The 56,119-nt window shown below is 35.4% G+C and overlaps 6 protein-coding genes across 15 annotated transcripts; 2 read left to right on the top strand and 4 right to left on the bottom strand.

The window, feature by feature from the left end:
• The first annotated feature begins 15,857 nt into the window (after nt 1-15,857).
• On the top strand, nt 15,858-23,125 carry LOC110811349 (GTP binding protein). 7 transcript variants are annotated; one of them, XM_022037829.2, is made up of 8 exons: nt 15,858-16,201; nt 19,124-19,236; nt 19,612-19,805; nt 20,593-20,653; nt 20,731-20,866; nt 21,011-21,338; nt 21,692-21,820; nt 21,933-23,125. In XM_022037829.2, exons 3-8 carry the CDS (start codon nt 19,703-19,705, stop codon nt 22,403-22,405), a joined length of 1,230 nt encoding a protein of 409 aa, XP_021893521.1. In that variant the 5' UTR covers nt 15,858-16,201; nt 19,124-19,236; nt 19,612-19,702; the 3' UTR covers nt 22,406-23,125. The 7 variants fall into 7 exon arrangements, with proteins under 7 accessions (XP_021893521.1, XP_021893520.1, XP_021893519.1 ...); XM_022037828.2 differs by having other exon boundaries at nt 15,858-16,206; nt 19,146-19,236; XM_022037827.2 differs by having other exon boundaries at nt 15,858-16,206.
• A 255-nt stretch (nt 23,126-23,380) lies between these two features.
• LOC110811346 (monosaccharide-sensing protein 3-like) lies at nt 23,381-27,506 on the bottom strand. Its single transcript, XM_022037823.2, has 6 exons — nt 27,408-27,506; nt 27,177-27,288; nt 26,405-26,971; nt 25,455-26,329; nt 24,150-24,343; nt 23,381-23,984 (listed from the first exon to the last, which is right to left on the bottom strand). Exons 1-6 carry the CDS (start codon nt 27,468-27,470, stop codon nt 23,543-23,545), a joined length of 2,253 nt encoding a protein of 750 aa, XP_021893515.2. The 5' UTR covers nt 27,471-27,506; the 3' UTR covers nt 23,381-23,542.
• A 1,292-nt stretch (nt 27,507-28,798) lies between these two features.
• Nucleotides 28,799-35,650, top strand: LOC110811331 (cycloartenol synthase 2-like). The gene is made up of 18 exons (XM_088208729.1): nt 28,799-29,040; nt 29,123-29,317; nt 30,390-30,479; nt 30,794-30,988; nt 31,072-31,156; nt 31,285-31,451; nt 32,540-32,728; nt 32,811-32,924; nt 33,093-33,215; nt 33,351-33,473; nt 33,763-33,861; nt 33,950-34,006; nt 34,082-34,128; nt 34,221-34,364; nt 34,605-34,782; nt 34,927-35,007; nt 35,103-35,186; nt 35,367-35,650. The coding sequence occupies exons 1-18, from the start codon at nt 28,840-28,842 to the stop codon at nt 35,487-35,489; spliced, it is 2,295 nt and encodes a 764-aa protein (XP_088064855.1). The 5' UTR covers nt 28,799-28,839; the 3' UTR covers nt 35,490-35,650.
• Nucleotides 35,651-35,825: 175 nt separating this feature from the next.
• Nucleotides 35,826-37,512, bottom strand: LOC148252931 (U-box domain-containing protein 8-like). 2 transcript variants are annotated; one of them, XM_088208731.1, is made up of 2 exons: nt 37,014-37,512; nt 35,826-36,922 (listed from the first exon to the last, which is right to left on the bottom strand). In XM_088208731.1, exon 2 carries the CDS (start codon nt 36,912-36,914, stop codon nt 35,985-35,987), a length of 930 nt encoding a protein of 309 aa, XP_088064857.1. In that variant the 5' UTR covers nt 36,915-36,922; nt 37,014-37,512; the 3' UTR covers nt 35,826-35,984. The 2 variants fall into 2 exon arrangements, with proteins under 2 accessions (XP_088064857.1, XP_088064858.1); XM_088208732.1 differs by having other exon boundaries at nt 35,826-36,907.
• Nucleotides 37,513-37,649: 137 nt separating this feature from the next.
• LOC110811332 (cytochrome c oxidase subunit 5b-1, mitochondrial-like) lies at nt 37,650-39,960 on the bottom strand. The gene is made up of 6 exons (XM_088208733.1): nt 39,674-39,960; nt 39,284-39,366; nt 39,153-39,203; nt 38,252-38,318; nt 38,042-38,121; nt 37,650-37,938 (listed from the first exon to the last, which is right to left on the bottom strand). Exons 1-6 carry the CDS (start codon nt 39,819-39,821, stop codon nt 37,897-37,899), a joined length of 471 nt encoding a protein of 156 aa, XP_088064859.1. The 5' UTR covers nt 39,822-39,960; the 3' UTR covers nt 37,650-37,896.
• Nucleotides 39,961-43,683: 3,723 nt separating this feature from the next.
• On the bottom strand, nt 43,684-51,321 carry LOC110811328 (Cyclophilin-like peptidyl-prolyl cis-trans isomerase family protein). 3 transcript variants are annotated; one of them, XM_088208726.1, is made up of 14 exons: nt 51,198-51,321; nt 50,006-50,128; nt 49,832-49,886; nt 49,619-49,707; nt 49,298-49,322; nt 48,541-48,579; nt 48,175-48,292; nt 47,818-47,945; nt 47,324-47,708; nt 46,362-46,474; nt 45,654-45,852; nt 44,674-45,564; nt 44,516-44,584; nt 43,684-44,252 (listed from the first exon to the last, which is right to left on the bottom strand). In XM_088208726.1, the coding sequence occupies exons 2-14, from the start codon at nt 50,081-50,083 to the stop codon at nt 43,907-43,909; spliced, it is 2,535 nt and encodes an 844-aa protein (XP_088064852.1). In that variant the 5' UTR covers nt 50,084-50,128; nt 51,198-51,321; the 3' UTR covers nt 43,684-43,906. The 3 variants fall into 3 exon arrangements, with proteins under 3 accessions (XP_088064852.1, XP_088064853.1, XP_088064854.1); XM_088208727.1 differs by having other exon boundaries at nt 47,342-47,708; XM_088208728.1 differs by lacking the exons at nt 49,619-49,707; nt 49,832-49,886; nt 50,006-50,128; nt 51,198-51,321 and adding an exon at nt 49,438-49,459.
• Between the last annotated feature and the right edge of the window lie 4,798 nt (nt 51,322-56,119).

The raw sequence follows: 56,119 nt of genomic DNA, 5'->3' as shown, positions 1-56,119 counted from the left end.
TATCGTAATTCCGGCATGGTGGCTCCGGTTCTGGTAGAATTCGGCCACACTTACATTGGTCCCTGTGATAAAACAACCCTAGGGCCCTCGGGGGGCCAAAAAATTACGAAAAACCGAAGCTTACCGGCGGCGGTGCTCTCAGGTGCGGCGGCTCTCCGGCGAGGTTCGTGTTTTGGTGATTCGGCTTCGATCAACCTGTAGAGAAAAGAATGGTGATCACGGTGATATAAAAATTGCATCAAACGGAGGCCGGGAAGGGCCTCATCGGAGGCAAAAACCGAGGAGGGGCGCGGCGGCGCCGCTGGGTTTCGGCCGTTTGGCCGGGATTTTGGCTCTGATTTGACAACAAGGGAACTCAGCGTGGAACAACGAGTCGGGGGTATGAAATTTACCTCGATCGGCGATCGAAAAACTCTCCGGTGCGGCGGCGGGTGGCGGCGGCCGGCTCCTCCAGCGTCTGGTTCGTCTTCTCCGGCGAGGGCAGGCGGCTAGGGTTTTTGTGGTCAGGTGTGGGGGTTCTATTTATACCCTTTTGCCTTTTGATCTCAGCCATCCATTTTGATTAAATCTGGGCCGTCCGTTTTTTATTAAATTTGGGCCGTCCGTGCGCGTGCATTTGGGCCGTCCGTGCGCAGGCATCTGGGCTGTCCGTGCGCACGCTTGATCTGGGCCGTTCGTGCGCACGGGGACACATCTGGACCGTCCGATCGCGCGCACGCGGATTGCCCACGTGGCCCATTCCCTGGTCGACGTGGTCTTGTCACGCGGCAGGTCCTGGTTGGCCAGGGCTGCTGACTGGGTCACTGACGTGGCACTCTTTTTAAAAAAAATTAAACTAAATAAATAAAATTAATAAAATAATAACAAAAATGTCCAAATTGTTTGGGCGTTACAACTCTCCCCCCCTTAAAGAAATTTGGTCCCCCAAATTTGCCTCTTACTCTTGATCGAACAGATGAGGATACTGGGCTCTAAATTCTGATTCCAGTTCCCAAGTAGCCTCCCTGGGCGTGTGGTTCTGCCACACGACCTTTACAAATGATATTTCCTGGTTACGGAGTATTCTGCTCTCTCGGTCCGTGATACCGACCGGTACTTCTTCATAAGATAAGTCCTCTTGGAGTGGAAGCGGTTCATGAGCCAAGACATGAGAAGGGTCCGGGTTGTACTTACGTAGCATAGATACGTGAAACACGTTGTGAACTCAGGAAAGCTCGGGAGGCAGTGCTAGTCTGTAAGAAGCGGTACCAATCTTGTCTAAGATTTTAAAGGGTCCAATATATCGAGGGTTTAATTTTCCCCTCCTGCCGAACCTACTAATTCCCTTGAAAGGAGTGACCTTAAGAAATACTCGGTCACCTTTTTCAAACGCTAGATCCCTCCTCCGGGTGTCTGCATAACTCTTCTGTCTACTCTGGGCTGTCTGAATGTTCTTTCTGATTTTAGCTATCTTCGAAGTGGTATCCTCTACCAACTCCGGACCGAACAATCTTCTGTCGCCCACTTCCTCCCAACAAATCGGTGATCTGCATGGGCGTCCATATAACGCCTCATACGGAGCCATGCCAATACTTGCTTGATAGCTGTTATTGTAGGCAAACTCTATTAGGGGTAAATGGTCATCCCAATCACCCCCAAAGTCAAGGGCACAAGCTCGGAGCATATCTTCCAGTGTACGAATTGTTCTTTCTGATTGTCCATCAGTCTGAGGATGGAAAGCAGTGCTGAGGGACAGCTTTGTTCCCATGGCTTGCTGGAAACTATTCCGAAACCGAGAAGTGAATCTGGGGTCCCTGTCGGATACCACTGTCACTGGGACTCCATGCAATCTGACTATCTCCCGGATATACATTCTTGCCAACTTGTCCAAAGAATCAGTTATTCTGATGGCCAGGAAGTGGGAAGACTAAGTGAGTTGGTCGACAATTACCCATATAGCATCATGTCCTGATCGTGCCTTGGGTAGTCCCGATACGAAGTCCATGGTGATATGTTCCCACTTCCACTCTGGAATCGGTAAAGGCTGAAGTAACCCACCTGGGCGTTGATGTTCTGCTTTGACCTGCTGACATACCAAGCACTTAGATACAAAGTCAGCTATATCTCTCTTCATCCCATTCCACCAGAACTGAGGTCGCATAGTTTGGTACATTTTTGTACTTCCTGGATGCATGGCAAACCTTGAACTATGGGACTCCGTCATGATGTCTCTTTTTAACTCGCTGTCGTCTGGGACACACACTCTGTCCTTGAAATGAATCAATCCGTCGGCAGAGATCTGAAATTCTGAACTCACTCCCTGTTCTGCATCCTTCTTGCTGGTTACTAGGGCGGGGTCGACTGACTGGGCTTCCTTTATTCTTTGGATTAACTCAGGTTGGACTGCTGGGTGGCCCAAACATGTGGCCCTCTTCAGATCTCGCAGTCGAACCTGCTGCGTGGCCCCAATTGACCTGCATTCTAAAACCATCAAATGGGCTAGGGTGCCTGCACTTTTCCTGCTAAGGGCATCGGCTACTACGTTGCCCTTACCTGTATGGTATAAGATATCACAATCATAGTCCTTGAGGAGTTTCATCCACCTCCTCTGACGCATGTTGAGATCCTTCTGAGTGAAGATGTGCTTCAAACTCTTATGATCGATATAGATCTGAAAGGTCTCTCCATACAAAAAATGGCGCCAGGTTTTCAAGGCGTGTATGATTGTGGCAAGCTCCAAGTCATGGGTAGGATAGTTCTTCTCATGATTCTTTAGCTGTCTAGACCCATATGCTATAACATTTTCATGCTGTATCAGGACACAACCTAGGCCCAGATAGGAGGCATCACTATGAACTGTATACCCTCCTGATCCACTAGGTAGAGCCAGCACGGGTGCAGTAGTCAGTCGCTTTTTCAATTCTGAAAAACTCCTTTCGCAGTCCTCATTCCATTCAAACTTTGCATTCTTCTTTGTGAGTCGGGTTAGAGGAGCTGCTAGACTAGAGAACCCTTCGACAAACCGGCGGTAATAACCTGCCATCCCTAGGAAGCTGCGAATTTTCTTAACTGTCGTCAGCCTTTCCCAACCAAGTACCGCTTCAACCTTTTCGGGGTTCACTGATACCCCTTCCTTCGATATAACATGTCCCAGGAAGGCGGTTTGCTCGAGTCAAAATCCACACTTGCTCAACTTTGCATACAACTTTTTTTCCCTGAGGACCTGTAGGACTTGGGCAAGATGATGAACATGTTCTTCTCTACTTTTTGAGTAGACTAAGATATCATCGATGAACACGATGATAAATTAATCTAAGAACTCTCTGAAGATCCTGTTCATTAGATCCATAAAGATGGTCGGGGTGTTGGTTAGCCCAAACGGCATAACTAGGAACTCATAGTGTCCGTACCTGGTTCGGAATGCCGTCTTGGGGATGTCTTCTGTTCTTACCTTTACCTGATGGTAACCTGATCGTAGATCTATTTTAGAAAAGACCCGTGCACCCTGCAACTGATAGAAAAGGTCATCAATCCGGGAAAGATGATATTTGTTCTTAATTGTTACCTTGTTTATCCTTCTGTAATCAATGCACAGTCTCAACGTTCCATCTCCCTTCCTTACAATAGTAACCCTGGCACCCCAATGGGAAATGCTGTGTCTAATGAAACCACTGTCTTGTAACTCAGTGATCTATTTCCTTAGTTCTTCCATCTCGATGCGGCTCATTCGGTAAAGAGCAACCGAGATGGGCTGGGTACCTAGCTGTAAGTCTATGGTGAACTCGACCTCTCTGTCCACTGGTAGACCGGGCAGTTCATCCGGAAATACGTCTGGAAAGTCTCGAACTACTGGAATCTCTTGGATACAAACTTCTTTCTTGGGTTTACCTAGTTAGAGAAAATACAAGATTAAGGCACTGGAATTAAGGAAAACTTGCCATCAGGGGAAATCAGTACTGAATGATTTTATTAACTTGTAAATGGCTCATCGTTGGGAGGATTAAATACAATCTTTTTGTTAAAGCAGTATATGGTGGCGCGATACGCCGCTAGCCAATCCATTCATAGGATTACATCAAAATCCCCCGTGTCTAACCCTATCAGGTCTACCCTCAATTTTCAATCTGCTATCTCCACGGCACATGCCCTGTAGATAACCTCTCCTAGTAATGTCTCCCCCCCAGCGGTAGATACAAGCAATAATGAATTAAATTTATCAGGTGGTACACAAATTTTGGAAGCAAGAACATGTGAAACAAAAGAATGTGATGCACCAGTGTCAAACAAAACATGAGCAATGTGGCCAGAGATAGTATACATACCATGTACTACGTCTGGGTCTGCGTCGGCATCCTTCTGGATAAGGTTGTAAACTCTGCCCTGGATTGGAGACCTTCTTTTATTCTGGTTCCTCGGGCATTCCCTTGCATAGTGTCGGGCGCTGCCGCATATGCGGCAGGTGTTGCGGAGGTGGTAGCAGGGTCGGTCCCCGTGATCCCTGCCGCAGTGCTGGCAGATCTTCCCACGTGCTGCCCACGTAGCCTGAGGAAGGGCCTGGATGGCGGGTTTAGGCCTCTTACTGGGTTGGACAGGCGTGGTGGGTGCTGGCCTGCGGAGCGGGGCTGAGGGTCGGGAACTCCTCGCTAGCTGAGGGTGGGTGTCGAAGCTCCTTTCTATTATCTGCGCCTTTGCTAAGACTACTGAATATGTCTCGAGCTCCATTACCAGTAAGTGCTGTCTGATTTCCGGGCGGAGACCCCACTGGAATTTTCTAGCCTTTCGGCCCTCATCCATCAATGTCTCCGGGGCATATCGGCCTAGCTCCAGAAACTTACGGGCATACTCCGACACTGTCATGTTTCCCTGGACCAATTGAGCAAACTCCATTTCCTTCAGGTGTTGGATGTGTTTAGGGAGATACTTCGCGTGGAAGGCCGCTAAGAACTGCTCCCAAGTAGCTGGTGTAGGCAGGGTGGTCCGCTTGAGCTCCCACCAGCGTACTGCTTCCCCTACCAGCATGTAGGAGGCAATGACAGCTCTCTGCTCAGGAACTACTCCCAAGGTCTCGAAAGCTCTCTCAGTCTCTGCCAGCCAGTATTGGGCCTCTTCAAAAGAGGATCCCCCTGCAAAAGTAGAAGGGTTCAGTCTTCTGTACCTCTCTATGAAGCCGGGGTCGATCAAGGAAGGAGTGGGGTCCCGAGGTAGAGGGACTGGGGCCGGCTGAGGGTGAACGGGGGGACCCTGTGGTGGCACCTGCTGATGTGGTGGGGGTACTGGAATGTGCTGTGGCGGTGCCTGGTGGTACCGTGGCTGTGGTATCGGGTCGTACCGCGGCTGTGGTGTCGGGTGGTACTGTGGAGGAACAGGCTCCTGCCGGGGTAGCTTGGGATCAGCCTGCTGTAGCGGGGGCTCAACCTGCGATAGCGGAGATCTCAAATAGCCTGTCTAAATCCTCCCGAAGCGAATTATCTTGGGCCGCTCGGTTTAGTGGGGGCCTTCCTCTCCTCATTTCCGTGTACCTGCATTCACAAGGAATGGTTGAGTAACGATATATCGGTGAGTACTTCTCTAAGGCACTATTGTGTAAGGGATGGGTCCGAGGAAATGCGACTCTGATACCAATTGTAACGGCCCCGAAAATTTTAAATAAAACATGTGTATTAAAAAGGTCAAATGCGGAAGCGTAATAAAAATTTTGATTTAACATCCCTTACACTAAAACAAAAAACGTGCTCAAAGTATAAAAGAACAAACTGACTAAAAGAGAAACTCGAAAATAAAAGCTATAAATATGACTACGGAGTCTTCAGGCGTCCCCTTCGCCGTCTTCCTGCGGAACGGGCTCGGCAACAATGTCTTCCTGATCTGAAATGATTAAATAAGGAATGAGATACACCAGCCCAGTAAATACATCACATTATCTCACCGTCACGGAGGTAAAGGTGGGTAGAAAATACAAAAGGACCAATGGAGCATAGTTTACAACAAAACTCGTTTATTAACATAAAAACATTTACTATCCACTTATCTCGGTGAAATTCACAAAAACAATATACGAAAACAGTAACATTATCATTATCATGAAATCATATGAGTTGTATAACATAACACTTATCACACATTTGCAATTCAATCATTACACAACATATTCTTCCGCATTTGACCTTTTTAATACACATGTTTCATTTAAAATTTTCGGGGCCGTTACAAGGAATGTGTAAGACATTCATCCCATCATGTAGTTAATCTATGATGACAAAGAACCAAAATAAATTGATCTAAAATGAATACATAAAAAAAGCATCCTTATCTACTTGAATGAATTTATGATGATTGAAAATTAAGTAAAATTCAGCAAACAAATAATATAAAATATACCTCAAAACATTTAAAAATAATCACACAAATATATTAAAATTTTTAACGTGAAAAATCCCTTTAATGTGAATAGTAAAAATCACGGGACCTCTCATATTACAAGTAAAAGAGTTTCACTATGAAAAATTAATGTTTACAATAATTAGAAGTTATCACTATAATCCTTGAACAAGATCTCAACAATAAATCAACCAAACAATAAGAGATAAATAAGGAAATTGAGAAATATCACCAAAATAGCTATTATTCATGCAAAATGGATGAGTTTCGGTTGTTCGAATATGATCTCTATTGTCCAAATAAAAAAACAATCTATCATAAATGCCCACCAAATTTTAGCATAATCATATCACAAATAACCATTCGATTATAAGAGAAAGCCAAATTGGTTAGTACTGCAAAAATATCATAAACAGTAAATTTCATACAACAAATACTAGAAATCTATACGTGTAACACCCCTGGGTGTTCTGTAGCTCCAAATCTCACCTGTGCTCCATTTATTTATATTCATGATCTCATTCAAATCCAAATAAGCAATATACATGCAATCCAATAGTTACCTACATTAATCCTATTAGTTCTACTTTACAATTAATAGTTTTGCGTGATAAATGATCCAACAAGAAAGAGAATGTATGTGTAGTATAGAGAAGTAAACTTGTATGAATATTTAGTGTAAATTTGATATGCCAATGTATAGTTAACTTGATTCCTCTACTCATTGTTCCACTGCCTAGGGTTCTACCTCTGAATCCTACCTTATTTTATTTACAAATGATCGAGCATATTCTAATTCAGTAAAACAAATTTAAAATTTCAAATAAAGTATGGAAATATATTTGAACCCCTAATCCGGCACTACTCTTGCACCTACAACACACTACTAACCTCATTCCTCCCTATGACCTTTTAGTAACACTTATCCGACAAGACCACCATCCCATTACCTTCACCCATCTATTCCTCTATGCTCACGCAACTATCCCTCTTTAACTCATCTCATTAACTACCTTATCACATTCATATCAACCTCTACGCTACGATCACTCACCCTACACCTCCACACTATAACAATACCACCACAACATTACTTATAAGACACATCTCCTATGTTTCATGTGTACCCATACCGACCTTTGATGGTCACATACACAAATTACAACATCAATATTTACACTGCATACAGTGAAAATACACACGCAGCCTCATCCCTGCTACCTCATCACAATTAACTATAATCACCATCCATATATATATGTATATATACCAGTCATGGTTCAGCCACTCACGCACACACCAGCCACACGTACATATACACACCACATCTGTCAAGGCAATCACCAAATCAGAACTCGTGGAACACAGTCCACACTCACACATACTAGCCCCAATCAGCCCCATACAATTATCGGTATTATACATATATACATACAATCAGTCCCATGAATTCACACATACAGTGCACACTCACACACACCGGCCCTCAATCAGCCACACACACACACACCTATTTTCAATAGCACCAGCATTGGCACATCAACCTTCTTTTTTATCATCACCAGTATCGGCGCACCTCCAATTAACGGCACCAACATCGGCACCTCAACACTTTAAAACAACGACGCACATCACTGTTCCAGTTTCATGCAGACTCTCTCTCTCACCTACAGTCCCTACTTCACACCTCTTCTAACTCATCTTCTCCCTCACCGAACATAAACCTAAATATACCATTCCCCACATTCATGTTCCATGATTGGTCTCATCTTTTCACTTCTACCACTAAACAATCTTTATTCACCATTTTCCACCACTCTACGCCCTCAGAATCGTGAATCAAACACCAAATTTGACCAGATGGAGACTCATACTATATCACGATGTAAAAGCCAAAATTGATAATTTATTTACCTCTGGCTTCCATCATCCCCTAGGTTTGTAAAACGCCTTCACTAGTAACTCTCTTCAACTCCCTCTCTCGAATCTCCTTCTAAATTTACTTAATCTCCCTTCTCCCTAGCAACCTGATCTCTCATCTCTTATTTCATTTTTTTTTCCTTCTCAACCCACCTCTATTTATACTTCCCTTCTCATCTAATTTTAGCCCTTCATTTTACCCCCCCCCCCCCAATTCTTACCGTTCACCTAACCCTTAGTACATTACAACATTCCCCCTTAAAAAAATTTAGACCATCAAATTTCATCACTTTACCTCAAATAACTGCGGATAGTTAATTCTTATTTCATACTCTCGTTCCCAAGTTACCTCGTCGTTATTATGATGCTGCAATAATACCTTCACCATAGACATTACCCAACTTTTCAATTTCATTTCTTATCTTTTTAAGATTCTGATCGGTTTCTCTTTGTAAGTTAGATCCCCTTCTAATAGAAGTGACTTACCTCGTATGATATGCATCAGGTCTAGTTGATACTTTCGCAACATCGACACATAAAATACATTATAAACCTCAATATACCTCGGAGGGAGTGCGATCCGATACACCACCCTATCCACTTTTTCAAAAACCTCAAAAGGACTTAAAACTAGGGGCTTAATTTTCCTTTCTTTCTAAATTTCAACAAGCCTTTCATGGGAGATACTTTCAAGAACATATGGTCCCCTACCTCAAAAGTCAAGTCTCACCTCCAATTATCCGCATATCCTTGTTGTCTACTATGTGCCACCTTTAGATTTCTTCATATTACCTCCACCTTTGCAGTAGTCTCCTTTACCAATTCCGGCCCCAGTAATTACCTATCTCTGACTTTATCCCAACAAATGGGTGACCTATAGGGTCTGCCACATAGAGCCTCATAAGGAGTCATTCTGATGCTAGCATTGTAGCTATTATTATATATGAATTCCATTAAAGGAAACATCTTTTCCTAATTTCCCCCAATCTCAATAATACATGTCAGCATCATATCTTATAGTACTTGTATGGTTCTATTCGTTTGTCCATCTGTCTGCAGATGAAAAGTTATACAAAAATTTAAGTTAGTACTAGTCGCCTGTTGCAAACTCTGTCAAAATCTAGAAGTAAATCTAGGGTCTCTATCTGAAATAATGGAAACCAGAATCTCATGTAGTTTGACGATCTCTTTAATGTACAACCTAGCCAACTGATCAATTGAGTATGATACCTTCATAACTGGAAAATGTGATGACTTGGTTAAGCAATCCACAACTACCCAAATATTATCGTGGTTTTTGTGAGTCCTCGGCAACCTAGTCACAAAGTCCATAGAAATGTATCCCCATTTTCACTTTGGTATAGGCAAGGGTTGTAGTCACCCCCAGGCTTCTGATGTTCTACATTCACTTGTTGACACGTTAAACATCTTTACATAAACTCTGCAATATCCCATTTCATTCCCCTCCACCAATAATACTTTTGTAAATTCTAGTACATTTTTGGTACTTCCATGATGCATGGCAAACCTGGTATTGTGAGTTTCTTTAATAATTTTCTGTCGTAATTTTGTATCATTTGGAATACACATCCGAGTTCCAAAGCTGAGTACTCCATCACTATGCACACTATACCCCACTAGTACTCCTCATTCAACATTTTCTCGGATCACCTGCAACTTGGTATCCACCAATTGTCCATCTTTAATCCTCTGAGTCAAAATCGGCTGAGCTCTCAAGCTCGACCTCCCACTCAGATAACATAAAATGTTTGAACATTCCGGTGCTCTTTCGACTGAGGGCATATGCTACTACATTATCTTTTCCTGGATGGTATCAAATTTTATGGTCAAAGTCTTTCAACAAATCCATTTATCTTCTTTGTCGCATATTCACTTCTCTCTATGTGAATAAATATTGTAAGCTCTTAGGATCGGTATAAATTTCAAAAATCTTCCCATATAGGTAATGTTGTCATGTGTTGGATTATTTTAATGTATAAATCACCACCGCCAATTCCAAATCATGTGTTGGATAATTTTTTTGTGTGTACTTTCAACTATCTAGACTCATAAGTAATTACCTTTCCATGTTACATAAGAACATAGCACAACTCTAAATATGAAGCATCATTGTGCACTTCAAAACCCCATTCCTTAGACGAAATAATCAATACCAGTGTTGTAGTGAGTTTTTGCTTAAATTCATTGAAGTTAGCCTCACAGTCATCATCCCACTGAAACTTTACACTCTTCTTAGTCAACCGATTAAGCGACATTGCAATACTTAAAAAACTTTTGACAAGCTTGCGATAATATCCTGCCAATCCCAAAAAACTCCTAATCTCTGCCACAATGCTCATCCTTTCCCACTTCGCTATTGCTTTTACTTTTGTAGGATTCACAGATACTCCCTTTTCGGACACAATATGACCCAGAAATAATATTTTCTCTAGCCAAAATTTATACTTATTGAGCTTAGCATATAACCTGGCCTTCCGAAGGATTTCCAATACAATCGCTAGATGTTTAACATGTTCTTCTGAATCTCTGAAATATACCAATATATCATCTATAAACACTATCACATAACAGTCCAAGAGATCTAACTACTCAATTCATTAGGTCCATGAATACTGCAGGTGCATTTATTAGTTCGAAAGATATAAAAAGAAATTTATAGTGCCCGTACCTGGTGCAAAATGTCATATGCCTTCACTCTCAATTGGTGATACCCAAACTGTAAGTCTACTTTTAAAAATACTATGGTCATTTGTAACTGATTAAAGAGGTCATCTATTCTTTGAAGTGGATATTTGTTTTTGATGGTTACTTGATTTAAGTCTCTGTAGTCTATGCACATGCACATAGTCCCATCTTTCTTCTTCATAAACAATATCGGTGCTCCCACAGTGATACACTTGGCCTTATGAACTTCTTGTCTAACAACTCCTATAATTGCTTACTTAGTTCCAATAATTCTAATCTCGCCATCTTGTATGGGGCCTTGGAAATAGGTTGTATTCCCGGTTATAGCTCTATTATGAACTCAACTTTCTAGTCTGGTGATAAGCTAAGAAGATTCTCTAGGAATACATCAGAAAAATCACGTACTACCAGTATCTCTTGCAGAGTGAGTTCCTTATGCTCTTAACCTACCAAACACACTAGTAAGAATGTTATTTTTCCCGTATATAAACTTAAAATGTCACACACCACAATCATAGAACCCATCAATATATTATTTACTATGAGATATAAACAATAAATGAAAGTACAACTATTTATTACCACCTCCAACCCAAACTATATATATATATTTTGGTGCAGTACAATTCATCCCTCTTTTGTAAATATAACGAAGGGCTCTTCATTCAAAATTCTAAACATTACTTCTTTACAGAATAAATCTACATGTGCATGATGAGCTACCAATCCATGCCTAAAATTACATTAAAATCTCTAATGTCTAGTTGAATCAAATTTGCTTATAATTCTCTCCCTGCTACTTCTATCCCATATGAGTTATATATTATATTAGTATGTAGTGCACCATTAATGGGAGTGGATACTGTAAGCATGCAGTCGAATACTACCGAGTCTACTCTCAACTTAGGTGCAAACATGCATGAAGTGAATGGGTGTGTAGTTCCTGGATCAATCAAAGCCATAGCAAGCAAACTTGAAACATAGAGTGTATCTTGTATCACTTCTGGTGTGGCTTCCGCATCTTGAGTAATCAGGGCAAATACCAACCCTACACTAACAGTCTACTAGGCTCCCTACGTAGGGGACAATCCCCTACGAAGTGTTGGGTATTGTCACATCGGTAACATCCTCGACTAATCGCAGTACATGGGTGATCTCTTTGGCTCCTGCCACAATATGGACAATGTGTACTCCTCAAGGTTATCTGGTGACTTAGAGTTGAGTCTTACACTGTTCTCTGTCTTTTCTCTATCTGATTAGGTTGTGGTGGCATCCGTTTGTAGCTGAAAAATGCTCTACTGCACTCTAGTTGTTCCGTAAGTAGTATCTCTACTAGTTGTGCCTTTTCCAACATTGCTTGATATGTGGGTAAGGCAAACAGCGCCACCTGATGATACAGTTCCTGTCTCAACCACTTTTCAAACCTCTAGCCTTTTTTCACTCATTTATCATAATCTCTGGAGCAAATCGTCCCAAGTTAATGTAGTTTTCCGTATATTCTACTACTAATAGCTTTCCTTGTCGAAGTTCTGCAAATTCGACTTCTTTCTGTTGTTTAATAAAATATGAAAAATACTCTACATTGAAGGCCTCCAGGAACACTTCCCAAGCTATTTGAGAGATTAAAGTTCCCCTCTTTAAACTCTACCATCACTCCGCCAGTCCTTTCAACATAAAGGTAGCTAGTTGTACTTTCTGTTATGGGGTCACCTCTATTACATTAAATAGTTTTTTGGTTTCATTTTTCTAGTCTTTAGCCACCAGCGGATCGGAGCCCACATTAAATGTCGGAGGATTGAACCTTCGATACTTCTCAATGTTACTCATGTCTACTCCACATTGATTACATTATATTGTCGGATGTACGAGGTCTCAACCTAAAAATCTCTCTCTTGGATCATCACTACTAGGCTTTCAACCACTCTACATAAGCAGTTAAAATCATTTTAGTGACTAGCTGTCTGTCCCACCTGTGGTGCTGGTGGAGCGGAAATGGGTCTTTAGTGAGTAGTATAGGTGCAAATGGATATGGGAGCGGCCTTTGAAAGGCAAAGAGGGGCACCTGATGAAAGGAAGGCACTCCCTGCGATGTTGTAGGTGGATCCTGAGGTGCTAGGGTGGATCCCCTCATAGGATGACCTCTGCCTCTCTTTATCCCATCTTCTTGTCTACTTGCATCACAATAGCCTCCGTCAGTCACTCGAACTAAAATGCATCTACAATCTATCACATAATTTAGTCTTAGGAACTTGCTCTGATACCAACTGTAAGACCCCTAAGTATTCTGTAGCTTCAAATTTCACTTGTGCCCCATTTATTTATATTCATGATCTCATTCAAATCCAAATAAACAATATACATTCAATCCAATGGTCACCTACATCAATCCTATTAGTTCTACTTTACAATTAATAGTTTTGAGTGACAAATAATCCAACAATAAAGAAAATATATGTCTAGTATAAAGAAGTAAACTTGTATGAATATCTAGTATAAATTTGGTATGTTAAAATCCAATTAACTTGATTTATCTACTTATTGTTCCACTGCCTAGGGCTATAGTTCCGAATCCTATCTTATTGTATCTGCAAATGACATACAATGAGTATACTCTAGCCTAATAGAATAAATTCAGAATTTCAAAGCAAATATGGAAATATATTTAAACCCTAATCCGACACTACTCCTAAACCTACAACACATTACTACCCTCACTCCTCCCTATGACCTTTTAGTAACACCTATTTGACAAGACCACCATCCTATTACCTCGACCCATCTATTCCTCTATGCACACGCAACTATCCCTCTTTAACTCACCTCATTAACTACTTTATCATATTCATACCAACCTCTATGCTACGATCCCTCACCCTACACCATCACACTATAACAATACCACCACAACATTACCTATAGAACACATCCCCTATATTTCCTGTGTACCCATACCGACCTTTATGGCCACACAAAAAAATTACCACATCAATATTCACACTCTATATAGTGAAAATACACACACAACCTCTCCCTACCACCACATCACAATCAACTGGAAACACCATCCATATATATATATATATGTATATATACCGGTCATGGTTCAGCTACTCATGCACACACCAGCCACACATACATATACACACCACATCTGTCTAGGTAATCACCAAATCAGAACCCGTGGAGCACAGTCCACACTCACACACACTGCTCCCAATCGACCACACATAGATATCAGTATTATGCATATATAGATACAGTCACGTCCCCCGAACTCTCACATACAGTGCACATTCACACACATCAGCCCTCAATCGGCCACACACACACTTATTTTCAATAGCACTAGCATCAACGCATCAACCTTCCTTTTTACCGTCGCCAATATCGGCGTACCTCCAGTTGACGACACCAACATCGGCACCTCAACACTTTGAAATAGCGAACGCACATCACTGTTCCAGTTTCATGTAGACTCTCTCTCTTACCTACAGTCTTTACTTAACACCCTTTCTAACTCATCTTCTCCCTCACTGAACATAAACCGAAACATATCATTCCCCACACTCTTGCTCCACGATTGGTCTCTTCCTTTCACTTCTACCACTAAACAATCTTTATTCACCGTTCTCCGCCACTCTACGCCCTCAGAATCTTGAATTAAACAACAAATTTGACCATATAGAGACTCATACTATATCACCATACTGAAGCCGAAATTGAGGATTTATTATAACTCTGGCTTCCATTGTCCCCTAGGTTTGTAGAACGCTTTCACTCGTATCTCTCTTCGACTCCCTCTACCAAATCTCCTTCTAACTTTCCTCAATCTCCCTTCTCCTTAGTAGTCCGATCTCCCCTCCCCTGTTTTCTTTTCTTTCTTTTTCTCTTTTTTTTTTCTTCTCAGCCCTCCCCTATTTATATTTCTCTTGTCACCTAATCTCAACCCTTCATTTTCCCCACCCCCCTCCCCCCTCTAAAAAAAAATCCCTCATCGTTCACCTAACCCTCAGTACATTACACTACGTCTAAAATCAATCTCCATTATTCAGAATGAAAAATAATAAGTCATTTAAATGCCCACCAAATTTTAGTATTGTAGTCTGATCGCCAAAAAAATCGAAACTGATCTAATATAATTTTTCAACAAAAATTCCATTCTCTCTCCCTTTTTGTTTTTTTTAATTGCGTAGATGTCTCACAGATAACTTGAGACATAAGTGACATATGCTAAAACATTAATAGTGATAATGGAACAAAAAAAAAAGAGCTTAAACAACATGAATTTTCCATATAAGATGGAACCTAAATTGAACAATCCAAACATGATTGACATAGTCATTTATTTACCTTTTTAATTTTGAATTTATTTTTATCTTTAATTTTTTAAATTCATTGCTATGGTTATTACTATTATCATGAAGTATGGGAAATCACTAATTACAAAATTTACAAACAAAACTAGAATATGGGGTTAAAAAATACATCAAACGGAAAAATAAACTGCAAGCCTAAAAAAAGAAAATAATTATAACAAATTCTTAATTGGTACATACACCAGTAGAAAAAAATATAAACTAAATTGAAATAGCACAAAACCAAAAGAAACTAAAATTCTTATACACAATCCACTATCATCACTTTCTTCATTTATAGGTTGCACAACCTAATTAAAATGAAATATAAAATTATATCTACACGTAAATCACATTGAACATGAAACCCATTTGCGTATTGAACGTCCTAAAAGCCAAATCCACACGAGCTGCAAAAAATGACACCTGAAACCTCAAAGATCCAACCCGGCCCAAACTGCACAAGCCCAGCCCATTTTTTCCAACCTTGAAACACGCTGTTTCCGGAGTGCTGAGCTCTTTGATTTCTTCTGGCTTGGATGGGCGACAAAGGAAGAGCAGACGAAGAGAGTGAAACGCGAGAGCAGAGCAGAGGGGCTGAGGTGCCATAACAGAAGCAAAGCTGCATGCGTGAAGAGGAAGAAGACAAAGATAAAAAGCCCGTTTGATCAGATCAAAGGCGAGGGAGGGGAGTTCTTCTTTGAAAACTTCTTCTTCCTTGTCCAGAGGGAGGGAAGAGCTATTTCCTCTTTTGGTAGTTCGGGCTGGGAGCGGGGAAAATCAGTGAGCAGAGAGGGAGGCGTTTAGGTTTATTTTTTGAGTGAGGGAAGACACAGGAACGAAGTCACCAAAGATAGAGACAAGTTAGGTAACTCTTTTATAAACCATTTACTAGATTCTTGAAAACAGAAATTTGAACTTGGTTTTGGAATTGTTTGAGTTGTTACGATGACCGTGTTTTGTTTGACTCTTGGGATTGAGAACTTTTATCTACGTTGAAATGAAAGTTCAATTCCTATTTCATCATGTCTTCCTCCTGATTAATCCGTTTCCATTTCAATCTTATTGTCTCTAGGCCAGTTCACCATTCTTCCTGTCTCAGTATTCTGGCCATAAACCGTCAGTTTTATCCATGCTTAGCTTGAGTTTGAGTTTGTATGGGTGGATGCCTGAAAAGGCTGGGTTAGTTGTGTGATGGTTGTTGAACTGTTTACTGTTAAGAGATATGACGATGAGGAGTTTGTTTTGGTTTAAATGCTCTTGCAGGTGTGGACTTTAATAGTAGATTGTATCTTGGTTTTCTTTGAATTTTTAGGTGTTTCTTTGATATTAAATGTCATTAAATGAGTTATTCTTGCGTGTTTTAGCATAGACTCAGTGGTTTTCTTGCCATGTTAATCTGTTTGAGCTGTATATGAAGTATTCTGTAGGATACTTAAACAATCTGGTGGGCTAGGTTGGCCTAAAATAAAAGAGAACAAGTTAGAAAACTCACCTACCAGTGTGTTTTCCTTGCTAACATAGATTGCCATGATTTTTCCTTGTGTTAACAATGAAATTAGAATATGACCATTTTTCGTAAATGCGTGTGACATAGGGAAGTTTTGTCTTTTCTAATCTTGTATCCTTATATGTCCCAAGCATGGCACTTTGGTTTGGTTCCTTCCTTTCAAGAATTTTTTTTGGGCTCGCTACTATGTCGAGGAAAGTTTACATTCTGTCCAAGTTGAAGCCATGTGAGTATTTGTTTCGATTATACCTCTGGTTTTCATTCTTTTCATTTTGATTAAATGATTACCCTAGAGTTTGATTCTGTCCAGGACTGGGATTCTTGGATGGGGTTGCTTTCCTAAGTGTGTTTATGTAGTCCCTCGTCTCCCTATAGTGGGTAAATCAATGTTGGACAAATTATGGTTAATTTGTATAGTTAGGAATTTGGGGATAAAAATATAGGCATCACAACTAGAGTTTTTTAAACATCATATTTAAGAAGTCTTAAGCATCACACTTAAGTGGTTTGATTATATCATACAACTAGAAGTTTAAGCAAATTTTAAAGTATTTTATTGGATAAGTAAATTTTGTTTCAAAAAGTGAAATCAGAAAGTTTATTTTGTTTCTTTCAATTGTTTTTGTTCTTTAATATTTTGACATTTTTAGTAATGTAGGTTACTTGTATAGTGCCATGAAAGGTGGCATTTTTAGGCTAGACTGGCTTGAGCTATTATACAATCTTATTTATAAAAAAACAAGCTATCATACCACCAATTGGCTAACCCCAACCATTTCGACCAGGCATTAGGCGTCTTGAAAGCCATGCATCTTATGTAGTTTTCAATACATTGGTTAACTCTCCTGGCCTGCCCATCTGATTGTGAGTGGTAGACTGAGCTGGAATGAAGTTTAATTCCCATCATCTTCATCAGTTCTTGCCAAAATTGGCTGGTAAACACCTTATTCCTGTCTGTGACAATGGACTAGGCATTCTAAGGAGTCTGTGAACCTGGTTCAAGAAAAGTCTGGTGAAGGATTGCGCAGTGAAGGGATGTGACAGTGCCAGGAAATGACTATACTTGGTGACCCAATCCACGACTACCAAAATTGTCTTTGCCCTCTGACTTTGGCGATGCTCTATTAAGTCCATTATTATATTGGTTGAAGCCTAATTGGGAATGTTCAGGGATTGCAGCAACCCTGGGTAGGTAAGCCGCATTTTCTTCTTTGCACCTTTAGCTAACTTCACATTTCCATCAACCCTTCCATATGTTGCTTCATCTTGGGCAAGTAAAATCACTGTCTCAACTTGCTATATATGACCCATATGCATGAATGTCCTCCTACTGGTGAGTCATGATGGTGTTGTAGTAGTTGCTCCCTTAATTGTGATCCATCTCCTGCATACAATTATACCTCAATACTCCTTCCTTGCAAGTATATGGGTTTCTGATGAGGGAGCCAACGTTAAGTCATGCTGGAGGCCTTGAGCCACTTCATCCACTTGGTAGGGTTGTTGAATTTCCTGCATCCAAGTGGGGACAAACAAGCTAAGGCATCCAAACAAGCTATAAGAATTAAGCTTTTCTCATTCGAAAATGAAACACCGTTTATGGTTTGAAATAAAATTAAAGTTTGGGTCATTTTGGGGACTAAAATGTAAAATGATTATGATTTGAGGAGTGAATTGGGTATTTGCCTTATTTTCTATGTTCAGGAAGTGCATGTAAATTTTCAGATTTTGTATCAATATGAGCTATCTTTATGTGGTAGAGCAATTATGCTTCTAGTTCAAGTATGTAAATCTATGCATTTATTATAATGAAATCTGTTTGGATATCCATACTCATGCTCTGCTTTTGGAGTCCCAGTTATTTGGGATGGACACTTGTAGTTGTAGTGCTTGTTCATGTGGGTTTATCGGTAAGATGAAAGTCATTATGATTTGTGGAGGTTAAGGCTCTGATCTGGGTTACTCTGGTATTGAACACTATCAGCTATTCTCTCATTTCTTGGTTGATGTGTTTTATCGATCGCCTTAATACATGTTACTTTCCAATGCAGAAATCTCTTTGTATTCTAAGTGGTTGTCTTCTAGACTCTTAAAGTGAATTACCCTTAATGTTAGTCGTAGTATGAGTCTACGTGTTATTTCATGCTCCTGTATAGGATTTTTTTAATATGTTAGTTGATTATGTTTTTAATTTTTGTTTGCACTCGGTGTTGTTCTTGATGATTGGATATGACTATGACTGTCTGAATGGTTTTTAAACTAATGTTACGTCCATTAGGTTTCGTTTATATCTAATGCAGATCTCATTCATTGATATGGCTCTGTACCCTGGTTATGAAAGAAGGCCATGATAATAAATGGCTATGCTTGGAACAAGTCCAGAATTTTTGGGTAACTAATTTATAATTCCACATTTAACTCAACTAGAAGATGATGAATATCTCTCAAAAAATGATAAAATGAAACTCATATGGATTTCACGTGGAACCAAAACAATGAACTTCAAATTCCATAAACTTTGATAGAATTTGGGACGCATTCTTCCAATTCCACGTGAACATTTATATAAAGTCGCTTTTTAATATTTTCTAATAGACTTTATATTATCTCCTAGTTGAATTAAGTGTTGATTTCTAAATGAATTTCACAAAATTTCTGAATTTGTTTCAAGCATAGTCTAAAAGAAAAAAGTGAAGACAGCAAGCAATTCATTTTGATTAAGAGGAAATGACATTTTAAATCATTGATGTTGCATTTGTATGATAGGTTGGGTAAGCTGCTGATTTAAAGGAAACATATTTATTTTCTCTTGGAGTCAAGTATTTGAGCATTTCGCCAAAGAAGGAAGAAGAAAGAAATGAGTGGAGAAGAGGAAGCAAGGGACAAGAGGTCAGTGGAGATGCGGCCAGGGATATTGGTTGTGGGATCCTCCTCTGTTGGCAAACGCACACTCTTTTCTCGTACTGCTCTTCCTGTCCAATTTATATATTTTTTTTCCTTAATATAATGTGAATTTGATCTACTTTTAGTTCTATTTCTTCTCGATTAACATAACTTCATCATTCTTTTAAAAGGATTTGATTCCTGACATGCCTACTCCTTTTCTCTGTTGTGCCACTTACAGCTCTTTTCGGATTTCGTTTTTATTTTTTCGCCTTTCAAGGTGAAAGAAGTAAGTAAACTAGTATCTGATATCAACCCCTGTTTGACGGTTTTTGACGGGGATGGACAAAATTATAACTTCCTTATATCGTACTTAACCTCTAATTATTTGCCCGCCAAAGTAGGATGTCCTAATTTATCTGACAATACTTTTTTGTCCTACTAGTAAATCTCTATTTTACTTTACTCTTTTCAGCCAAAGAAGGATGAAGTCAGGAATTTCATTTGTCTTTTTTATTATAATTAATTCCCAAACAAGGATTGATTACTATTCTATGTACTTTGTTTTAATCTTGAACTTCCAAACATAATGTTACCCTTTTGTCTACGTGTTCATTGTAGGAAAATTACTTCATGAACTTTGCTCCTTATATCACATCTTAAACTCTTTTTTAACTTTATGGGTATGCTTATTGTTTGTTGATAATTTCTTTCATTATTAGTAAAGTAGACTCCCTTTTTCTCTTAGAAATTAGGTTTGTATATTTTTCAATTTGTACCAAACTTCTGTCGTCAGAATTGTGTTTTGTTGTTTACATACTCAATTATTGGTTTCAACTTGAACTGTGTGCATGTCTGTTCTAGGATTACTCTCCTGTGATTTTGAAGATGCCCCAGACTTGTCATCCCAACCACTTTTACGTGGGTATGTTGACTCCATTAACTATTGGTTTCTTTCTAATTTCTCCAAAGTTTTGTCAGTAAGATGTGCCTTTTTATCAGGTGGACTATCAACACAAAGTATTACACAGCTGATGTTGCTGTGTGGATGAGTCATCTTTGTGATGGATTTTCAACTGTCAACATGACAATTTCTGACCAGTTGGCTGCATTGGTTATGGTCTTCGACATGACTGATGTTAGGTTCTTTTCATTACATCTTTTTTGGATTCTCAAATTTCATGGATGCTTGGATGCTCATCCTGGCATAATTTATGATGTGTAATGTCATACTTTTGTCCCTGCATGATTTGTTGATGCTCGACATAAATGTACTGTGCAGATATCAACCCTTGTTGCCCTTAAGGATTGGGTATCTTGCAATGATATTAAACGTTTTGACATACTATTGTGCATCGGGAACAAAGTGGATCTTGTTCCAGGTCATCCTGTTCATGCTGAATACAGAAGACACATGCTTAAGCTCACAGACAACTCAGCAAATGCTTATTCTGAACTTGGAGAGTATGGGATTTCTGAGACTGAAGGAAGTAGTCTATTAGGGGAGGAAGAACCTTCCTGGGATATAAGAAAATCATGTTTGGAATGGTGCCATGAACACAATATTGAATTCATTGAAGCGTGTGCCTCTAGTGCTGAGTTTGACAAATGTAAGCTCTTATCTTCTGGCCATAAATTGAATATTTAGTTTAATGATAGAAATTCTGCCAGAAAAAGGTTTTCAAGAAAAATGAAAAAGGACACAGTCTTTTTCAAAAGAAAGTATTAGAACGCATAATATCTTTCCTGCAAGAAGATTTGTAGATTACAAAAAGATGGTAAGTGCTATTTGTATTTAAAATACTTCTATTGGCTTCCCCTTTGTAAATAAATTACTGCAAAGGAGAAAGTGGAGTACCAATGTAAGTTTGATGACTGTGAATAACACCTAACCTAACAAATCAAGCAATTAAAGAAAGATCACACAGTATCTATGTAGAGATTTTTAAGCTGTTCTATACAGGTTTGTCAGTTGATGGGGATTTACAAGGAGTTGAGCGTCTATATGGTGCGCTCTCTGCTCATATGTGGCCTGGAATGATCTTAAAATCTGGGGATAAGATATCTGAACCATCCTTACCAGAGAGAGAAGGTTAGCCCGTGCCTCCCTCATTCATATCTGAGTTCCTTTCTTTGTCTAAAGATTTGTATTTGGTTTCTTATTTGTTAAGCGGACTGATACATGTTCTAATTCTCTATGACAGAGTTCTCTGAAGAAGAACCAGATTTTGAATTTGAGTATGAGGTGCTATCAGAGGGTTTGGCTGAACAATGGGATGAAACCAATGAAACATGGGTTTCTGCAGATGGAATTTATAGTCTCCCAGATGCAAGAGAAGCTGTTTGTCCATATACTCCATTTCCTGAAGGTTATCAAGAGAATTTAACTGGAGTTGATAAAGAAGAGACCGGGCCCTCAACATCTGCAGCGGAATTGCAGAATGAGGTTGGCAAGGGAGTGGGGTGCAATGAAGAAGGGTCTGACAAAGCTGCAGAATCAGATGAAGGTACACACTTCGATTTTGAGGATTTGGAACATTTGATGTCTGAGATAGGGAACATCCGTGACAACTTGAGACTAATGCCTGATTTTCAAAGGAGGGAAATGGCTGCTAAGTTGGCCTTGAAAATGGCTACTATGTTTGGGGGCAGCAGCGATGACGAGGACACAACATGATTGATCGAAGAGGGTATTAATTTTTGGTGCAACAACTTCTTGCATTCCTAAGTTTCATTCTACTAAACTTCCTGCTGTGTCACTATTGGGGGGATCAGGTAAGGGAAAAGGAGCTTCACAGTATGTATGTTGCACAATGAATATAACTATGCATGCAAGTTCTTGGGTAATTCCGTGAGTTCTTTTTGCTTTCTGCATCTCGTTTCTGCAAGCAATTAATCCAGGAAAGTATCAGTGTCCATGCCTATGTACCTAATCATTTTTGGCTCATTTCTTCGGAATATTTTTTTGAACTATTAGTTTATCTATAATGCTGGTCAATGTCAGGAGAGAGACTATATTGAATGTTTTGAATTCCAAATTATCATGTTGTGAAGGTGGCTGAACTGCGGATTTATGGAGAAAGTTGCTAGCTATATTAGTTGGCTTGCAATCAGACCTGAAATGTTTGAAAATTGTGCTCCTGAACCATGCGAAAATATTTTATCTTATTATCACCACTACCATCACCACAATGACGACAAGAGAGGTGTTGGCGAGTGTGGGCGGAGGTCTTTGTTGGCTAAGACTTGCCTTTACCATTCTTCTTAATTGATTTACGCACAAGAATCAATTAAGTTAATTGCTACAATAATTTGTAAAAGACTTGTATCTTTAGCATTTTTAAAATTTAAAGATTATTCAAATTATCTATGAAATAATAATTTGTTTTTTAAGAAATTGTGCATTATTTAGAATTGATTGTTTTTATAAAATATGTATATATATATATATATATATATATATATTAGCTTTATACGAGCAGATAAAGGCTATTAATAACAGAATATGAGGCTAATTATTTGAGCAAGGTATGCTGCTTCTCTACACATGTTCTATTTCTTTTGTTATTTATTCTTTAGTTTGTGGTTTCTACATTCTGTATATGTAGTTTACTTTTTGCACTTTCAGTACATATGGTGATGCATGAGATGTTAATTTGTGTCTTGAATAGTCTAGCGACAGATAGAATTTAGGTCAGAAATAGAAGAAATGTGGAGATTAAAGTGAAGAATTATTTAAAGTAGACTGAACAATATAATTTTAGATAACAAAAAGGTTGAAATAATAGCTAATAAAATCCTAATAAGGAAAGTCTTAATTCATTAGTTTTGTCTCAGTTTTAGGACCCGCAGCAAAGAACTCAGAGATGACTTCAAGGGGCATGCCCTTTGTCTCAGGAACCTTAGTAAAGACAAATATCCATGATATGCTGCACACCACCGCAAAGATCCCAAACACCCCCCCTAACCCTATTGCCTTGAGCATAACTGGAATTGTATATGTGACAATAATGTCTGCAACCCAAAAGGTGAGAGCACATATTGTGATACAGAGTCCTCTCACATTGGTAGGGAATATCTCTGAGCATATGATGTTTGGAATTGCCCCGAAACCCATCACGAAACAACTCAAGTACACCACTACACTTGCTGTTGATATAGTCGCATTAATTGCACTTCCCATTCTAATTGCACTACTAACTATTAACGCCACCAGTGCCACTACTAGAATAGGAATCGTGGCCAACATTATTCCCCTGTAACACCAAAAACGATATTAAATTATAGGATGGAAAATTTTGAGAATGTCACGTAAATAGATGGTACCCAATTGGTACCTTGTGAATATGTAAGAAAAAAAGAACAACATTAAATTTTTCATGAATTAGGATAATTATTTAATTCAAATTAAGAACGATTACCTTCTGCCAGTTACATCCATTAGCCTCATGGAAATCATGATGCACGGAAGCATTACCAACGATGTGAGAGCACTGATGAGGAGTGATATAGAATCTGAACCAATCCTCAATCCCAAATTTGATACTAGAACTGTCACACCTGCTTTTTCCAAAATTTGGGGAGTGTAAAATTGGACACCATTTATTCCTGCAAACTGCATCTCCAACCCGACTCCATATTAGTTACAATCAATAAATTATATATACTTCACATACATAATCCTAAACTTACATTCTGTTAACTTTGGGCTAGGAAAAAAAAGCAATGTATTAGTCTGATCTCACAGTGCGCGAACTTTAGATTTAAGATAGATTTGAAAGGGTTTTCAGAACCAAATGCAATAAATTATGACTCTATGGAAAGATATATGTAGGTAGCCTTTAATGCTTGTACCCCAAGTAGACATTTTCCTAGGCATTGCCGACAATGTTAAAGGATATAAAGACTTCAACATTTAGACAAAGCAAGTGATTGTGGGAAGAATTGTCAATGTTGATGAGAATTCTCACTGAAATTGGGATAAGGCAGTGGTTGAAACTTCATCAGTTCAACTTATATTTAGAGATACTGCTACAAATCAGTAAGTACCTATTGGGGAAGAGATACTGCTACAAATCAGAAAGTATCTATTGAGGAAGAGATATCAAATCTTGATTGTCAAGTAAATGCTGATCATGTAGTAAGAGGTACATAATCTCTTTAAGAAATTTATGATAAATGCAATATTTCCCTGTTAGAGTTGAAGCAGCTTTACAATAACTTAAGTGGGAGAAAGTGGAGGAAAGTTATATATGATTTTGAGAACAAGATTAGGTTCTTATTACCGAACATGTTAACAAGAAGATTATAGGACTTGAATATATATATAGAACCAAGTTGAATCCTGATGGTTCACTTGACATATTGAAGGCCAGATTGGATGTGAAAGAATACTCCAAGATCGTAGGATGGAAGTTCACTAATCCTTTTGCACTAGTAGCCAGATATGGTAGAGTGAAATTGATTATTACTTAGTAGCTCAAAACAATTTAGAATATTTATCAACTTGATATCAAATTAATCTTCTTGGAAAAGCTACTTGAATGGGGAAACTTATATTGAAGAACCACGAGGTTTTGAAGTTACAAGTTGAAAACTTGCATCAGTGAAGAATGTGAATGATTTTCAGCTCAAAATTTTCTCCTCTTTGTCTAATGTTAACAGAGCTAAACTAAACAAAAGGGACTAGAATAGTAGGAATGAAATGAAATTAAACAAAATTTCACCTGTTGAAGTATATACATGCCAACTCCAACAAATAATGCCCGTTTGACTCCCGGTTCAGAAAGATCCCTCCAACTTGGCCTTTTTGCAACAAGCTGTAAAGGGTGAACTTGGGGTTGGCTGACTAGTGCAGTAGCATGAATGAATTTATCTCCTTCTTCACTAATTTGATCAGCAGCATGATTTGAAACAATAGATCCACGCCTAGAAGCAGGACTACCCTCTTGGTGTAAATATATCCTTTGTGGTCCTCCAATCTTGTTAGACCATTTCCATGCCAATTGCCAACCACCACCTATATCTGTCATGCTGCTACTCGGTTCATCATCATTTCCTTGCATCATGCTACTATGGCATCTAAACATGGTGTCAGCTGGAAGCTGGCTAGGTGTGCCTGTGCCAGTAGCCTCGCGTGATAAGAAAGGTTTATGCAATTCCTCATTATCAGAATCAGTCACAACTGATACTGTAAGATCTTGATCGTCATCTTTTAGACTCTCGAAAATCCGATAGTCTTCTTGTTTCCCGTTTTGTGGTTCTGTACTCAACATACTCCCCATGTTTGAAAAAAGTGTTAGACTTCCTGTTTCGGAAAGTGGCTTGTCATGAATGCTTCCGAAAAGGGTAACTAAAGGATCAACAAGGGATAACCCAGGAGATGGAGGGCTTCCTTGGCTAGATACTGCAGCTAATAGGCTTTGGTCTTTCACAGGTTTGGCAACCCATGAAACTTCACCTTCTGGTCCATATAATCTAATTTCATCTTCTTTTATGGTCTCATGGTCGTCACTCAATGCATTGGCAGGACCAATTATGTATTCTTCTACTGATGTTTGATACCCAACTCCTAGTCCTTCAACTAGCAAAGCCAACTCACCTACACATGAAAACTAATATAAGAACACATTTAAAGAATAGTACAGTATTTACAGGGATAATTATAGGGATAAACCTAAAACATCTTGGTTTCCACGAAGTCTTTGCAAAATCCGTTTAGCTTCAATTATTCGACCTTTGCTGGCAAGCCATCGTGGAGATTCAGGCAAGAAAAAGAGTGTCAAGGCAAAATAAACAAGAGATAGAATGGAAAGAAGCCCAAGCATGAATCTCCAACTAGGTGAATCTTTTAAGGACATTCCAAACACCATACAATAAGCAAGGAAGGTTCCTGTAGATCCACACAACTGAGGAAATGTGTTTAAGAATCCTCTAATCTCTGTAGGAGCTGTCTCTGATATATAGATAGGAACTAAATTAAGAGCAAGACCGATAGCAAAGCCATCTAACAGTCTCGCCAAAATAAGTACATAAACATTAGGAGCCCATAACATGATCAAACCACAAATGAAATATAGGATAGATGATAGAATTAGCATTGGTCGTCTGCCATAGGAATCTGCTAATGGTCCGCATAATATACTCATAAATGTAGCTCCAATCAGTGACATGGCTAGAATTAGCCCTTCTGTTGTTGCTTCTTTTTCTAATTGAAATTCTCTCTTGATATAAAGAATGGCTCCTGCATCAATTATAACAATAATATATATAATCAACCTTCAATGTTCCTCTCACTAATTTCAAGTCAAACAAACACACGAGACGCATATACGTGTTAAACCTGAATTGCTAAATATACTTGCAAACCTCAATACATACATATCTGTATATTAATGATCATAATGGGCATATTTATGTGTGTGTATATATATATATATTGTAGTTACCGGCGATGGTTGCATTATCCCATCCTTGTATCATATTCCCAATTGTTGCAGCCACGGCCACAAGCACCACAGCCATCGTCATTTTATTACCCTCTTGGGACACACGTCTCGCCTGCAAACACAATTTAACCCATCTCGCAACTATAAATACAGATGTACATATATATAGGCATTGAAAGAAAAAGGCAAAGCAATTTGAAAAAGACGATTTGTGAATCGTAAAAGCTGTACCAATTTATGAGGATCCATAACTTCTATATGTATGTGTCTGTGTGTGTGTGTGTGTGTATACATTTAACGTGGGTTGGGGATGAAGTAATTACAAATCATGCGTACGTGGAAATATGATCAACAAGCTGCATATAATTAATCGAAAATCTCAGTTGCTATATATATATATTTGCTATATGCGTGTATGTGTATGTTTGTGTGTAAATTTAGATTTGCAAAATGGCTTGGATTGGAATTGATTTTTAATAATTATCAGTTTTGACCAATGCGTATTAGTTCTATTTGGTAATTTAACCAATTCCGTTTGACCCGATAATTTAGTTCCATTTTGTAGTTGGTGCTAATCATTTTGATAATATAAAATTAATTTGATAATCTTATAATTTGTCTGATGACAAATCCAAATAATTGTCAGATATATATATATATATATTGTATCCATACATGTAAAGTTAATAAAATATGAACATAAAAATAGATTTTGTAATAAATATTTAAAAAAAGATATATATTATTTTTTTAAAAATTACCACATGCAACCAATATTATTTAAATATTTTTGTGCACGTGATTGAGTATCGGTATACATGTAAATACGAACACGTAATGAAAATACTTGCATATGCATAGAAGTTAACTATAATCAACTGGTGACTATGTTAGTAAAAAACAAATAATATTTTATGTATAATTCTCTGTGTACTATTTTTTTTTTTTTTTCTTCAACACTTTTTTTTTTTTGTAGTTAAAAAAATTCAATGTAATCTTCTTGCTAATACATTTATTCTGTGCTAGTAAGTTGAATATATGATTATTGTTAATTAAACAAAGTTTTATGTAATAGAAAAAATATTTAATATTTAATTATTTTTAATATAATAAAAAAGATTAAGTTGGTCTTTTAACATTTTTTTTTATTTCGCATTCGTTGACCTAGAAAAAATAATTGATTTTTGAATTTAAAAAAAAAAAAATAAAGAGCACAGCAGGGGAGCTGGTAAGTGAAACAGACGAAGAAGAATAGGAGATTTTAATAGCTTGATCGTAAATAGTTTTAAAATTTTTAACAATTACAAAACTAATTAAATTCAATATCATAAAATTATTGTAACTAACGACTGCATGATAATTAATACCCTATTTATAATCAAAATTGGTCATTGCCTAAAGATCAGACTATGCATTTAAAGTTAAACTAAAATTGATTATTTATAAATTTAGACTCATAAGTCTAGGGTTAGATACCCTTCTTTAAATTATGTAGACCATAGAAGAAATTAATTAATGAGAAAACAAAAAGAACGTGTACGGTGAAATATGACGTCATAGAGGGGCATTGAGGTAATTTTCCAAGATCCTAATCCCTATATAAAAAGGCACCCTCTGCAGAGTCAAGCGCATTGGTTAATTTGAAATTGAAATCAAAAAAGGAATGTGGAAGCTCAAGGTAAGTGAGGGAGAGAATGAGGCGTGGGTTACTAGTGTGAACAATCACATAGGCAGAATGTTCTGGGAGTTTGATCCAGACGCTGGGACTCCAGATGAACGAGCTCAAGTTGATCAACTCCGAAATCACTTCACCAGCAATCGTTTCCGATGCAAGCAAAGTTCCGATCTCATGATGCGACTTCAGGTTTATTCCTTGTTATATTTGAATTCATTTCGTTAAATCCTTATATGTACATGCATAGATAGATTCATATTGCATATTCCAGTTTGCAAGGGATCAGAATCATGTTCCGGAATGGGGAGAAAATAAATTAGTTAAAGTGGAAAAAACGGAGGATATAACCAAGGGAATGGTGCGCGACATTTTAAGAAGAGCTGTTGGCTTCTACGGGAGCCTGCAAGTTGAAGATGGATTCTGGCCTTCTGACTACGGAGGCCCTTTGTTTCTCATGCCTGGCCTGGTAATTTATTTCTTCAATTAACAATAATCATATTTAACTATGCCTGCATATCTTTTATTTTTTCTTGTTTTCCTTCTCCGAGGAAAAGGTAAGCTTCTTTTGAGTAATCATTTATTGCAGAACCATGGGGTAGCCTAGGAATCACGTTAGAGAAGTAATCAACTTATATTCCGTAGATTGGTGAGCTTACAAATTCGAGATCTAGTATAAGTTTTAAATTGTCATTTGCAACCTTCTAAGTTCTTTTTTTCTTTTTAAGATCAACGAATTTATTAAATGATTAATAACCTGAAAACAAAGCAATCATTCCTAGTTTTCTTTAATATCCAATCATGATATAAATATCGAATTCTTAATTGAGAAATTGGTCATGAAAGAGCTTATTTGATCAAATTTCAAATGTGTTTGGCTTTAACTTATTCTACCGAAGCTTATACAAGTTAAAAGATTTTAAGAAAGGTATAAACTAATATAATTGTTTTTAATAAGTAAGCTATTGAAATATTTAGCTGGCATGAATTTATTGAGCTATATTAATTTATTTATATATTCGTCAAAGATAAAATTAGTAAGATTATACAGACTTGGACAAACACGGTCTTAATGATATATAGCCGCATTATAAATTAATGATGTATTTAAAGTGATTGTCTGCTTCCAAGTACAGATTTTAAAGGAAGATGATGACAATTATGTAGGGCTACAAGTTCCATTCAAATGTTCTGTGGTCCCCATTTCATTTTAATTTTCTTCTCAATTAATGCTATCCTAATAATGACAAAATATAAAACAAAATGTAAGGAGGCAGATATGAAAAAACACACATTATATATATATATATATATAAATTGTAAATCTTCAATCATTCAAAGTCAAAAACAAATCCCGCATCTATCATCTAACTGTATATGAACACGCAGGAATAAATTTTATGGGACCAGCCCATGCAGGGGACGTAATCTCCAATTCTAAAAACATAAATTTAATTTCAAATACACACATGGGTTGGTTTAAATTCATTTATTTGTTTATTTATTATAATTATGATAACAAATTAAAATTGTGGGTGTAGGTGATTGGTTTATATGTGACGGGAGGTCTGAGCACAGTATTGGCAGCTCCTCATCGTGAAGAAATGTGCCGCTATATATACAACCACCAGGTGTGTATATTCATTCTTTTTTCTGGGTATAATATTTAACCCAATCTGATCTGATCCGATTATTATATAAAATGTAGGAACGTAAATAATTGCACTTTCAATAGGAATGATGATAATAATAACTAACAAATTATAAAAATGGTCATTTTCAATTATTAATTATGTTGTTTGTTTATTTATGTGTGGGGGGACAGACAAGGGAACAAAAAAAGGGTGTGGAAGTGGTGTAATTAAAGAATTACATTTTTGTCTTATTATTATTATTTTTTTTTTTAAAAAAAAAAAGAAAAATGTTGGTGTGAACTGACATCCAGAATGAGGACGGGGGTTGGGGATTGCATATAGAAGGGCCCAGCACAATGTTCGGTACGGTTCTATCATATGTCACCTTGAGACTTCTTGGGGAAGAAATGGACGGTGGTGATGGAGCCATGGATACAGGCAGACGTTGGATTGTTGATCGCGGCGGAGTCGTTTTCGTTCCCTCGTGGGGCAAGATCTGGCTTTCGGTATCAGACTGTAAATATAATTATCAAGCTTTACTTACTTCTCTGTTGTAGTATTTAATAGTTAAATAAATAAATAATTTTAGATACTCGGAGCGTACGAGTGGAGTGGCAATAATCCACTGCAACCAGAGACGTGGCTTCAACCTTACTCTCTGCCCACACATCCAGGTACTTCAAAGAAACCCTTGTACTTTTGTTGAAAAAGATATTTCTCAAGTTCTATTTGGAATTATTGGTATTTAATTTTTTTTATAAAAAAAAATATATAATTTACCTATTGACCCTTGAAATTATAGGACGGATGTGGTGTCACTGTCGCATGGTATATTTGTCCATGTCATATTTGTATGGAAAGAGATTTGTGGGACCCGTCAGTTCTTTGATTTTGTCACTCAGAACAGAGCTATACACCACCCCCTATCACCTTGTTGATTGGGACCGCGCCAGAAATCGTTGTGCCAAGGTATTGCTTTTAGGTAGAACATTTACATGATAAAATGAGGTATAGTAAATAAATAATTATATGGTACATAGTTACAGAATTAGTAATTGACTGAAAATTTAAATATATTATTATTATTATTATTATTATTACGTAAATTTGGCAACCAACTAAAAAGTTAATTCCATTTTTATATTTAAAAAACTTAAATAGCTAACCAAACCAAAAAATTAAAATTTTTTGACATATTATATACATTTAGTTATAATATATAAATAACAGTAACCGATTAACATTTTTTTTTTATAATTAGAATATCGTAAGATTTTTTATCATATTTTTTTGTAATTAATTAAAAATAAAATTCTATTGAAATACATCATATCTAACTTTTTAATAAATTATCTGCATGTTGGATGAGTACGATGAATAAATTAATTATTAAAAATTTATATAATGTAATTTTAAAATTTATAATCAAATAAAATTTAAATTCTATATCTTTCATTATGTATATTTAAATTATAATATAATAAAAAAATTTAATTAAAATATGATAATAATTTTTCATTAAATTACGATTAAACTCTATAACTACTAGTTAAGGTTCTTTGTCACTAACTAGAAACAAAATTTTATTTTAAAATATGTACAGTACTACACTAATTTATTTAAAAGAAAATATTATGTGACAATTTTTATCCCTCTTTTGTTTACATAATCGGTTCCCACTTAGAACCGTACCTCCTGTCAAATTTATTTGACTTATTATAATTATTTTCCGACGCCATATCTTATTCATTTTTATTCACAATGCATAATCTTAGTGTATTAGTCTACTCAATTAATTTTCTTAAATTGGTTTTCTTATAAGATCTTATCTACGCATATTAATCACAAAGTTTTGATTATACAAGAGAGCTTTATTAATTTAAATCCACAACTTTATAATGGCAAATATCAAAAAAACATGAAAATTTCAAAGTGATATTGTTATGGATAGCCGAATTATTTAGACTTTTTGATAGTTAGACTGTATTTATGAATGTTTTAAATATTTGACCGTATTTATGTAAATAGTAATTTTGATTAATTAAGAGTGTTAGTAGGAAGACTTGTATTATCCACATCCACTGGTACAAGACATACTGTGGGGATATCTTCACAAAGTGGTGGAGCCTATGCTTATGAACTGGCCCTTTTCTAAGCTCAGAAACAAGGCCCTTCAAACCATCATGCAACACATCCACCAAGAAGATCAAAGTACTCAATATACCTGTCTTGCTCCGGTCAACAAGGTAACATTTCCTCTTTTCTTAATTAAATTTCTCTATATATGCTACTATTTTACTTATATATGTACGTTGGTTCTACGTATAGGTGCTAAACATGATCTGCTGCTGGGTGGAAGACCCAAATTCAGATGCCTATAAGTACCATCTTTCTAGAATTAAAGATTATCTCTGGATAGCTGAGGATGGCATGAAAATGCAGGTACAGTTTCTCCTTTTTCTTTCTTATATTAAATGTTATTAATATTATATTATATTATATGTTGTTAATAAAATTTAATATTTCTCAATAATCTACTGTATTATATTACAGTATTTTATTTGAAAAAAAAAAAGAATTGAGTAATATTTGTCTTGGTTTAATTGGCAGGGATATAATGGGTCACAATTTTGGGATGTGGCCTTCGCTGTTCAAGCAATTGTTGCCACAAACCTGGTAGATGAATACGGCTTAATACTTAAGAAAGCACACAATTTCGTTAAAAACACTCAAGTGCGTGCTAATTAATTTCTTTTCATCATTAATTGCTTCTACATGTACGTATGTATGTGTATATATATATATATATATATATCTATATATATTCACACCAATTAATTAACTAATTAAAATAATGATGAAAATTAGGTGAGGGAAAATAGCTCCGGTGAACCCCAAACGTGGTATCGCCACATTTCTAAAGGAGGATGGCCTTTTTCCACACCCGACAATGGTTGGCCCGTTTCTGATTGTACTGCCGAAGGTTTGAAGGTAGTAACTCTAATTTCTTGTCTCACATTTAATAACTTATTTTTGTGTAAATGTGGTATTCTTTTTTATATTATGGGAAATAGAAAATTCTGAGATATAAGTGAAATTTATGAAATTATTTACGAGTCAATCAGTAATAATAAAATGATATAACACATTTTTATACCCAAAAAAAAAAAATAAATATAATTTATTATTCTTTGTATCATTAGATGGCAGTTAAAACCCAATTGAGAATGATTAATGAAACATAATAAATTGTTTAATATATCCAAGTGTAATAATGCAGGTAGCAGTGTTATTATCTAAGATGCCAACTGAGATTGTAGGAGAAGCAATACCGACTGAACAATTATACGATGCCGTTAATCTGATGTTATCTTTACAGGTACATACTTACTTGTAATTAATTAACTAATTAATTATGCTTTATCAAGCTGATTCGCTGAATGCAATTTTAAACTGAACATATATAGAACAAAAATGGAGGATTTGCATCATATGAGCTGACAAGATCTTATCCATGGCTGGAGGTAGGCCATTCATTCTTTCATTGATATGTTAATTTGACAAATACAACTATTGAGTTCTTGTTTTAAATGCATCAGATAATCAATCCATCTGAAACATTTGGAGATATCGTCATAGATTATCCGTAAGACAACCAATACTTACTTACATACATAAAATGTCATAAGAAAATTTACCTGGAATTTTGAATAATGTTTTTAAATTGTATGGTTATAGGTACGTGGAATGCACATCGGCTGCAATTCAGGGACTGAAAGCATTCACAAAACTGCATCCTGGATATAGAAGAAAAGAAATCAGTAATTGCATCCAAAAGGCTCTTCACTTCATTGAGAACATTCAGCAGGCTGATGGGTCGTGGTATACAACAGACTCTATAACCTTTTCTTTTCTTCTTAACCATTACAATCTTCTTTACATCGTTCTAGTAACTGTTAGTCTATTTTTCGATTGATGCTTGTCAATTTTATACGAGGTCATACTATTTTTTGCTATATTATTGTATAATTGTATTGGTGATTCCTGAATAGACCAACTCTGTAAGTAATTAATAATGGAATGGTTAATTTGGGACTAATGATGAGTATTAATGTAAATTAGGTATGGATCGTGGGGGATATGTTATACTTATGGCACTTGGTTTGGAATAAAAGGGTTGGTGAATGGAGGCAGAAGCTACGAGGATAGTCATCACGTCAGAAAAGCTTGTGATTTCCTTTTATCCAAACAGCTTCCTTGTGGCGGATGGGGAGAGAGCTTTCTTTCCTCCCAAAACAAGGTTTTTTTCTCTTTTTTTGATAATTTTATTCTTCAAATAATCTATCTATTATCTATATGTGGGTATATATATATATATATATATATATATATATATGTATATGTATGTATGTACACATTTAATCATCTCAGAACATGATGATAGGTGTATACAAACTTACCCGAGAACAAGTCGCATCTGGTAAACACTTCCTGGGCAATGTTAGCTCTCATTGAAGCTGGACAGGTAAAAGAAGTAAATAATGATAATAACAAAAGAGGACAATATTATTTTTATTATTCTCATGATTGATCAACTTAATTTATTGATATACATTATAGGCTAAGAGAGATCCCACCCCACTGCATCGTGCCGCAAGAGTACTGATCAATTCACAGATGGAAAACGGAGACTTTCCACAGCAGGTACATTTACATATATATATATATATATATATATATATATATATATATAACACCATGTTCATGATTACTATTAAAATTAAGGCCTATGAAGAGTAATATGTAATTCATCACTGCTTATCATTTTCTGTCATATTCCATTAATCCTTATATTTTGACTTGTCTTTTCATGGTTCGCTACAGGAAATTATTGGAGTTTTCAACAAGAACTGTATGATAAGTTATTCTGCTTACAGAAATGTCTTCCCCGTATGGGCCCTCGGAGAGTATCTCAATCTAGTTTTATTACCTTCCCAAAACCAGTGACAGTATATATATATATATATATACAAGCTTCTGTCCCAATAAATTAATCAAACTCTCATCAACAATGTACAAGTTTCTGTATATATGTGTGTGTGTGTGTATTGTTCTATATATTATTTAAGCTTCATTTTGATTTCTTGTTTGGTTCAGTTTAGTTCAAATCCTGATTTCATGAAATAGTAATGAAAATACAATAAAAACTTTATTAAAAATAACATTGTAATCTCAAGATTTTTATGACATACTTTAAATTAAGGGTGTGAATTATAATTAATTTTTATATATAAAATAAATAATATTAATGAGTTGAATGATGATAGAATAAGTTTAAACCAATTGCAAATCAACCTCAAATATTTAAATTTTTTTACTGCTTTACGAAACAAACCCAGTTTTTGTTAAAAGGATTTTGGGTCCAAAAATTCTACAAAATAAGTATCAGAAACAATCAATCTCAAGGCTGCTTATTCACAAGTATTACCAAAGGCATGATCCTTACAATTCCAGAAGATAAGAGTTTGGAATCGTATCAGCATTAAAATCCCAATTCGCCTCCATCATTTTTTTCATCAACCGACCTGCCTTGTCCCGGGCTTTACCTGATCCTCTCACCGACAAATCAGCTAGCAGATTTGAGAATTCCGGCAGCATCAGAGCATCTCTAACGCATCCCTCACTTTCGTCAAACAATCGAAGAAGAACTTCGGCAGCACCTTCCTTACTCAGCATGCATGTCCCTTTAAGAACATCCACCATTGAATTCACAATCCCATCAATCTTTCTCAAAGCATTCAATCCTTCTCCAAACCTAGCAACAAGGCTAAGAACAGTCAGTGAAGTTCCAGTAAGATCTTCGGTATTGGAGTTTGTTACCAGCTGGATTAGAACCGGGACTGCTCCTGACCGGACGGCTAGGGTGCAATTGCCATGGAACTGGACAAGTTCAGCCAGAGAACTGAGCAGGTGATGAGCAGCCGGACCACAAGGAACAGCTGCAACGGCATGGACCAGTAGTTGGACAGTACCAGCCACACCAAACTTGGCTTTGTTCTTGTCCAGCATTGCCAGGCTGCATACCAAAGAGGAAGCTAACTTGCTGGATTCTGGGGAGCTTGGGGAGAGAATTATGGAGTTGAGAAGATCAATGGTTTCCATGTCTGCAAGAGAACGTTTCAGGTCAGGATTCAAGGAGAGGTTGAAGAGAACTGACAAGGTGAGAGCTTGGATGATAGAGCAGGAAGACTTGGAGAGATTGAAGATCGCGGGTATGGCACCATCAGTTTTTGCCAGTAAATCTCTGATCTTGGGGCTGACCTTGGTCATGGAAGCTAGGGTTCCCAAAGCTTTCTGCTGAAGCTCAGGGGAGTCTGATAGAGCTTGAGATAGGCAGGCATTCATGGTTTCAGCAAGTCGAGCAGCTGACATGTTTGAAGCTGGTAAGCAAAATTTGCAGAAAGCAGAAGAAGCTTAAAAAAAACTTAAGAAATGATTAAAGACTAATTAATCTTCAAGCCTTGGGCTTACAGAGCAGATGAGTTTAATCCGGTTGATGCTTCCTATGTTCCATTGCATTGGGAAAATCCTCGGCCTTCTTGATTTGGACATTCTTTCGATGTTTTCATAGTTTATGAAGTAAAAAACAAAAAAAATGGCAGTCAAATTTTTTTTTGTCCTCTCTAATCACAAACATCCAAATATTAGGCGAGCCTATTTGCTTATTGAAGAGAATTTAAAATTCATACATTTATAATAACTAAGTGACACCAACAAGTAGAACAAAATTAAATCACTATTGGATAAATGGTTTGGCAGTTCATAGAAGACTGCCAAATACCACTGAATGTCAATTCCCAATTGACTACTGTCAGAGAACATAAAGGATTCTCTTTGACAATCTGAAAATTGTTCTTCTTCTCTGTAACTCTTAACCATCAAAGAAATTTAGATTCTGGAATAAATGTTGCATTCCAATTTGATTTCGTGCTGAACAAGTTCCAACATGATCCAAACGAATGCAACACTAAACCCAAAGTGCTCAACTGTTCTGTGATTTCTCTTCATGTCACTTACAGAAAGAGGTAAAACATGCAATTAAAAAATGTTATAGGCAAGTAATTTGCTATAAGAATGTTAAGTATTATCGCCTATCGATGAATAGTATAAAAAGAATCATCTGCCAGAACTTGATTATAACAAGGTCTCAAAGTAAGAAATGCGCCAACTTGAAAAACATCTGAGACTAATCTCATAAGCAAAAAGGGATCCAAAGACCCGACAAAAATTGTTTTGCCGCTTATTTTCAAAAAAGAAACAAAATTGTTTTTGCCTCAGTGTGAGTTTCCATCACATCACGTAATCAGATTTTATTCCTCCACAAATGTAGTAAGCTGAATAAATGGTTATCATCTCAGTGGCCATCTGGACAGCCTCCGGAGCCAACAACTTCCAACTGCAGAATATGATCAGACATAAATTAGAGAAGTCTGAAAATTATTCCAAAAGCATTTGTTTTAATTCACAACTGACTCTAACAACAGGAAACGATAAGATACCATGAAATATTGCGAGCACACCGAGCATTCATGTGGTTTGCCTTTCTCCAGCCAAAACCAAACAACATCATGTTCATCTTCTGCAGATTTATAGAAAAATAAATCACTCATTACTAATTCTGCAACGTGGATAAAAGGATCAAAATGTAAAACATTTGTCAGTCAGCTAATTAAAGAAAGGGAAGCAAAAGGAAAAGCAGAAGGACTAACCTCCCTCTCCCCCAGGGCATCCAACTATTCTTTTGTCATAAACAGACTTGACAATAGCAGGTGCTTCCTACAGGTAGATAACATGGCATGACTAGATCTATTACAACAGTTCAACCTTCAAAATATCAATCAACTAAATGTAAATAGAAAAAAAACAAAACAAACTTCATCTTCATTACCTCTTATGTACTAAAGGCTAAGACAACATATGAGCAGAGGAAAGACCTGATAAGAAGTTTCTTTGATTTAGACCATGATGAAGACGACTAAGATGTTTAATTAGTTCACACATAGGAAATGTCTGCTGATACTGGGTCTAGTTAGCATGATTGCGAGTTCAAACTACATGCTTTCAAATGATTATCAATTAGCATAGCATAAATGCTAAAAATGCAAGATTGTCGAGGAATTTCCTCAATCCGAGTTTAAACACTCCCTTAAGAAAATGGGAAATTTTTTTAAAAAACACAGAAACAGTTTGGAAACTGATATGACGTAGAATTAACCCCAAGTCTTGGAAGCTTGTCAGACCAGACATACTATGAGCGCCATACAACATTTCATGCCTTGCTCCACCACACTAATGATCCCCTTCATCTTTTTCACTAGATCAAGCAAGTTTCATCTTTAACAATATCACTACCCTATTAGGGTTAGGAAATCAACAAACATAAAATCAATCCAAGCTACACAAACTTCGTTAAATCAACAAAAATCATGTACATTATATTCAAAGATCAATAGTCCTCTTTCCCAATTGTTTCTAACCCATGAAACTGTAAGAATCAAATGCAAAGCAACAACATTATCAATGTAACTAAGTATAATATAGTTCACAAACTTTATCAGGCTCCAACGGCTCGTTAAAATCCAATCTTAAAGCGTAGATTAATTGACAAACCTTGGTACCAAAAGGGCCCACGGGATAATTAATCTCAAGTATCCTCTTTCCCTACAAGAAGCAGACAAGGTTCAAATTGGACCATCTCAGAAACCATAACTTCCAAAACGTAAGTAGATAATAGAAATTACCTGAAGCTCAGCTTCAATTTCCTCTAGCTCGTGCCCGGTAGCAATTGGCATTATGTCTTCAATTTTTCTTTTCAGAGTTTTACCTACCGAATTAAGCCCAGCATAACGAAATGAATTAAGAAAACACGTGCGAGAAAGCATTTCATAACCATCTATAGTGATTAAAGACAAAGAATAGTTAAAAATTTCCCTTTGCTGCATTTTCTCTGTACCCAAACGGACAATTAGATGTTTGAAGACATGATATGAAAAAATGATAAAACTACTGCCGATAGCAAACCGAAGACTTTTAAAAAGGAATTATAAAAAGAAAAAGAGGCAAGAGAGAGGGAGATATCAAAAAAGAAAGAAAAAAGTGGGGGGGGTGTTCTGGCGTAGAAGATGAATTACTAGAATCGGAGTAGTGGGGGTGAAACGGCACCGTAGAAGGAACGGATGCGGAAGATGACAAGGAAGAAAGAGATCGGACAGTGGAGGATCGCCATGAGGAGGCTAATCTTCCGGCCGAAGCAGATGCTGATATCACTCTTCTCCACATTCTGTCCCGTCTCTTCTAACAACACAAAGCTCTGATCAACTCCTTTAATTGGGATTTTTGCAGCTTGGCCACAAATTAATGAAACAAAGAATGTGTTATTTAGAATAGATGTTTAAATTTATAAGAAGAATAAATTATGTATCATGTCGCAGTAGCATGATAATATCCCAATAATAAAACATTTAAAAAATTTTGAACATGATTCATAAATATATGTAGTCATAAGATTAATATAACATAAAATATAATTGAATATATATATATAGATTACTATGTATTTTATCAAATATAAAAGTACTAGTTAGTTCATTGAACATTATTATACTTGGCATTATCACAATTATGTAAGTATTTGTTACATGAACCAAACCCTTAGATTGAAGTTATATGTCAAAAGAAGAATCTAAACATATAATAGCATATAAGAATCATTTGAACTTAATCCCACCATGGTTGAGTTGTACCAAAAGAACCATACTATGCCACCAAAATACTAATTTTATTTTCATGTACTTTGATTAGAATAATCGTTAACTTTGATTTGTACTTTTAATAAAATCTTACGAATGATAATTAAGAACTCATCGCTTTTAATAATGATACAGTCTCCTATAAATATTTCACTCTAATAATTTTCAAAATATATGATCACAAAAAATTAATAAATGAATTTTTTAATAGAATATGAATTGATTTATAAAATATATTAGTATAATGTTTGACAATAAAATTTAACATAGATTATTTCTTATTTTATTCTATAGTACAATAAATAGAAAGAATTATTTTTCTGTAACTATTAACGAAAATGTTCTTTTTTTTTTTAATTAACTTTATTTTCATCTATAAAATATGATATCGTCAATAAATACTTTTATGTCTTGATTATTTTTCAAACACAACAAACTTGTTATAATTTTCTAATTTAAAAATTTTTGAAAAAGTAAAATATAATAGTCTCGTAATGTTTTCACAATAATAAATTGTATAGCATATTATGTTATAATTTTTTCATGAAATATATATATATATATATATACATATTAATACATCTTCTTACAATAGAAAATAGTTAAACCATTGAGGTTAGACAGTTCATAAGTTTATCATATCTACCCATAAAGGACAAGTAATGTGTTTTACATTCTTTTCTTATCTATATTCCTTAAAAATATTTTCTTAAAATAATTTTAAAGTATATGATCATAGAAAATTGGTAAAGGAATTTCTCAAAATAATTAAGAAAATTGATTTATAATAAATATTAATATAGCACTTGATGATAACTTTTGATATAAATCACTACTTGTATCATTCTGTAATGTAATAAGTAGAAAGAATTTATTTACATAGTAATTATCAACAAAAATATTTTTTAGTTTTTTGATTAATTTTATTTTCATTTAAAAATCATAACATTGCCAATAGATGTCTGTGTATATATATATATATATATATATATATATTGATGACTTTTTAAACACAACAGATCCCTTATGCTCCTTAATTTATAAAACTTTGAGAAAGTTCTAATAATCAATATTTTCATAATAAATATATTGTATAGTATATTTTGTCATAATTTTTTTGCATAAAATAGATATATATTTAATATATTATCTTACAGAAAATAGTCAAACAATTCTATCTAAAAAGACAAACGGTCCATTTACTGGAGGATAAGTTCATCATGTCTGCTCTGAAATGGCAGGTAGTGTGTCTTTTTTATTCTTTTTTAATTTGTTTATTTATGATTATTATCTAATTACAATGTTATTTTTTTTCTAACATATAAGATCTCTTCCACCTTAAAAAGAGTTGTTCTTCCTACACAAATAGATAGAATTGAAAATTTTCTATGACTATCATATGGTGAGATCGTTTTTCTTTCATAATTTTATACGAGAACGTTTTACTAATAATTAAGCAAAGTTAGTATCTTTTTAGAATTAAATATAAAATTGTTCGTTGTCTTTTAACTAAAAATTATATATATATATATATATATATTTTTTTTTATCTTTAGATAAAATTTATATTTTTTTTAGATAATTGTAAAATTTTAAAATATTTAATATTTTTATGTTAATTTTTTATATTATTTATTGTATAATCTACACTGAGTTGATGAATTATTTTTTTTTATATTTAAAAAATTTTGTTTACTAGTTGAACGAAAGTTACACTATCTTCCTTATGCATAATAATTAATGCTCCACAACTCTATTGTTAGATTATTCTTCACCAAAATCTCAGCCAATCGCAATGTTTTCTCAGCATTGTAATGAAACTAATCCTTCATCTTTCTCCTTAAGTAGTTTATTCTTGATTGACAGTCACATTTGAGCTCATTTCACTCTACTTATGTTGCTAAATTAATGAAGTTGATTTCTGAAAGAGGGTAAGAGTGGGTATCAAAGAGGATGGCCATATCCTCACTTGGTGGCCAAATAACCTATATGGGAAAACAAACAGTGACCTCATGTTACATTTACAAAGTAATTATGATGTAAATAGATAGTAACAAAAAAAAAAGGAACTACAAGAGCAAGAAATAAAAAAAAAAAGTACGAGGATGATGGTAAAGGTTATTATCTTCATCTTGTTGTCTGATTTATTTATAAGAATGTATAATATCTTTTGATCTTATGTAATATATAAATTTTTTACTCTCTAACTACCAAACTTTTGGTAAAATCATGGAGTGTTATAATAGCTTAGTTTAATGGTATCTCTAATAGTCGTGCAATTGATAATCTCTATATGGTGGGTTTTTTATCGTAAGATATTGCTAGTGATGCCTAAATATACTAGGAAGTTTATAATCACAACAGAATTTAGGGACATATACACAGATTTACAAATTAATACATACTAATATTAATAAATAATATAATTATTTGGTTTACATGTAATATCAAAAAAAAATTAATTAAAAAATAAGAGTTTCAATGATAAACACTTAAACCAGTTTAAGAGAATAACAAAGCATTTAATTTTTTTTTTTTTTTATCTATCGTATTAAATAAAATTTAGTAATTAAATTCAAGATGTAATTGATTATAACAATTTAAAACAAATTTAATAAATTAGTTAGTTATAAATAAAAATTGTTAATTAATTAAATATTCTAGTTATGTAATGTTAATAGAGATATTAATCATAACATAAATTTAATGGTAACTGACACTATAGGGTTCATTTGGACGAGAAGGTAACAACTCGTACTGTGTTATTTTCGCAATATTATTATTTACTAACAATAGATAGAGTTGGTAAGCATAGATATGAGAAATTATTACCCACCTGCAAAAGCAAACATTAGATTTTAAAAACCTTACTGTTACTCTTTCTTTTTTAAAAAAATGTAACTGTTACCTCAAAACACTTTGATTTTTTCAGTGTTTGGGCGTATTAACACCAAAAGCAAAATCACAAGAAAGTTTGATTTAAATTACTTTTAAGACACTTTTTTAAAACATACATTAATGTTAACTAAAAGCAGCAGATGGTGTAGAACCTTCTCGCAAAATACGAAGAAGAAACCGAACAGGGTAATCTCTGCGAGTATATGAAACTACTAGATTTACCCACATGCTAACTATTAAATAATAGAACCTGCATACACTCAGTTTTTTTAACTCTTTAACAATTATTTAAGTAGTAGTTCAAAAGATTACTCGTCTTAGCATGCCGGCGCAGTGTTAATTCTATTGCGTACACCAAAAACGCAAAGCTGCATCCGGCAGTGATTCACGATGGAACATAATCCACCGGTCAGAAAAAATAATTGATGCTCGAACCTTAATTGTTGGGAAGAGAGAATAGCCCCAACAGCCTGCCATAAGTAAAACTAGAATCATAATCAAACTGTCAAGTCCAATGATTATTCAAAATATACCCCCATAACACTCCAAATGCTCATCTGAACCAAACCAGGGAAATATTTCCATCACAATCTCAAGACTCTAACTAGAACAATAAAATATGAAAATATGAAGCCGGACAAATGAGAAACTAAGACTCCAATACATGAGGTGTGACCTAAAATCTCATCCAACACTAATATCATGCTGCGACCTACTTCACCGTTGGCCTGAGTCAGGAGAACCATCATCATATGAGACCAGCCCCTTCTTTCCACCCAGGCTTCCAGAAGATGACCTTGACCTTGACCTGGACCTGGACCTTGCCTTACTTGCCCGCTTGGGGGGCTTTGACTCCCCTGATGGTTCAGAACCAGTTAGGCTCCTGCTCCGACTCCGCGAAGGTGACCTTCGCCTCTCATCTCGTGGAGAAGCTTGAGGTCTAGATGCTGTAACCGGGGAACGACTGCCAATTGGACTGGGACTGCGACTATAACGACGACTTCGGTATCGAGGGCTACGTGACACAGATGGACTCCTTGTCCTGCTTCTTCTTCCCCTGTATCTACATGGACAAACATTTACAGCAATCAGCTCAAATGGACTACAAACTCCGTAATGAGAATCCATATCCAACAATAGAAGGCTTCAAATTAGAAAAACCCAACATCAGATACTTCTCCAATTTCTATTTCAATAGTTACTCATTAATTTCACATGCTACCAAATAGAGACCGTACAGGTAACCTTCAATTGAAAAGAGCCGTGCAGCACCATTGATCTATTACAGAAAAATCATGATTAAACAATAACCAATTTTGTGCAGACCTTGGCGGTGTTCTTCCTCTCAAAGGACTTCTGTATCGCCTAGGAGAATACCTTCGGTAAACTGAATACCTAGAGATATAGATAAATGCTGTCAGCATAAACAGAGAGTTGAACAAAAACCCACAATAGTATTTGAAAAAAATTTAATGACAATTTACCTGTCACGATCACTTCTGCCACCATAACGATATGACCTCACAGGAGAGCGATCTGGGGATGGTGTTCTGTATCGTCGAGCATAAGAGTAACGCTGACTAAACCCCCGCCCTCTTCTGATGCGCTTCGGAGATCCATCAGGTGAAACACTTCTTCCACGATCAGAAGGAGGTGACCTTGCTCGCCGTGCAGGACTGGGACTCCTCGAATAGCTACGCCGTGTACTCCTACTTGGTGGCCTAATTGGGCTTCTGCTTATACTTCTCCGAGGAGCCCTACCAGAGCTTCTGCTAATGCTTCTCCTAGGACCCCTACCCGAGCTTCTGCTAATGCTTCTTCTAGATGATCTAACTGGACTTCTGCTAATGCTTTTTCTTGAAATGCGCACAGGACTCCTGCTCATGCTTTTCCTCAATACTCTTACAGGACTTCTACTGACTGATTTTCTTGATGATGTCCTAGGTGGACTCCTACTTAAACTTCTTCGTGACAATGACCTTACTGGACTCCTGCTAATGCTTCTTTGGGACCTTGATTTTGCTGGACCTCTCACTGGACTTCTGCTAACACTTCTCCCCGGACTCCTGCTAATGCCTCTGCCCTTTCTGCCCCTAACAGGACTTCTGCTCACACTCTTAGCTGGGCTCCTACTTTTTCTGCCCCTTTGACCCCTCACTGGACTTCTGCTAACACTCCTAGCTGGGCTACCACTGCTGGCACTCCTAACAGGACTTCCGCTCACACTCCTCCGTGCAACTGGAGGGCTTCTACTCTCACTGGGACTCCTGCTCAGATTTCGCCTCGGACTAATGCTTGGGCTCTTGCTCAGACTCCTCCGTGGACTAATACTCATACTCTTACTCATAGTCCTCTTAGGACTCACGCTTCGGCTCCTGCTCATCAACTTTTAATAAAATATCGGATCGGGAAGAATCGGTAAGCATAATGAATAACTGAGGTGTGAGAAGAATGGAAAGTAGACCTAGATTTGCCTGGATGATCATCCACCACATCAGGTTGCCTATTGGTACTTCGGTCTTCTCCAATCCCATTGCTCCGCCGCTCTCCATTTTCCCTGGGTGCTTCGCCCTCTTCCTTCTCAAGCATTTCTGGCTCTTCTCTATGCTTATGATGAAGAGGGACAGCATCTTTCTCCGAGTTTGAGGCAGGATGATCCCTACCTACAGTATGGTAAACAAAAAAAAAAACAGTAAGAAAAGAGATGACCAATGGCTTAAAGCCAATGAGTATTGAATGAAACATATTCAAACAAATTACAAATTGCCACTAAAGTACAAAAAAGTGCCTCTGAATCAATTTTTAATACATGCCGACATGACTTTATAGTACAGATTCTTGAACAATTAATTCAAGGACTCTTTGGAAGCAGAAGAATCCACCACAATGATATCATGGGTTATATGTTTTGCTTTCACCAATGAAGTAAAATCATATCAAGTGAAGATTTATTGCATTATACCAAAAGTTTATTATTAAAATACCTTCCAAGCTTCCAACAACTAAGTGAAATAGGTATAGGCACCCAATCAAAAGACTAACAAGTCTCAAGCATAGGAATACTAATTTTTATATTCCATATTGACTAGCAATTCACAGTAAGAGATTTGATATGAACAAGACACAATGCTATATATGTCGAGCGACAGAAATGAAATGACTTCATATGTACCTGCTCCCTGTGAAGCGTCTCTAAGCTTCTCATCTTTATTTTGAAGATCAAGATCATCAGTGCTCCTTTGACTTGCACTGTCACTCTCGTCATCTGTGAGACTACCCGACACCCTAACAACATGAATCAAAGAGAGTTCATTCAACAGCACAATCATAACGAGATAAACAGCTATCTTTTTTTACTGAACTGTAGAGCACAACTAGTATATCCATGAACATGCAAAATGAAAAATAAAATGAGCCAGGAAGCAAGTGGAACGCACACAGACACATGTACTTCAAAATACTGATACAATGAGAGCATTTTATGCAATTCTCAGTGTTCCTAAGCATCAAGAATTTCAAAATGGGGATCAGAAGGATTAAGATAACTAAGAAACTTGGAAGGCTTACCATTAATTCTAGCCACTTTCAACAATACAAATGCTGTATATCATGACAGTGTGATGAATGTTTAGCAACTTACAGTCAAGAAACCCGTACACTATTCGTATAACACAAGTACCCCAAATTGAAAGTATCCCGAACAATTCTCAATGACATCCAACAAATTCAGAAAGAACATGAAGTGCGCAAAACCTCAAGAGCTAAACAATAGGAGACAAGTATCAAGTTGAAATCATGAGCACTTCGAGCTCATATCAGTCAAACTTGATACATGATTGGTTTGGCAAACTTCATAACTTAGTTCTAGCCTGCTTATATGTCTGTCTAACTTAGCAACAAAAATTCAAATCCACAAATATTAAATTCAAATGAATATACGTGCGTATATAGATCTATACATATACGTATTTATTTTGTTGAAAAAATGAATTTGATATTAGTCAAGAATATTTGATTTCTAGTCGTAATGGATGGTTAATGTGAGTTAGAAGTTAGCTTGTGCAGCAATAAACAACATATGTAAAAGAACTAGCTTGTAAAGTAAAAAACAACATATGCAAAAGAACTACTAACAAGTGTCGCGAATATAACCTTCTTGACCTGCGCTTGGATCTCTTATCACGCCTCTTTCGCTTTTTCTCACGCCGCCTATCTCTTCTTTTTGAACGTTTATATTTGTCTCGTTTAGAAGATTTCTTCCTCTTTCTATGCCTATCATCACTTGAAGAACTAAGATCAGATGATGATGATGATAAAGATGAGTCTGAATCACTTTCTGATTCTGATGAATCAAACTCAGAATCTGAGGAGCTCTCAGATTCAGATGAATAATATTTTCTTCTCTTCTTCCTTCTGTCTTTTGAAGATTTCTTGTGTTTTCCTTTTCTTCGTGTTTCAAGACTATTAGCATCAGATGAAACATCTTTTCCCACTTTCAGCTTATTTCCCTTCTTTTTCTCTGTAGGTGATTGTAAAGTTTAATGACTCATTAAAAATCTCATGCTTTAAAATGTAATAGATTTCTTGGTAATTATAGTCATCCAGAGCACATGCTGCCACATCCATACCTTCACTATATTCACCACAATTAATAATTTTCACTGTTACTGTCGGTCTCCCTTCCTCATCACCGACATTCTCAATCTTTTTCAATACCTCTTCTCCCTGCACCAGCTTCCCAAAGACAACATGCTTCCTGCCAAATATACAAGAATATAACAAGATAACTATAATAAACAACCAAATCTACTACACAGTACCAAAAACCAGAATTATACATATTTTAGAACCAACCCAAGAAATCTTCACTTCCATTTAAGAAGGCCAATCATGTAATAAAAAATCAAAGAAACATATAGGACAAAACAATTATAGCCTCGGGGGAAAGACTGAAGTTAAGCATAAATAATAAATCTTAAAAGTACCTGTCAAGATGATGATTTGCCTTGAAGGTAATGTTGAAATGAGAACCCAAGGTGTCCCGGTCAGCAATAGGCATTGATAAGAGACCAGATTCATCATGCCTGAGCCTAGGTGATTCATCTGACACAAAGTCAAAACTTACTGTTACTACTCAGTAAAGATGGTAAAAAATAAAATATGTACTTTAGATGCTTTCATCAACACCAGAATTCAACATATAAAAAGCATTGAAAATAAGTCAGTAGAATGTACACATCATGATGAGAAAAAAGCATCACATAAGTGGAAAACTTTCTCCATAAAAAACCGAAAAATTGATCCAGTCACAGAAAGATCAAGAAGAGACATAAATCCTAAAGTATTCTCACCTGGAAACCTTCCCCCATATATGCTTTCCCCAGCAGATCCTGAAATAAAAAAAAGATTAAACCAATTTATGAGAGCTTAACATGGGCATCTATGGCATTATTATATCCTACTTTAGTATAAATTTCTAATAATTCCTTTCACATGTAATCTCTGACATAACAACCCTAAACTTTATGGTTAATGCCTAAGGATGAGCATTTACCAATACAAACACCTCTTCTGTATTCAACAGTCAATCACTACATCGATGAAAAAAGAAAAACCATCACTAAAAGAAAGAACCAAAAAGCTAAAACCATTAATCACAAATATATTTTCCATATTAAATGTGATATACAATAATAAAAACATTTAATAAATCAGTTAGCATAACAAACAAATTTTTTTTCACCTAAATACTGATAAAGAGTTCTGCATAATAAGATAACAAGAAGCACAATTAACATCACAAGCTCATAACCATAGACAAATTACTGGTTTAATATTTAAGACTTCAACCACTATAAGCAGCCATTCTCACAATTAACATAGCTACCTTTCAGAAATTTCTAACAATAGTTGAAATAACTATGTTTTTTTTCTGAAGGTGGGAAAAAAATAAGATGAAAATAGATATCACCTAAAGCAAATATTGATTGACTTCAGTTTCAAAAAGTAAATGCTAAAAGATAAAATGAATATCTCAAAGAAAATTGCAAATCTGAACCATAGAGAGACGGAACTACAAAATCAGCTGAGTATGCAGAGTGCACTCACCATCTCGTTTCAAAAAATCACCAGCCTGCAAGATTTACAAACTTATTAGTCCATTGCCATATAGAAAGACAGTTGAGTGTACAAGATGGGCTGTGCATGACAAAGCTCAAAAAAATTTGAGATGGACAACTAAGTACAACCTTAAAACTATATCACAAGAAAACCAGGCGTGACCATCTGCCCTGTATCCTACAGCATAAACAATAACAAGAGACCAAAAGATGGACCACTTCTAAGCCACATTCAACAGGGAACTAAGCACAGAAAAAGAGGGGGAAAACGGCTGAAGCACCTAAACATTAGGAAGATAACCCAACAAACCTGGGCCATAGAGTCTTTAATGATCCGATGGAAGAAGGATCCCTTGTAGTGCAATGGTTTTCCACTTTTGGTGCTCATTCCTTTCTCTCCTAAAGATGGAATAAACAATAGAAAATTCAGATACAAAGAAGAAAGAATGCCAAATAGCTCCTGCAAACACAAGTAAAAAACAAAATAGTGGAAGATAAATCTGAAGCAGCCAAAAAATATTACCTGTACAAAGTGCACGGAAATTTTCTGCTGTCTTGGGAGCAACATCAGGGAAAAGCTAGAAAACCAAAAATTTCATTAATAAAAACAACTCAACAGCAAAAGTTACAGCAACAAACATTACGAGAAACATATAATTTGTAGATAACATCTTGTTCAAAACTTAGATATGCCTACCTCAAAAATCATTCTCTCAATAGGGTCGCCATCAATAGAGACGTCCATAAAAACCAATGGATTCTTCTTCTTCGCCATTTTTGGTATCTCGTATCACAACTCAAGCTACCATATTTAATTTATCTGTCAATGTGACCAGAGGAAGTGGACAAATTCCACCGGCACATGTTAGCAAATAAAGCAGGTACACATATTACTATCTGAAGTACTCTGTCAGTCTCATACACAAACAATTGGATCTACATGCCTATCCTAATTAGACCCATGTTATAAGAACGATTGGATATGTTATGAGTTCCAATTTCACTAAAGACAACCTAACTACCATACTAACAAACACCACCATAACAATTACATTGAAACATCTCTCTCTCTTTATTAACCAGAAGACAATGATGGCAAATGAGAAAAAAATTCACGCTCATTAGCAGAACCAATCAATGCACCAATAGATCATAAAAAGATTTTGACATGCACCAAAGCTAACTTAAATTAATCTACTATGTGGAAGAAACCATACAAACCCCACAAACAGACAAAGGCACCAGTAACTACGGTTACCTCATCTCGTATTTGAGATTGCGAGAATTTCCTACAACTTTCATTTTCAAAAGAAACAAACATCTTATGACTCATTTAAAGTACAGTATTAATATGAAGCTTGTAAACTCATCTTAAGCTTTTGCCGCACCATGAACTGAAGACAAACAGATCCGAAAGCAATAAGAAAAGCACAACCGTCTTTGGCAAAGATAACAGTACATAAGAAGAATCCTCCAATTGAGCGAATCTTACAAAAAAGATCGTAATTCGTAACCATTAAAATGCAAGTCATTAACGCAATACCCATCCTCGAATTTTATCGAAGTAAAAAAAAAACAAAAAAACCTTAAACCCTAGCTGAAATTCCCACAAACCCTAGCACTCGACTGAAACGAACCAAACAGGTCAATGAAAAAGATTTTTTTAAAAAAGCAGATAGTCAGATTTACACACTCAGTATCGTAAATACCAACTAGAAGAAGCTAAAAAAAACGGTAAAACTATTTTGAAGAGCGAAAAAAGATAATCAATAAACAGTGGTTGTGAATCAGGGGGAAACATGGATATCGGGATAGTCAGGAGATACGTAGATGGAGATAAATTATAAGAAGAAGAGTGCGTATTTCGAGAGAGAAACGGCAGGGTTTACCTGAGAAATGCAGAGGCACAGAAATGCGACGATATGAGGAGAAACGAAAGTCCGTGAAGAAGAAAACCTAGTGGCTTTTAAATGAGGGTAAGCTAGTTCCACTGGTGTATTCACCTGTCTGATCCTTCCCATCATACTTACCAATATACCCTTTTGAAGCCTACTCAAGTGCTCCACTCATGCCAGCTTTGGCGGTAGCCAGGTAAGGGCTTTTTCGTAAATCAACGTTGTGTTGGCTTTTACTTTTTAAAAATATTTTTACGATAAAATTCAAAATAATTTTAGTAAAAAATTAAAATTAAAATTTAGTTTTGATAAGTTTAAATTAAAAAAAAAGTATAATATATAGTTTTTACAAAATAATTTCAATTTTTACTAAAAACTTATATTTAAAATTTTAAAAATTATTTTCATTAAATATCTAGTTTTTACTTTTTTAAAATGACAATATTTATAATTATTTATATTAAATACCAATTTTAACTTAAAATGTTTTAGTAAATAATTATTTTTAGTAAAAGTTTTTAAAATTACAGTATAAATACAGCCACCCCAGATGTCTATTTATTATTTCCAAGAAGATTAAAATATTTCTTATGTCATAAAGTTTTACTAAAATATATAAAACTAATTTACTAAAGCATGATCTAAAATATGCATGATTAAAATAATTATTTTGAATAAAGTTATTTTATTTTATTATTATATTTTTTTAAAATATTTTATAGTTGAACTAAAATACTATTTTCTTGTGATTATCACATACATATATAATTCAATTAAATAGTGATAATTAAATCCTATTGTCAGTAATTTTTTTATTAGTCAAAATAAGTACCTCCGGATATTTTCTATTAGGTATTGAAACTTACTTCTTCAAAAAAACATAAACTAACTTCTTAATTTATTTGCTGCATGTAGAATGTTCATCAATGTATAATTAATATATTATACAACACATTAAATTATATACAGATATACGCATCTAATATTAAATATAATACATTATACAATGTATAACAATTATATACAAATATATGTATCTAATATAATAATGCATGTAGTATTAAATTCATTTTATAGTAGATTGATTAATTATGTATATGCTAAATTGTAAAAATAATTTAAGTTAATTATGCATGTACTATAATAAGTATAAAAATATTAATATTTCCTAATAATGTGACTTGATGTTTTGAAAATGTTAGAAAACTTTTTCAAATCAAATAAGATATAATCTCGTATCGAATCAATGATAAATAATAAACGGAAGCATACTTCGATCTATCGTAGAATATTTGATTACGTCATGCGGTAGATACTTCTGAATCAATACACGGCCTCAAGTTATTTTTCTCTGGTGACGGAATTTCAGAAAAATAAAATGGTGCACGTGTGATTCGAAAATTATAACCGCTTACTTATATCGACATACTTTTGTATTTTTTATTTTGTCTATCATAAAATAATAAATTAAAAAAATAGTATCTACACATATTAAGCCAATACCTAAACTCGATATATTAAGGTCATATTCTGTTTAATCGTATTTGATCACTTTTAAACAGTCTTATAAATTGATAGCTTATTACACATGATAAAGCTCACACTAAGCTCATTTATTAAAAAAACTCAACAATCTCTCACTTGAGCTTTATGTGATACCTTAACTATGCGTTAAATAATCATATAAATACTCATAACTATGTTATCAATACCTAAATGTATCACCAAATAATATCGTCAATCAATCATAATGACATAGAATCAAAGTAATCTTTGCTATAACTATCGTAGCCAAACCCGTTAATGGTCACGTATATCAGTATAACCAAACGTCATAGATTAAGTATGGATGTGCGCCATGAAAATGACATGTTATGTGATCTAAGCATACTTATTTCCAACTACTCCTATCTTAACCTTAGTGAGATCACTTGCAAGAAAACTCAGATATAATATGCAATCCAAAAACCAAAATTATAATAATTGAAATGAAATCATATATCCATAGATCAAAACCAAAATATAAAGTTTATGGCATGTCTAACAAAATAAATATAATTATGGTACAAGACTCCCACTAAACTTATACATCATATAAGGATACAACACCTATATAAGCAATGTACTCATGAAAAACCTTAGGTGTAATCGTTTAGTGAGCAGATCCGCAATCATAGAGTTTGTTCCAATGTGCTTTATCAATATCTGTTTACTCTTAACTTTTTTTTAACAACGAGAAACTTGATATCTATATGTTTTAATTTTATCAAGCTCTTGTTATTGTTGAAATACATAACTGAAGACTTATTATCATAAAATAACTATAATGGTTTTTAAATGCCATTAATAATACGCAATCTAGTGACAAAATTTCACAGTTATATTTATTAATTAGATGCCTCATAACAAGCTACAAACTCCACTATAATAATAGAAAATGTTACAAACATTTGCTTAGCACTTTTCTAAGAAATAGTTCCCCCAGCAAACAAGTAGATATAAGCTGATATAGATTTTTTACTGTCTTGACATGTAGCAAATCAGAATTAAAATAACTACTGATCTTGAATTGATCTGACTTCCTGTATGTGAGCATATAACCTTTTATTTTTTATAGATACTATATGACATGTTTGGCTGTTTTCCCATTATCCATATTTGGATTGATTAAATATCTACCTAACATCCAAATAATGTATGCAATATCCAGACGGGTACAAACATGTATGTACATAAGACTCTCTACAGCTGAAGTATAATGGATTTTTTGCATCTCTGTAGTCTCTAAGTTATTTTTGGGTATTGACTTAGAGTAAATTTATCTCATTTATACATAAGAGAGTCGCATGGTTTACAATCCTGCATGCCAAATTTTTTTAAAAAAATTTTAATATAACTCTTTTGTGATAATTTAAGAATATTTTCAGAGCAATCCCCGTATATCTGAATCCCTAATACAAAATAGGCATCCCCAATATCTTTCATCTCAAATTTTTTTTGTTACAAATATTTTGGTTTTGTATAATAAGCCTATATCGCTACTGGAAAATAATATTCTATCAACATATAAAACTAGAAAAATATACTTACTCCCACTGAACTTGTAGTATACTTTCAAAACTAAATGAGATGACGACTTGATAAAATTTATAATACCATTGACGGGAAGCCTACCTAAGTTCATAGATGGATTTTTTTAGTTTACAAACCATTTGCTTTGCATCTCCGAATACAAAATTTTTTAGTTGCGCCATATAAATTGTCTCATCAATATCACCACTTAGAAACGTTGTCTTAATATCCATATAATATAACTCAAGATCAAAATGTGTCACTAAAACCATTACAGGTCTGAAAAAATCTTTCAATGAAATCAGAGAAAAAGTCTCTTTATAATCGATGTTTTCTTTCTGTGTAAAGTATTTAGCGACAAGACGAACCTTGTACTTCTCAACATTAACTTTCGAATCCCTATTTATCATAAATATCTATTTGCAACCAATAGGTTTCACATCTTTAGGTAATGGGACAATATCCCAAATATCATTATCTTTCATGGACTTTATCTCTTCATTCATGGCATCAATCTATTTTCGAGAGTTAAAACGTTTTATAGCTTGATGAAAATTGATAGGATGATATTCCACCGTATCAATGTCAAACTCATATTATTGGAGAAATACAATATAATCATATGAAATTGCACTCCTCCTATCTCTCTAGTAGATTTTTTTAATAACGTAGGTTCTTGAGGGTGTGAAGTTTGTACTTTAGGAACAATTTTTTGAACAGAAACGAGAGATATTATGATATTGTCTTTATATGAATTTACTTCTTGAACAATGGTAAATATAAGAACTTAATATTGATCATTGTTAAGAGTAATTGAGGAAATAGGAATATCGACCCATTCATTTTCAAAGATAAGGTATCGAACTCTTTTTCCCACCACAGATTCAACATTCTCAAAAAACTAAGCATTTTTCGTCTTAAAAATTATCTTAATAATAGGATTATACAACTTGTAACCCCTAGATCGTTCAGAATAACCAATAAAAATAACAACTAATAGTTATGGAATCCAGTTTCTTTTCTTGTGGCCTATAAGGTCTGACCTCAGTTAGACATGCTCAAATGTGTAAATGTATCAAATTATGTTTTTTACTCGTCTAAAGCTCATAAGGGGTCTTTATAGTTGCTTTAGTTGAAACTCTATTGAGTAAATATGTTGCAGTCTTTAATGTTTCTCCCTATAGTGATTAAGGTAAGGGAGAATAACTAATTATACTTCTCACCATATCGTTAAGTGTTATGTTTCACCTTTCAATAATATCATTTATATTAGGAGAGCTTGGCATGATGTATTATGAGATGATACCTTATTCTTTTAGGAATTAAGCAAATGGCCCTAGACGTTGTTGACTTGATCCGTCAGATCTATCATAGTATTCACCACCACGGTTAAATCTAATAGTCTTAATCCTTTTATTGAGTTGGTTCTCAACTTCTGTTTTAAAACTCTTGAACACATCCAGAGACTAGAACTTCTCATATCAAATATTATTGACCATTCCAAGAAACTATAAAGAATGATCCATAAATATCTATATGAATGAGTTTTAATACATCCATAGTGCTGTTGGCACCAAATCTCTTAATATTTATCTGTCCCCTTAATACAATGAACGCATCTATCAAAATTTGTAAAATTAAGAGGATTTAAAATTCTATATGGAACAAGTCTCTTAATTCTCTTTTGGGAGATGTGACATAATTCTTGTGCCATAATGAAGCTGAATTCTTCTTAGTTAATTTTTTCTTTATATCTTTTGTACCAATATACAAGGATTCATTTTAAGAAGTAATTATATCAAGTAAATAAAGATTATCATACGCTGATAAAAAACCAGAACCAA

This window comes from Carica papaya, chromosome 7, assembly GCF_054855325.1.
Source record: "Carica papaya isolate Zhongbai chromosome 7, ASM5485532v1, whole genome shotgun sequence".
NCBI classification, from domain to species: domain Eukaryota; kingdom Viridiplantae; phylum Streptophyta; class Magnoliopsida; order Brassicales; family Caricaceae; genus Carica; species Carica papaya.
The sequence above is the reverse complement of the archived record's forward strand: the minus strand, read 5'-3'. Positions and strand labels throughout refer to the sequence as shown.

What these genes read in the sequence shown, in the direction of transcription:
- LOC110811332 (XM_088208733.1), bottom strand. Translation starts at nt 39,821, where the DNA reads ATGTGGAGAAGAGTGATATCAGCATCTGCTTCGGCCGGAAGATTAGCC. An exon ending in ATGCCCTGGGGGAGAGGGAG is followed by an intron (nt 38,122 to 38,251) that starts GTTAGTCCTTCT and finishes ATAAATCTGCAG; the next exon opens with AAGATGAACATGATGTTGTT. An exon ending in TGTGCTCGCAATATTTCATG is followed by an intron (nt 37,939 to 38,041) that starts GTATCTTATCGT and finishes CATATTCTGCAG; the next exon opens with TTGGAAGTTGTTGGCTCCGG.
- LOC110811328 (XM_088208726.1), bottom strand. Translation starts at nt 50,083, where the DNA reads ATGGCGAAGAAGAAGAATCCATTGGTTTTTATGGACGTCTCTATTGAT. An exon ending in TTGTGGTGAATATAGTGAAG is followed by an intron (nt 47,709 to 47,817) that starts GTATGGATGTGG and finishes AATCACCTACAG; the next exon opens with AGAAAAAGAAGGGAAATAAG. An exon ending in AGACGCTTCACAGGGAGCAG is followed by an intron (nt 45,853 to 46,361) that starts GTACATATGAAG and finishes ACCATACTGTAG; the next exon opens with GTAGGGATCATCCTGCCTCA.
- LOC110811331 (XM_088208729.1), top strand. Translation starts at nt 28,840, where the DNA reads ATGTGGAAGCTCAAGGTAAGTGAGGGAGAGAATGAGGCGTGGGTTACT. An exon ending in ATCTCATGATGCGACTTCAG is followed by an intron (nt 29,041 to 29,122) that starts GTTTATTCCTTG and finishes TGCATATTCCAG; the next exon opens with TTTGCAAGGGATCAGAATCA. An exon ending in GATCTTATCCATGGCTGGAG is followed by an intron (nt 34,007 to 34,081) that starts GTAGGCCATTCA and finishes TAAATGCATCAG; the next exon opens with ATAATCAATCCATCTGAAAC.
- LOC110811346 (XM_022037823.2), bottom strand. Translation starts at nt 27,470, where the DNA reads ATGTATACACACACACACACACACAGACACATACATATAGAAGTTATG. An exon ending in GGATAATGCAACCATCGCCG is followed by an intron (nt 26,972 to 27,176) that starts GTAACTACAATA and finishes TAATTGATGCAG; the next exon opens with GAGCCATTCTTTATATCAAG. An exon ending in TGGAAACCAAGATGTTTTAG is followed by an intron (nt 26,330 to 26,404) that starts GTTTATCCCTAT and finishes TTTCATGTGTAG; the next exon opens with GTGAGTTGGCTTTGCTAGTT.
- LOC148252931 (XM_088208731.1), bottom strand. Translation starts at nt 36,914, where the DNA reads ATGTCAGCTGCTCGACTTGCTGAAACCATGAATGCCTGCCTATCTCAA.
- LOC110811349 (XM_022037831.2), top strand. Translation starts at nt 19,703, where the DNA reads ATGAGTGGAGAAGAGGAAGCAAGGGACAAGAGGTCAGTGGAGATGCGG. An exon ending in TGGTCTTCGACATGACTGAT is followed by an intron (nt 20,867 to 21,010) that starts GTTAGGTTCTTT and finishes TGTACTGTGCAG; the next exon opens with ATATCAACCCTTGTTGCCCT. An exon ending in TAGTGCTGAGTTTGACAAAT is followed by an intron (nt 21,339 to 21,691) that starts GTAAGCTCTTAT and finishes TGTTCTATACAG; the next exon opens with GTTTGTCAGTTGATGGGGAT.